This window comes from Phoenix dactylifera, chromosome 15 (genome assembly GCF_051530095.1).
Source record: "Phoenix dactylifera cultivar Ajwa chromosome 15, Ajwa_hap1_PhDact_Kaust_v1.1, whole genome shotgun sequence".
NCBI classification, from domain to species: domain Eukaryota; kingdom Viridiplantae; phylum Streptophyta; class Magnoliopsida; order Arecales; family Arecaceae; genus Phoenix; species Phoenix dactylifera.
Genome location: NC_143204.1, coordinates 22226686 through 22287063, shown reverse-complemented (window position 1 = coordinate 22287063; position 60378 = coordinate 22226686). Strand labels below are relative to the sequence as shown.

The 60378-nt window shown below is 38.4% G+C and overlaps 5 protein-coding genes and 1 non-coding gene across 11 annotated transcripts; 2 read left to right on the top strand and 4 right to left on the bottom strand.

Moving 5' to 3' along the window:
• The first annotated feature begins 335 nt into the window (after positions 1 to 335).
• On the top strand, positions 336 to 7385 carry LOC103714823 (mitochondrial ATP-independent inner membrane protease subunit 1a). Of its 2 annotated transcripts, none has more exons than XM_008802243.5 (5): positions 336 to 712; positions 804 to 1028; positions 1135 to 1245; positions 5784 to 5822; positions 6997 to 7385. In XM_008802243.5, exons 1-5 carry the CDS (start codon positions 545 to 547, stop codon positions 7009 to 7011), a joined length of 558 nt encoding a protein of 185 aa, XP_008800465.1. In that variant the 5' UTR covers positions 336 to 544; the 3' UTR covers positions 7012 to 7385. The 2 variants fall into 2 exon arrangements, with proteins under 2 accessions (XP_008800465.1, XP_026663390.1); XM_026807589.3 differs by having other exon boundaries at positions 5784 to 5836; positions 6997 to 7134.
• A 2093-nt stretch (positions 7386 to 9478) lies between these two features.
• Positions 9479 to 18796, top strand: LOC120113290 (uncharacterized). The gene is made up of 5 exons (XM_039134346.3): positions 9479 to 9659; positions 15511 to 16405; positions 16524 to 16724; positions 17604 to 17799; positions 18364 to 18796. Exons 2-5 carry the CDS (start codon positions 15551 to 15553, stop codon positions 18546 to 18548), a joined length of 1437 nt encoding a protein of 478 aa, XP_038990274.2. The 5' UTR covers positions 9479 to 9659; positions 15511 to 15550; the 3' UTR covers positions 18549 to 18796.
• Positions 18797 to 23975: 5179 nt separating this feature from the next.
• Positions 23976 to 28664, bottom strand: LOC103714826 (ethylene-responsive transcription factor 1-like). 5 transcript variants are annotated; one of them, XR_015973728.2, is made up of 5 exons: positions 28159 to 28563; positions 25447 to 26223; positions 25246 to 25336; positions 24761 to 25100; positions 23976 to 24648 (listed from the first exon to the last, which is right to left on the bottom strand). XR_015973728.2 is itself a non-coding variant. In XM_008802250.6 (3 exons), exons 1-2 carry the CDS (start codon positions 28418 to 28420, stop codon positions 25478 to 25480), a joined length of 1008 nt encoding a protein of 335 aa, XP_008800472.1. In that variant the 5' UTR covers positions 28421 to 28664; the 3' UTR covers positions 25134 to 25336; positions 25447 to 25477. The 5 variants fall into 5 exon arrangements, 2 of the variants coding, with proteins under 2 accessions (XP_008800472.1, XP_008800471.1); XR_015973727.2 differs by having other exon boundaries at positions 23976 to 25100; positions 28159 to 28564; XR_605277.6 differs by having other exon boundaries at positions 23976 to 25100; positions 25447 to 26268; positions 28159 to 28561.
• Positions 28665 to 31803: 3139 nt separating this feature from the next.
• LOC120113283 (AT-rich interactive domain-containing protein 4-like) lies at positions 31804 to 40931 on the bottom strand. Its single transcript, XM_039134336.3, has 15 exons — positions 39697 to 40931; positions 39381 to 39572; positions 37612 to 37665; positions 36851 to 36939; positions 36488 to 36773; positions 36332 to 36388; positions 35195 to 35226; positions 34861 to 34996; positions 34607 to 34780; positions 33675 to 34310; positions 33457 to 33594; positions 33218 to 33316; positions 32712 to 32812; positions 32534 to 32624; positions 31804 to 32135 (listed from the first exon to the last, which is right to left on the bottom strand). The coding sequence occupies exons 1-15, from the start codon at positions 39838 to 39840 to the stop codon at positions 32010 to 32012; spliced, it is 2355 nt and encodes a 784-aa protein (XP_038990264.2). The 5' UTR covers positions 39841 to 40931; the 3' UTR covers positions 31804 to 32009.
• Positions 40932 to 44456: 3525 nt separating this feature from the next.
• Positions 44457 to 44528, bottom strand: TRNAP-AGG (transfer RNA proline (anticodon AGG)). Its single transcript has one exon. It is a non-coding gene; the product is annotated as a tRNA-Pro (tRNA).
• A 3031-nt stretch (positions 44529 to 47559) lies between these two features.
• LOC103714828 (uncharacterized) lies at positions 47560 to 57155 on the bottom strand. The gene is made up of 5 exons (XM_008802253.6): positions 56536 to 57155; positions 53981 to 54133; positions 53755 to 53896; positions 53429 to 53670; positions 47560 to 48026 (listed from the first exon to the last, which is right to left on the bottom strand). The coding sequence occupies exons 1-5, from the start codon at positions 57034 to 57036 to the stop codon at positions 47820 to 47822; spliced, it is 1245 nt and encodes a 414-aa protein (XP_008800475.3). The 5' UTR covers positions 57037 to 57155; the 3' UTR covers positions 47560 to 47819.
• Positions 57156 to 60378: the final 3223 nt, after the last annotated feature.

Here is a 60378-nt window from a genome sequence, read left to right as displayed (position 1 = left end):
TTCAAAGTGACTTATGTTTGGTTGGGCATCCATTTTGTCTGAAAAACTTATGTGAAATATCTATTATACCCTTAATAAAAAGAAAGATTTTATCTATAAATTTTGATGGCTTGAAAATAGTTTTTTAACAAAAAAAACTCTAATTCCTAATTGGTGAAAAAATAGTTTTTTCATATTTTCATTATTTTTTAATAAAATATAAAAAAATTATTTTTATGAAAATACTACTTTTCCGCCTATCATTTGAAAACTCCAACAAAGATATTTTTTTAATTTTTCGTTGACCCCATTTTCGCCATCTTTTCTCGGTGCCGGAAGATTTTCTATCTCACGTCATTGAGACGGTGGGCGACGGATGGTCACAGCCTGTAGAGTAGAGTTCTCGTAACTCGTAGAAGATGTTGGGTATGGCTACATTTCTACATGCGAAGATACCGTATATCCCGTCCCCTCGGTCGGTCACGTGGACGGCACGTGCATAAGATGACGCAGCACCGCATAAAGCAAATCCCCAGTGTCTCTGTCCGCTGACCCGTGAGGCGTGATGGCTGTGGGGAGCCGCGCCGCCGCCTGGCTCGCCGGCGCTGCCCGGCGTATCGGTTCTGTACCCTGGCGGAACATCTCTGCCGAGGCCGTCGATCGCACCCTCCTCGTCGTCAAGGCCGCCTGCTTCGCCCACGTCATCAACTCCTACGTCGTTAGCCTCGCACTCGTGCGCACCCTACCCTCTCTCTCTCTCTCTCTTTCTCGTCTTCCACACAGTTTGTTAGTCGGTGTATAGACTCTTCCGCACCGTTTTGTAGGTGAGAGGGCCGAGCATGCTCCCCACGATGAACCTCACCGGCGACATCATCGCCGTGGATCGGGTCACCGCCCGGTGGGGCACCGTCGCCGTCGGGGACGTGGTGCTCCTCCGGTCGCCGGAGAACCCGCGGAAGACCGTCACCAAGCGGGTGCTGGGGCTCGAGGGCGACGCCGTTACCTACCTCGTGGACCCGCACAAGGGCGACGCGTCCAAGACTCTGGTGGTACGTCTCGATCGTTCGAGGGATCTATTGGTGGTTGCGGTTGATCCAATTGAGTGTGATTTTGGTGAAAGTTCTGATTTTTATGGAATTTTTTGGGGTTTTTTAGGTGCCCAAGGGGTACGTTTGGGTGCAGGGAGATAACATATATGATTCCAGGGATTCGAGGCAGTTTGGGCCGGTGCCGTATGGGCTCATCCAAGGGAGGGCTTTTTATAGGGTACGGATTTATTTTGATCTGTGATCTTGTTCTCTTGATCATGATATTATTATAAATTTTTGCCTTTTTTCCTTTTTGTGTTTGATAGTAATAGCTACATTTGGTTCTTAGGGTTTAGATTTGGATTTATTATTTTCGATTTTGTTTGCTTAATTTGTTGGTTCACTTGGGTTTTAAAATCAAAATTTGATTTTTAGCGAACTTGCTCCGGTAATGTGAGGTTTGATGATTTAATTTTTCTCATTTACTTGTACATTGACAATTGTTTTCACTTATCCCTAGATTGTCGTGATTTATTGTGTTTTCCAAGTAGTTAAAACTCCGTATACATATGGTACATTTGGAAATATTGTTTGGAAGAGTAAAAAATGAAGAAAATGTTTGTTTAAATTCCAGAGGGAAGTTGCAAGGATCCATAGATCACTTATCTCTCTTTGTGAAGTGAAGAAACTTCATAAGCATAACCATTAGTTATTTATGGAGCATATGGAAAGAGTGGAGGATGATTGCTTATGGATAGTAAAAAAGTGAGTCCAAGAGTGGGCAATTAAGTTATGTAAGTAATGCTAGTCAAAGTTTATGGGCCACAATTTGAAGTTATAAGAGAGGCCTAGAGGCTAGAGGGTATTGGAGCAAATATCAAGGTGGCTGAGAAAGGTCGTTTAGAGATAATTTGGTTGTGTCATAAAAAGGAGAGTCATTAGTTAACTTTCTTGCTGGCAATTTGTATACAAACACGAAGAGAAGATTGTAATCGACTTAGAGAATATGTCAAACATTAAGCAAGGCATACAAGAGGATGATATTGAAACTATCAAATACATTTATTAGTGAATGATGAGTGTGAAATATTATTTGTAGTAGTGGCATGATGATCCCTTAGTTTGCTACCAACTTAGTTTCTTTTCTTTTTAATGAAAAATAGGTTAAGGAAAAATAATTTCAGATCCAAAGATTTGGTTTAGTGGACAAGTAAGTCCCAGACACCTATTTAAATTATAACTTTATTAATAGCTAAATACCTAAAATATTCTCAAGGGAATTTTAACAAATCATGTTGCCTAATTTTCCCCTTGTGTCTCAATCTAAATGAGAATCTGCTACTCAACTCTCTCGCTCCTTCCCTTTTCCACCCACCCCATCACCTTTCTCCTTCGACTTGGAATGGTCTCTATCACATTTTGTCCACCAATGCTTCATCTTTGGCTCAATCCTCTCTCATTTTCCTCTCTATCACTTTTTCTATTCCTTTAAAGGGTTTTCTACAAACTTAACCCGGTACACAATCCACAATCTGTGCACCCCTGTCTTTCCACTTGCCCAACCATTTCCATTCCTTGCTGAATTTTGGATGTCTGAAAATGAGGAGGCATTTCATAATTCTACATGCCTCACATGGATCAAAGTCATCAATATATCATGAAATTCACATGGAGAAAAATATTCAACGAACCACTCACTCATAAAAACTATTTCTCAAATAAGAAATCAGTATTAAAAGCTTAAACAGATGGTTTTATCCTATGATCTAGAAGTTCAATATAATCAGAACATTTGATGTAAATCAGTGAGTCCCTTTCTCTAAAAGTTTATGTACTTCCATGTGAAGCAAGACAGAATCAGATTCCAAACCACTGCTGTTGCAGTTGTAGTTAGCACAAATATTGATTTTTTTTCTACTTTAGTTTCTAACAAACAGAGATCAAGTAGACTCATCACACCTGAAGCTTATATACATAATTGACACTCAGATAGGTTTAATAAACCGGAATATTAGGCATGGATTTGAAATTCTCAATTAGCGAGCTGAATTTAATAGGAATATCTTACATCATTACTTTGAAGCTTCTTCCTTCTCTGTTATTATGACTATTATGTGGTAGACCAGATATAATCTGTATCCAATGATAAAGTGGCTTTGCATAAGCAGGTGTATGTTTTTTTCCTCCCCTAAACAAGGTGCAAACCTATTCCAATCAAGAACTGATTTCGAGCAGTATCTTCACTCTCAGAGACTAAATATACAAAGATAAAACAAGGACATCTAGTGAACAAGTGCTAACTGTACAAGATAGAAGAATGGTGAGCAAATTTATATTCTGATTTTCAAGAACAAGATCTTAAGTCTACTTCATGAAGACACTGTGTCATCCAAAATAAATATTTAAAGATTTTAAAAGTGAAAATAAAGAGATGAGGAGGTGGAAGAGATAAGCAGTGGTAAAGGTGTAGAAGAAACAGAGTTCGAGAGACGGAAAAGAAAAAGGGAAGGATTAACACAGAGATATCTTGTTCTTGTGATAAGACTGGATGGCAGCATGGGTGATGGGGCAGATGGGCACTTGCATAGATGAGGGGAGGTGAAGGACGGGTGGGAAAGAGGGTATGAGTGGAAGTAGATGGGTCATAGTCTCATAGATGGATTGAAAATCCTCTACGGTATATCGTGAAATTTAGCAAACTAAGATTAAGGGATGTTTTATCTGTCCACGATGTATTATTCATAAAAAAAGGGGGACTATGCTGGAATTTTAGACAGATTAAAGGATCATTGTGTCAAAATCCCCTACTATTTTTGGTGAGACTTATGGGTTCCTTGTTTTGATGCATGAATGACCTATGCACTTATAATAGATGGCATTATTGTTGATATTTATAATACTTAATTACATGTTGGATGTCTAAATTATGAGGTGAGAACACAAGTGGGGTTTAAGTTGAAACTTCACATAGTGAAGGCTTGTAGAATATAACAATAGAATTTACCTAGCACATATTATTGGAAGGTAAATATACATGTAGGATATGTAGTGGAAGTCAATGTCAATGACCAATAGTTACCTTTAGTGTAATAACCATTTTTATGTTTGATCCTGTGTACGGATGAACAAAGAGATGGAAAAAAAGAATTTTCCTTCAATAAAACAAGGTAGATGAAGCGGTTATCTGGTAAGCCGTTCTTTCTAAAGCACTATATAAATAATAGTTTGTTTCTAAAGCACTGTATAAATAATAGTTTGTTAAGAAGTTTGTTTCACATGTAACTATCAAAAGTGTTTCAACTCGGCCAAGATATATTGCTATGTATTGGTCTCTACCACTCATGGAGACCATCTAATTGACATCTCGGCCGTCATTTTCTTAGCTGATATGATGTGAGATATTGGCTGATATGATATAAGCAGCTGTTATTTCTCAATCAATTTTTACTATTTAAATTAATGTTTTAGTTATTACATATTTAAATTAATGCCTTAGTACAATAATTTATTTCAGATTTACTTTATTTGTTGAGATTTAAGTATCCACATTCCTAAGATATCCCAAATATCACGGTTTTTCCCTTTTGGCCGAAGTTTCGATCTTGGCCAAGATTAACCGAGATCTCTGTCCATCTCGGTATTGGCCACCCACTGAGATGGTTGAGATCTTTGGGTTTGAAAACCTTGGCCACCATCAACTTCCAAAGAAATCAATGTGACATAGGCAGGTGATCATCAAACAATTCGAGGATGTGCTTTAATATCCGTGAATGATCTCATGATGTAATTTTTGTTGAAGGATGTAGGAAAAGGAGGGGAAGGCCTAAAAGTAACATGGATAGATTTGCAAGAAAACTATAAAAATGCTTCATATAATATCAGAGTTGGCCTAATAAAAAATACTTGGTCACCAAGGATCCTTGAATCTAACCCCAATAGTTGGGAGAAGGCTGGATAATTATGCTGGGTGGTTGGAGGAGAATAGAACATGTTTCCTCATCATTATAACCAAACAAATTTACAGTTACAGTAACATCTCATTTGTTGAATTTAACATCAATAAAAACCTTAGCCTAAAGTGCAGTTGATATAGCAGCTTGGATATTTAAAGTAATGCAGATTTTCCTAACTGAATGCATATTGATATTTAACATCACTAATATCGATGAAAATTTGAATCAAGTTAGTTTTGAAAATACTCAAACCTTTCTCACTCTTCAATCCTCTTTAGTACTCATCTTTATCCGTACAATTGAGCAAGCTTAAGCAAGCTCTTTATTTTGAACATTCTAATAAGGTTGTGGACATCTAACACCAGGAGAGTGTACTCTCCCACGCTGGGCATGAGATTTATAATCATCTCTCCCGCCACTCACTGTTGCCTTCCGATTGCAGAGTTATTACTGAGTTGGCCATTTTAAGTGGATTCAGCCCTATTTTTATCCTTTTTCGAAGAAAAATAGGAATTTATTCTTAGATTTAAGCTTTCTTGTCCTTAAAACTGATTATGAAGTCATGAGTTTATATATGCATATTTGATCTCTTAATATTCATCACATCAAGTTCATTTTTATTATTTTTAGCATGGACTACAGTACATGATTTCAATAAAAATATGAGAGTATTTGATGGCAAGCACAACAAACACTAGTTTTACTTTTAAATCGATTGTTACTAGTACATGAATCTGTTCATCACAGGGCCTCTTTTCAGATGCTCTTATGATAATTCACAATTGAGGGTGCTATTCTTTAAAATTCTTTTAATGTTTTTCAGGTTTGGCCACCAGAAGGTTTTGGATTCATTGGACAAAAGGTATCTATATAAAGGTTCTACTCAGATGCTTTTTTTTGTAGATGATTTATTATAGTTCATGTAATTTGTTGATTTTTTATCCCATTTTCAGGTCCCAAATTCCCGGTTAGGTTTTTAGGTGGTATGATGAAATCTTAAATATGAAATCTTATTTAAGTATTATTGCTATTTCTTTATTGAGATGCTGCTAACAAGCTGATGCCATAATTGGTATAATCCAATACATTTCAACTTTCTAGGCAAGGATTTTAATTTCTTATATGCCAATTGTCTCACTGAGGGGCATATTGAGATGAATCAAAATATCAGTTTATCTCAGATGAGCTGCAAGGCAGAAGAATTTTGACCTGGCTGTGATATTGCAATGTTTTGGCCAACATATAATTTCTGAGGTATTGAAGTATTGACTGATGTAGTAAAAAGGAGATTGACGATTGTTTTCATCTTTAATACTTGTTCACCAAAAAACTCGGCTTAAATCTTGGTATCCTGTTGGCTGGTGTTTCATGATACGTCAGTTTATATTAACACGATATATAGAACCAATTTTTTAGATACAGTATATCGATGAATTGTTGATACTGGTACAAACCAATATCTCAGCCAAGATGAAAACCAAAAATTCCAGATGAAGCCAATATATAAACCATGGGCTGCAGGTTTTGTCCTTCTGTCCTCAGAGAAGACAGTTCCCCGTTGTACCCTCTTTCCAACAGGTCACTACTAGTTTGGATTCTTTTAGCTCTGTTGACTGTACTCAACCTTTCATCCTGAAAAGTATTTGGGCTGCCATGCTATCCAACTCTCTTAAAACAGACCTGCCCACCTCAGCATTGGCAAAGTTTGTAGCTTTCAAACAGGTGCCATGGTTGGCGTTAATAGACTTCTTTTAATTTTCTCATCTAAATTTAGTAATCAAAATACATCATCTTGCATAATGCTGATCAATGACTTGAAATGACTGATGCTGCTGCTCTTCAGCTGCTAGAACAACTCTTCTTTCAGTAATGTTCTACCACTTAGCTTGATTTTGTTCTTTCCAGACCATTGATCTACCTTTTTTTTTCCTGTATTAGCTAAACAGATACTCCTATCAAAGGACATGACGTGACATTTATTTTAATTAAATATAATCTAATATGCTATTTTTATTATTTTTTGCCCCCCTTTTCAGGTTACATCCCTTTGACTAGAACTCATTGTTCAAGGCCAGAGATGCAAAAAGATTGGGCCTGAAACAGGGATTCCGTGATCTCTGTTTGATTAGTCCGAGCTCTATCTTCAATTGCAACAAAGTAATTAAGACACAAGTTTTGCTGCCGCCAGTGGAGCCTTAACAACAATTTTTGCAGTCGTAAAAGTTGTCCCCTTTTCTGTTTGTTCTTATTGTTGAATAATGTACTCAGAGATTGGCTTGCTTGTTACTGGCGGCATTGCATGTTTTTGGCCAGAGGCTCATTCTGGAGAGGTTGGAGATGAATGTGACCTATCATGCATGTGAAACTTAGCTGATTTTAACTATTGGATTCGATTAATTGAATTGTGTTGGGTTTATTCCTGTTACCTCTTTGGTTTAATGGAGCTTGGATTTTGCCTGTTACATGATCTGCACTTCTCATCTTGGACAGGTTCGAAGCCTACATCAGGACATTCTATAACAGATTCTGCAAGCTGAAAGCGTGTATTAGGCGACATCAGAACCAGTGATTTGAATGAATTGGTTTGCTATGTTGGACTAATGTGTTTGAGAAGAAAAACGATGGTGTCCAAGCGACCAACCTCAGAATGATCGAATAGGACATGAACAACATCATGCATCCGCATCCTAATTTGTTGTATGCATTTAGTGGGACAATTTTCAAGTAAAGGCTGTGTTGGATGCTCTGAGCCCAATGTCCGAGAACAACTGTAGGAAGTAATGAGAAGGGAATGAAACAAATTCAGCAAGTAATGGGAAGGGAATGAACCCATAAGCATCGGGAAGGGACAATTACACTTTGAATGTATTTGGCTCGCGACTGGAGTTGGAATTTGAACTGAAATGAGAATCAGAATAGCCATATTTTTCGATGCGTTTGGTTTATGATTGGATTTAAGATTGAATTAGGTTTTAGGGGATTAGGGCAAATTTCCATTCTCCTCTTGAATTGGAATCAGAATGGAATTTTTCTCAATCAAATAGATAAAATGAGAGTTACTCATTTTTATTCTAATTTTAAAGCAGCCTAACTTTCTCCGACCGTTAAAATTCGCCATCCATAAATCACCTCTGACCAACATCTTTCCACCTTTTGGAGGTTCTAGTGGTAGCATCCTTGTGTCACAAGTCACATAACAAATGAGGACTCCTGCTGATTAAGGGAATCTTTAGTACAATTGGTTGCATAAAATCTTTCTCTTGGTCCGAGATTTGCCATCCAAGATATGTTAATAGCATATCTCAGTGTTTGAACCCAGAGGGTTTAGGTGCATATAAACCACAAATTATTGTTGTTTTTGTTTGCCTATAATTTCGAGGCTAATTTTTGGTCGAGCAAGTTTTGTTAATAGGAAATAAAAGAGAGAAATAAGGATATTATGCGGCAAATAATTTATGATGGTTTTCTCTAATAATAATTATACTTAATATAAATAAATTTGATCAACATAATTAATATTTGTTTTTCATAAGCTGTTTAGCAGACAACTTTTGTTCTAAGTCTTATTCCAGCTTTAGTCTTGAACCAAGGCGTTGTCTAAGGTAATGGAAATTCGAAAGAGCATTTTTCTCATTTCCTTATTGTAGATGCTCTATTGTTTAGTTGAAGAACAAATGGAAGGATATCCCCCCAAAGTATCCTATTTTTATTGCCAGTGACCAATAAATTGGGCATTATGCTATGGCAGGGATGTCCCCCACATGATTTGTAGGTCTCGAATAGACCTGTTTATGGACCGGGCAAGGTTGGCTTTGCTCAAAAGTTAAAATAATTTTTTTCGACTTCGATTCTGCTTAGCCCAACTTTCAGGCCTATATATTTTAAGCACAAGCCTAGCTCTTACCTAAGCTTCAGGTTGGATCTCGGGCTTCATGATATTTTTTTTAAATAATAAAAAAACTTTAAAAAAGCTTAAAAATATTTAAAAACTACTAAATATAAATAATTAAATATTTCCAACAATCTACACCATGCATATTACCTTATTAAGTTCACGTGCCAATAATAATTGTTAATTAGGTCTACAAGCATATCAAACATAAACAAATAATACAAAAAATGCAAAAAATCAGAATATATTGGGCTCTCGCTAGGATTTAATTCCCGAGCGCGAGCTTGGCCCGTTTATTACATTGGTCTATTTTTTAGGCCTAGCCCAAGCCAGAAGGTTTAAACCTTAGGCCCGAGCTTATCTGGCCGTCCAGCTGTGAACAGGTCTAGTTTTCATGTTCAACTCGAGATAGGTAGAAATTCTATTAGTAGGAAAAAAAAAAAAAGGAGTTAGCTGAGATAAAAAACTGAAGAAGAAGAGTCTTGGCCGACGCACCAAGTGATATGATCGAGCTCGAGTCTAAATTTTAGACTCCATAGCCAGTTCAGGTCCTCCATGGGCTAAGGTGGACCGACTGATTTTTTTTTTTCTCTCCTTTATATACGGAAAGGGTTCAAAATTGAAGTAAAAGAGTTTAATTATGTGTTGACGTGACGTCTTTAATAAGGTGTCATCCTTTCTTTCCCATCCCGCAAACCAAAACTAAACGAAGCCCTCCGAGGCCGACCTCTTCCTCTCCGCCCATCGCTTCAACCTCTTCCCGACATTGAAGCAATTCGCTGCCGTCTTCTCGGTGGCATCCAATAGGTCAGTCTCGATCGATTCTTCCTTCCTCTTCCCTCTTTATTCCCCCCCACCCCCCCAAATTTCTAGGGCTCGTATGGTTTTTTCCATTCAATTCGGTGCTTGTAATAGGGTTTTTTGTTGGATGCTGCGATTATCTAACCTTCGGTTAATCTCTTATCATTATTCGAGGTGGATACGATCGCATTAGTGAAAATTTAGAGATTTTTTTTATTAATATACACCTGAATAAGAAAAAGAAGGAAAAACGGATGTTTTCTTTGGAAAGCTTATGATAATATTAATTAGACGGGGAAAATATTTTGGTGATGTTGTGGATTGTTGGTAGAGAGACCAACTCTGATGAACAACACATGCATGATCACATGATGGGGTAATTAATTGCGCGAGCCCCGAATTTTGCATGTACATCACAATTTTCTTGGCTTTTTTGTTATATTCTTCATTTTTTTATTCAGTAATTTGAGATCAGGACGTTATACGAAAAAATAGTGGAGATTAGGGAATACTGCTGTAATCTTAAATTTTGTGGTTATTTTTTTGATAATGCTAGGAAAATATGATTTCCAAAACTGAAGGAGGATTGACCTATCTATTTTCTTAGATACTCAGTATTATGTGCTGAGTAGTTAATGCAACTTGGGAAATCTGAAGAAGACTTGAAAGAGTAATTCTTGTTGATGTGGACTGCTAGTGGAGTTACATGTTCCGTCATATTAAGGGCACTATAGTCTGGGACTAGTGTTGCCAACACCATCTTGGATCTTGGGTTTTTGGACATGTCAAAACACTTGGAAATTTTTGGGGAATACTACATGGTGTAGAGAGGCAATGTTAACATTTTTCAGGTTCATGGCAATAAAAGTTTATGTTTATGAGTTTGTGTTATTAGTTGGAACTTAGTGAGAGATACAAAGTTTTGAGTATTTAACATCACTATAAAGTTCTTGCTGGTTCAACTTGCTACGCATCATCCTAATACTATACATACACACATATATCATAGTACAATCCATGGGCTTTTGAAGATTCTGTAGGGCTTATTTGGAGTTTGGACATATTGGCATCTTTGTTATAACATTGTGTAAGACCCTGAAGTTATGACTTTTGGTGATCCCTTGTAACAAGTGGAAACTTAGGGGAAACAGATAGGTTTGAGCATATTTTATTTACTTGATGTAAGATTATGGTGTGATTTGTTAAGGTGATGCTTGTTGATGGTTCCTTGTTTTTCACACAAGCTGCATAGATTCTGGAAATAGTCCATGGGTAAAAATAACTTCATTAAAGTGGTTAGTGGTGTTGCTGAAATATGCTATGTATTTACTCAGATTATTGGCCCTATTAATGAAATAACTGAGAGGCACTCTAAGCAAGGAATGTGGGATTCTCTAACATTGAACAGATTATACGGGCAATTAATGTGCTAATAAGCCTTTTAGCATCATCTTGTTGGGTGTTCAACTATACTGTTGCTAGAAAACCTGATTCTAGTTACCTGTGCTTGACTATATGAATATTTCTTCACCATTCATTTCTATCAAGCATGACCTTTATATTAATCAAGAAATTTTTCTACCCCTTTTATTTTTTAATTGTACCATTAATAAATCTCATGTTAGTGTTCTTCATCATAGGCATCTATTATATTTTCTTTTATCAATATTTTTACTACATGAATAAATCATTTTTTTCTTTGGTATATCTACCAAGGGTTGTAGTCATAGTGTTCCACCTATTCAGCTACTTCAACCATTTCTGAACACCTCATATCATTTCCAAGGCGTATGACAGTTCGATTATCTATGGACCGACTTCTTGCCTAATGCCTCTTTCCTATGCAATCTTGTGTTATGCCTTTTCAGTTTCATAAAGTGCAACACACCAACATCCACTTGGTTCTAATAAGTACAAAAAAATTGAGGAAAAGGAAACACTTTTGCATTAGTGTATGACTATATCATTGTGCTAAGAACATAGCTAGTAGAAGCAATGTTTTAAAATGCACCTAGCAAGCACGGATACTCCAGAACACCACCCATGGCCATAACTGATACGTATCATATATGGATATGGCTCTAGTACATGTCTGATATAGGAAAGAATTTTTTTTTGGGTTTTTTGCATCCATACCCTTCTAAATATCAAATTTTGCGTGAATACCCTTTCAAAATTGATATTTGCATGTATACCCTCGTAAACTCTGTTATTGTACAAATACCCCTAATATAACGGTTGTTCTAACGGTGTTAAAAAAAATCATATTTATATTAATTACAAATAAAATAAAAATTTGAAATGACGTTATTATCCTTACTATTCCCTCCCACCGCCACCCCCTCCGGTGCCCGGCTTCCTCCCCGCCCCCTGCGTAGTGGGATCCCAAGAAGAAGAAGAAGATAGGAGCTCCACACAGCTGTGCTTTGCTTCAGAATCTCTTGGGCCCAGAAGAGAGAGAGAGAGAGGACTGCTGGTTCACAGAATCCAAAGGAACCTCGGCCCGTCAGGATTCTCTCTCGATCTATTACACTGTTGATACCTCTGGTGTCTCGATAGCTGGCTTTTTCTTTTTCCTCCTGTTTTTTGGTTTTTGTTTCTTTTAACTTTTGAATGGAGAAAGTGAGGGAACACTCAACTAAATATGGGTCATGTGCAAGTTTTCTGCAATGAAATTGGATTTTGGAAGAAGGTCGGGCTTGTAGATGGACTCAGTTAGTAGGTCATGGGTCACCTATTCTGATTGGAGGTCAATTGCAAGTCTTTTAAGTCATGGGTCGCCCAGCACCTCATAATTATGATATGACTTTTGCCCAAATTCTTATCCAAAAGTGTGGTAAAGTTTCTATTTACTTCTATATTCTTATAAAAATTTCTATTTGCACGCCTACCTATTAAAGATATTTTAGTCATTTTAATTTAAAACCGTTAATTTTTTAACGGCATTAGATGGCATGGGTACAAATGCAAAAACAGGAATAAAAAAGGGTAGAATAGCAAAATAAATATTTTACGAGGGTATACATGCAAATATCAATTTTGGAAGGGTATTCACGCAAAATCCTTTTTTTAAGAAGGGTATCCATGCAAAAAACCCTTTTTTTTTAACGAAAATGGGATCATGATACTCTTGAGATATGTCTGAATACTTCCTAGATACTCTTGGGATATGTCTGGATACTTCCAAGATACCCTGGGAATGCTTCTGGGATAGTTATCAGCATGCTCGGGGAGTTATCAAGTTGGGTCAAGCGGTTTGAACCCAGATTTGTTTCCGCACTCAAATTACTATAAGTTATTAACTACCCTCTTTTCCTTTCCTATGCCCTAATTGAGGTTAATTTTTTTTTTCTTTCATCCCTTTCTTTATTCAACACTTCTTTTGTTTTTGCCTTCGTTTGCCGGAACTATGACTAGAGATGCTTTTCTTTACTTTTAATTTTGGTATTTCTCGTGCATGCGTATCACACAGTGAATAAGAGACATGGCAACATTGAGGGTTGTTTCCTAAGCTCATTTTTTGGATTTAGCATAATACTTTCTACATACAATTATGATTTGACATTTTGTTTGTATCGCTGCATTTATTCTTTTGGATGGTAGATGTTTATTGTGTTGCTGGTCTGCTGCATTTGTTTCTATTTGGCTCTAGTTTGTCTAGTTTCGTTAATTTTGTTGTTCACTCACTGAATATTTGTTGCTGCTATACTTATTATTCATATACTTTGCAGCATGTATTCTCCTTAGCTGGTTGCATTTGTTTTAATTATGTTGCTGTCTTGCCACATCTGTAATTCTAGGATAAAGAATGTTTGCTGCATTTATGTGTACTAGCATATACATGCTTACTAGATTTATTTTTATTATATTGCTAAGTATTTATTTAGTTTCCATTTTCCATGGGCCTACATAAGAGTGGCCAGATTTGTGGTCCCACAATGCTAAGAAGGGCATGTATGCGGTCACACAATGATAAGTGGGCTACATGTGCAGTTGCATGATGCTAATCCTGTTGCATACGTGTCCAGAAAGTGCTAAGCAAAACCTGTTCTTCAAAAGAAGTGCTAAGCAAATTATCTTTAAGGCCCATATGTCGCCCAACCAAATATTACTAGCCATGTATTGGGTATGCAGTGCGGTCAAGGGACCGCATGCACATATTTATTTGCATATACGGACATATGCACCACATTCTAGGACACTCAGTGGAAGCAATCTGGCTTTTTTCAGCATGCAGTGCACAACATTTAGTCAATCTTTTTGGTCCATAATTTTACCCAAAAAAAATCTTTTTGGTCTATTGGGTATTTCTATCAATCATTCACTGTTTAGTCAATTTGTTAGAGTGAAGGATTTTCTTACTGTAAGTGGAATGCTTTGCAAGGAATCGCTGTTGATGCTCAACAGGTTTCCATGTGTTCGAAACATTTTTGGCTTTGATGTTCCCCATTGCTTGTTGTTTTTGTCTTGACCTTTTTCCAATCCATTAAAAGGTTTTTTTTGTTTAATTTTCAGATATAAGTGAATTGCAGGGTAACTATTGGAAGAAAGATTAGAAACATGCTAATGGAAATGCTTTGCCTTGCTTATCTTATGACTTTCTTAAATTCCTATGTTAAATGCTATGTATAATTGTGCCTTTGTGTTAATTTCTTTTAATTTTGCCTTCTAAGGATAGAAGAGAATTGCAAGGATATTGTGGGAGCAAGATGATAAATATGCTAATGAAATGCTTTACCTTGCTTTTCATTTGATTGTATTTGTGTTAAATTAACGTTTGAAAACTTAGTTTAGGTTTCAGTTTGGTTTTAGCCAGGCCCATTTCAACAGTTTTGGACGTTTTGTCCAAGTTTCGGGGTTTCAGTCAAAAAAAAAAAAAAAAATCAAACAAAAGCCTAAAAAATGAAATAAAAGAAAATAAAAAAAAGTCAAGAAAAGTTATGACACAACAATTATTATTTTGTGTTATATAGATTCTTTATATGTATAGATTGGATGATTATAGGCTGAAGTTAATATAGCATATTAGTAAGATTGAGCATACTAATATTCCTGAATAATTTACCTCTTGAACCTCAATTGGGGAAAAATTCATTATATTGACAATTTTAAAGTTTTCAATGCCGATTGTAAATATTTTTCTCCTTTTTTTAGTAAAACTCAGAGCATTTATTTCCTATTATTTTGAGGTTAACTGGCTGTTTAATCAAATTCATGTAGTTATAGAAAAATATATATAAAAAGGAAGTTATTCCTATGCAACGAATTATATTTATGTTAGTCTTTGCAGAGTATCATAATAAGGGCATTTTTGGAGAAATAGCCACATCGATGGCTGTATGTACCCTCTTTGAATTGAACAAAAAGAATGAAAAACCATTGAAAATTGACATTATATGGCCTGTGTACTTAAATGGATGACAAAATGACCCTAATATGATATAAACATGGATATATATATATATATATATATATATATATATATATATATATATATATATATATATATATATATATATATATATATATATTTTAAAAAAGGCATCTACGTTTGATCGTAAGTCAATTTTGGTTAGAACTAGCTGAAACCAGTGAAACTGGACCAAAGCTGACTGAACTGCCAAAACTAACTGAAACCTGAAGCTAGATATCAGCTTTGGTTCAGTCTCTGGAGAACCTGATCTGTTTCGGCCTTGGTCAAAACTGGTTTGTGTATGCTGGGACTTAAAACCTTGTGCTAAATGTTATCTTGCTGTTTGTTGATATTGGTGTTTCAATGAAACACTAAAGAAGGATATCTGGATCCTGGCGATTTTTTAGATGTTTATATCTGAAAGTAAATATATGACAACTGCAGGCAGGAAAAGCTCTATTTGTTGATAATCATTGAGTGTTGAATGGAGTTCATGACAAAATCTGAAGGGATCATTTCATACTCTTCGCTTTCTAAGCTTGATAAAGAAAATCATTATGATGGAAACTTTAAATCTGATATTTTGGGTGGCCATCGAAAGGGTATTTCTTCAGCAGGACCAAGATTCTTAGGACAGGATTTCTTATATCAACCATCACTGGAATCTGATTTTTATGAGGGGTATGATTCAGGCAAGGATCCATGTATTTTTGCTCAACCCAAAGCTAATCCTGAAGTGAACTTGAGAACTGTATTAAGTGGGATAATTGCAATTTTAACTGGCCAGAACAGAACTCAAGGTGATAGTCAATCACAACAAAATTCAAGCTCAGACATATCATTTCTTAGTTCTGAAAAGAATGGGGACAGTTTTTTGCATCCATCAGTTTGCACACCAAGTGCGCCACCTCTCCTTGAAACAGAAGCTATCAGTTATGGTGTACATAGAGAAATATTGGAAGCAGAACCTCCTGAATGGCTGCCAGATAGTTACACTGCTGTCTGCCTGCAATGCACTTCTCCTTTCACAGCCATTACTCGTGGAAGGCATCACTGTCGGTTTTGTGGAGGTATCTTCTGCAGAGACTGTACGAAGGGGAGATGTTTGTTGCCTGTCAAGTTCAGAGAGCGCAATCCTCAGAGAGTATGCGATGCTTGCTATGATAGGCTTGATCCACTGCAGAGCATTTTGATTAACTCCATTAGCAATGCGATGCAATCATCAAAACATGATGTTATGGATTGGACCTGCACAAGAGGGTGGCTGAATTTGCCTGTGGGTGTATCAATGGAATATGAGATATATAAGGCATCAACCACACTGAGGAGCTATTGCCAGGTGCAATATTCTGTATTTTCCTTTTTCTATCAATAGCTTTTTCTTGTGAAGCATATATGACTGTCTACGTTATAGTCTGGATACATCATAATATATTTCCACTTTTTGATATGTGCAGGTTTCTAGATTGAACCCTGAGAAATCTATCCCCTCGGCGGTTCTCGTAGGAGCAAAAGGGCTTGCCATACTAACAGTTGCTAAAGCGGGTGCATTTCTTACGTATAAAGTTGGTACAGGTCTGGTAGTTTCTCGTAGGTCAGATGGGTCATGGTCTGCACCATCTGCCATTTTATCTGTTGGGTTAGGATGGGGAGCACAGGTAGGCATACATTAAGATGAGTTCATGCTACTATGTTTTTTCCACCCTCCACTTTTGTAGTTATGATGTTAGGCATTATTATTTAAACAAATTTACCTGCAGAGGCACATAGCGGTGTATCATGTATGAAATCAACATGGTTGAGTCAGTGAAAAACTGTGAAAAGAATAGTGGCAAACAATGATTAGTTGAGGAAATTTTGTTAGGAGCTAGACCATACAGAACTTTATAGAGGAACGGAAGAATCATATAAATTTTTAGTTAGAGCATTGCATGTTGTAGCAACAGATGTCTAACAATCTTATAACTTGTTGTGTACATTTATACACTTAATTGATGATCCATTAGAGTAATTTTGCATGTACAAGTATGCTAGTGTTGAATTCTCTCATGTTAATGAGTTCTGACTTTTCCATTCGTTTCTTAAAGGGATCATGTTACGCACACTAGCCATCCCTCCCCCTTCCCAACACAAAAAAATGCATACATAATTATCATATTGTAGATGATATTTTTCTTTACCTAAAATAATATATATAATTTTATATAAAGACTCTCAAACTGTAGAGAATCAAAGCATGTCCAACAATTTGATGGGTAGTTCTGTTTTTGTTAAGCAAGTTCTTGAAACTAGACTACACTTTATGTATTTACTAGTTATCCTAACTAGTGCGTTGGATGCTATCAAATTTATCTTTCTGATTTCATTGGTGAGTAAGGGTTGCAAAAAAATGTTTTGAATCATTGATTTGAAATTTATTAATGAGCCAAGATCATGCTCAGTTTCCTGTGTTTGGAACTTATCCTAGAACTTTGCTGTCATGCCTTTGAAATTAAAAAAAAGGCCTGTTGTCTGATGTTTCCCCTTCTATCATACAGATTGGGGGCGAGCTCACAGATTTCATCATTGTTCTTCATGGCAGTAAAGCTGTGAAGGCATTCACTAGCCGCATGCACTTTTCTCTTGGGGCTGGCTTGAGTGTTGCAGCAGGACCAGTTGGCAGGGTGTTTGAAGCGGATCTCCGAGCCGGAGATAGAGGGTCTGGCATGTGTTATACTTACAGTTGCAGCAAAGGTAATAATTTCCTGAAGCAAGCATATGTCATGATAAAGTTCAACTAAATTAATTCAAGGTCTTCCACTCTAAAAGTTCTTCAAACATCCTATGAATGAAGATTCCTTTTCTGTCTTCTTGACAATCTTCAGCACATCCTATTTATTCCTTTTCTATCTTGTCAGCAATTCTCTTGAAGTTGCATTTGCATCAAAATAGGTGGGAGCATTTATTAGATTATAAAAGACTTTTTGTATAAAGCAGCAGTTGCAAAATAAGGAAAGACAAGGAAGGTGTTTAAATATTCACATATTTATTTGAAGAAATGTGACTTTTTTAATAACTTTTTTTCCCCTCCTTTTCTTCTCTCTCCCCTCCCTTCTCCCTTCAAGCCATACAATTAATTGCCATGATTGTAACCCAGAGCTTTACCATAAAAAAGTGTTAGTACCTCATGCCATAGCTGCACCACTTAATGCATGTCTATATTGATAAGTATGATGACCATATATGCAGCTAGCGGGTTTGGTAGTGCCTTGTAATTTTTATTAAAAGAAATTTGATGTATTTGAGTATGATGAATAGGTGCTTTTGTTGGGGTCTCCCTGGAAGGAAATGTTGTTGCAACAAGGATGGATACTAATTTGCGTTTCTATGGTGATCCTTATCTGACCACCACCGACATCCTTTTGGGGACAGTGGAGAGACCAAAAGCTGCTGGGCCTTTGTATTCTGCTTTGGATGACCTATACTCAAAACTAAGCTGTTAGCTTTCACAAGGGATCTCTTATGCATCTCTCTCTTTTCCTTGAATACAAACTGAAACTCATGTTTCTTAGTTGCTGATGTTTAATATTGTTATGGTTGCCGAATTCAATTGATTCTCTAGGTTGCACATTATGAGCTCTAAAGTATTGTGCTACCACAACTGTTCAGTCATCCACATTTATGTACAGGAAAAGGAATTGTATATATAATAGCAGAAAATACGGGAGAAGCATTAGTTTGGGTTGGTATATGTTTCAAGCTTATGATCACTGGACATTGTATCGAAAATTCGTTATAGGAGCATATTATGGAATATTGCTTGAATTAGTTTCAAACTTAAATCCAAATATGAAGTGTTGCTGGAATTTGGACCCGGGGGCGAGCACTGGGCCAGGAAGGAGTTCTAGGAAGGCTTGGCGAACGGTGGCTATCCGGCAATGTGCGGCGTCCTCCGGGAGACCTGCAAGAGGCCGGTGGCCGGGGTTTTCGGCGCCGACCCTCCGATGCTTAAGTCAGAGGGGGCAAATGTATGAATGAACTGTAGCCGTAAATAGTCAGAACTTTTTTTCCCCCCTAAAAATGGAGAAGTTCCCCTTTTATAGAGGGGGCTGAGTTACTTGTGATGTGACGGGGCGAAGGTACTGCCGTATGGTTGGACGTACAGTGGGAGTTAATGCTCGATCGTGTAAATCAATGCTGTCTTCGTAGGAGATCAGGCTTGAGTCTTTGAATTACTACGGAACCATGCTGTCGTTTATGGCCAAGTAGGTTTGCCGTGTGGAGCTAAACATTCGTAGACAACAGGAGCCATGCGTTTTAATTGTTGAGTGAGCCATACGAGCCACATGCCTGCAGAGGTCACATGCATTGATTGTCGAGTGAACTAGGAGTTCGGAGAGGCCATACGCTTTAATTGTTGCGTGAGCTAAATGACTGGGGAGGCCATACGCATCGATTGTTAGTAAGGATAGGGCACGATTCGTGGGAGAATACGATAATGGCGGTTTATCACTCGAATGCTTCCGAGTCGGAGGAGCCGCTTGGGCGCTTTCAAGCCCTTCAGGATCCACTCGGCCACCCCTTACTCAGAGGGATGCCCGGTCGCCTCCTGCTCGGAGGGATTCTCGGTCGCCTCCTGCTCGGAGGGATTCTCGGTTGTCTCATGCTCGGAGGGATGCCTGGTCGCCTCCTGCTCGGAGGGGTGCCTGGTCGCCTCCTGCTCGGAGACAACCTTTTTTCCCCCAACACTATCCCCCGACTTCCGAGCTCGAGCTGCTCGTAGGCTCGAGCGCGGGAAGTAAAAGTGGATTAGGAGGGTGAATTTTGAGTTATCGCGCGCTTCGAGACACTTTAATGGGAGTAGGTGGACAGCGTCCCTTCTTTCTCGAAGCGTCTCATCATTAGTACCTGCCACTCTCCCTATAAAAAGGGAGGCTTCTTTCTCCCAAAAGGAGGCTTCGGACTTCTACATACAGTCCCTCTCCTTCTCCAAAATTAAGCCCCCCTCTGACTTAAGCATCGGAGGGCCGGCGCCGGAAACCCCGGCCACCGGCATTTTGCAGGTCTCCTGGAGGACGCCGCCCGCCGACGGACCGTCACCCGCCATTCTCGCGCTGGAGCTCCTCCTCCTTAGCCGACGGCCGCCCCCGGGTCCAATTTGGAATTTAGACCCGGGGGCGACCACTGGGCCAGGAAGGCTTGGCGAACGGCGCTGTCGGGACGCCCCTGGGCTGCAGGCCTTGGACAACAGTTGCCAAGGCCTGAACCTACTGCACCAGAGCATCAAACTGCTCCGGCCGAACTTGGGGAGTCGAATCGGCCGGAGGGGGTGAGTTCTGGACAGAGTGTCCAGGGCTAGGCGGAGGACGTCGAGAGGCATTTGAAGCTCCCTTGCTTCTCAGCTTCATGGTCGCGACTCGGACCCTTCCTCTAGCGCCAACTGTTGCTGGAATTTGGACCCGGGGGCGACCACTGGGCCAGGAAGGAGGAGCTCCAGGAAGGCTTGGCGAATGGCGGCGATCCGGCAATGTGCGACGTCCTCCGGGAGACCTGCAAGAGGTCGGTGGCCGGGGTTTCCGGCGCCGGCCCTCCGATGCTTAAGTCAGAGGGGGCAAATGTATGAATGAACTGTAGCCGTAAATAGTCAGAACTCCCCCCCCCCTAAAAATGGAGAAATTCCCCTTTTATAGAGGGGCCTGGGTTACCTGTGATGTGATAGGGCGAAGGTACTGCCGTATGGTTGGACGTACAGTGGGAGTTAATGCTCGATCGTGTAAATCAATGCTGTCTTCGTAGGAGATCAGGCCTGAGTCTTTGAATTACTACGGAACCATGCTGTCGTTTATGGCCAAGTAGGTTTGCCGTGTGGAGCTAAGCATTCGTAGACAACAGGAGCCATGCGTCTTAATTGTTGAGTGAGCCATACAAGCCACATGCCTGCAGAGGTCACATGCATTGATTGTCGAGTGAACTAGGCGTTCGGAGAGGCCATACGCTTTAATTGTTGCGTGAGCTAAATGACTGGGGAGGCCATACGCATCGATTGTTAGTAAGGATAGGGCACGATTCGTGGGAGAATACGATAATGGCGATTTACCGCTCGAATGCTTCCTAGTCGGAGGAGCCGCTTGGGCACTTTCAAGCCCTTCAGGATCCACTCGGCCACCCCTTACTCAGAGGGATGCCCGGTCGCCTCCTGCTCGGAGGGATGCCCGGTCGCCTCCTGTTCGGAGGGATTCTCGGTCGCCTCCTGCTCGGAGGGATGCCTGGTCGCCTCCTGCTCGGAGAGGTGCCTGGTCGCCTCCTGCTCCGAGACAACCTTTTTCCCCCCAACATGAAGTTTCCTCATTTTAGCAATGAATGAAAGGAACTAGTGTGTTTTCTTCATTTGAGACGAATATGCCTCATGCTTCAATACTGCAGTCTACTTGCTCCGTTATACAAATCTGACTGAATTCAGGTGGAAAAGGCTTTTGAGATGCCAAGACAGGCTATGCTGCATTGTAGATTTGAAAGGGAGTGCTCTTTCTTATGTATCTTGCCGTGCTCCTGTTATTTGAAGGTGATAAGTTCTCATTTAGTGAGGTGAAATCCCCGATTAACAGGTCTAGTGCTGAAGATGAGTGGTAGTTTGAACCATAGGTCCTAATGGTGTAATGCTGAGTTCCACCAAGCAGCAGCTACTACTGCTCGAGTATTTTGATTTAGTGCGTTGCTTGTTTGTCTGACTATGATATCCATAGGGTACTTGGCTATGGATGAAATATACTGTTTGAAAGATATGCTGCTGGATTAACTGAGGTGTTTCAGCTCTGATCACACTAATGTATGTGATTTGGAATTTATTTTGTGGAAGATCACTGACCATGGTACCTGATATGTTTTTGTTCTTTCCTTCTTTTACCTTATATTTACTATGTAATTAAAGGTTTCAGGTTACATTACCAGTTCATGAATGGGACTTACATGGAATAGCTTGCATTGGGAGCCTGTTGTAAGCGGAAAAAGAGAAGGATCGTTGCTGGCTGGGGAGAGAAACTTGACGTTATAGGGGATGCAATGATCATTCAATCTCAGAAAAGTTTTCTGTTTCTCCTTACGAGGCGATTTTTTTCATATCTCTGAAAATTTGGAAATGGTAATCCCAGCCTCTCCAAGCCATGCAACTTTGATCCCGGTGGCTATACCGTTGGAGGTGAAGATGCCGGATGGCCTAATTTCAGGTTGCTTTGAGTAACAGTAGTTTTGAAAAAGATAGCCGTTCTGCCGGCTATGTAGCATCATAAATGATGGTGCTAAATGGTAATGCAGCAGCAAATAATCAGGTTAGAAGGTGCCAACTTATGTTGCTTGTAATCTCTCATAATTTTACTCGATGCTTAATATCAAATCCTGCCTTCACCAGGTTTGCAGGCTTAGAGGTGTTTGGGAAAATACTGCATCTTATGTTAGAATAAGAAGGTTATATTGGAAAATATTCTTAACTTGAACTAAAATAGACATGCAACGCAACTCTCTAGAACTCTCATGACCTCCTCCATTATGTTTGATACGGCAACCCGTACTGATTCACCACACACACGGTGTCAGTTACCTAATGGAACAAAAGAGCAAATGAGAAGAAACCTATATCTATCGTATCAATGTAAGAGATTTTATTAATTTGGTCGGTTGGTACCCTGTTTGGCATGCGCTCGAACAGTTGGTACACACAAAGACACCACCCGCATAAAAAGTCAAGCATGAGTCCGTGCCTGTCACGTGCGACAGAGGCGCTCAGCTTGAGGTAAAAGTTTGGGTTGAGTAGTAACTAGTAAGTCGCGTGCCAAGATCCCATAGGAACAGCCCACGCGTGGCCCTGTCGGGAGCCGCCAGACATGTTGACTCAGATGCGACAACCTTCAAAACAAAGCATCCAAATCGAATCTCGCGGTTGCTACTTTAAGAGCTTGCTATCTACCCCACATTGGGCATCATGCTATTTTTTCTCCTTTTATTAGAAAAAACTTGTATCCCCTGCAATAACAGATACCTAGGAGGCTTTTTTTTTTGGTTGAATCGATCAGATACACCAAGCAACTTTCATTTGATTAAAATTTCTTGAGCTAAAAGCTAATCTTCCAGGGTGAAAAGAGTCGTATTTGAAAACATTTAGGCTTAGAATCACGAATGAATGTTCTTCAATACATTAGTCTAATTTATGAACTGGGGGGTTTATACCCTTGGCCACAGCTCTTAACAATTAAAGATTTTTGAAATTGATTCTTGATAAATGAATCTTTAAATATCTGGATCTGATTAATTATACTGCAAGGGGTTAATGCCCCTCTTTCTATCAAAATAAATTATTCTATTCCACAATCAATTCAGCAGATTAAAAACAAACTCACAATAAAAAGAAAATGAACGAACCATATTACAAACAGAGTCGTCATAATCGCCAAAGTAGCATGCCTCATCATTTTGGGTAGCATTACAAGATGAGTAAACTAGGACCTCTATATGACGGTTCATTCGGTCGATTTCTAGTTAAGAGAACCCAATTCACTAAACAAATGCAGACTGCATAGTGTGAGTTTGAAACCAGATTAACCAAACCAGCAAAGCAGCGAATCATGTGATTATGGGCCAACCATCTTAGAGACATGAATAAATGAATGTATAAAAATTAGAAAATGCCCTGCAGGGTCGAAAACATTGGATCTGACTCAAAATAAGTATTATATATTTTCCGAAACAATAAGATCAGCTTTACCGGGCGCACAGACATTTTTGCTCTCATCATTTAATTGAAGGATAGATCAAAATGTTAAAACCACCAAGAGAATAATTCCAATAAGATTATAAAAAAAAAAGTAAAAGAAAGGGAGAGTTTGTGTTGAAGGTTGATGAAAAAGAAAAAAGGCAAGTGAGAGAAAATACACATGGTACTAACAAATGGTTAAGAGTATGTATATTAAAATGATCAACTCATTGAGTCATAATGTCATATGCATTGCACAACCACATTAAACCTAGGTTTGATACACCACCATGCTTTTTACCTACAGTTGTGTGGAGGCTTGGCACTCATGTCACAAAGAAGGGAAACAAAAAATAACTTGGGTGTTAAGCATTGAAAATGACTAATAAAAGATGACAATTTCCAAATGTTTGGCCTTGTGAATCAACCATACAGCAAAATCTCCCCGAAATTGAAGGGTCACAACACTCGTGGCTGCAGAGTTGAACACACCCATACCACATTTAATCACAATCCACCTTTAACAAGGAAACTGGTAATCGATGCTGCTGAATTACCAAGCACATCTCCAAGTGGATCTCAAAGGACCAAACACACCAACTTACAGCTTAAGCGGTGTCTCAGGTGAAAGAAAAGTATGGAACAACACACCAAAAGCAGCTGTCTTTCTTCTCCCCAAGATGGGTTCCATGCATCTGGATCCAGAAGACATGATCTCCACATCACAAGCCAAGTATTGGGACCTTTACCTTGTTTCCTCCTCTTCTTCTCCACTTCCCAATATTTTTGGCCTGAAAACGTCCCCATATAATTGGTCTAGCTTGTGAGTCTCGGAAACCATTTGGCAGTATTTCCCCGAACTGTTCACAGCAAGAACCCACCAAGAATATATGCGTATATATCAATTCATCACATATCTAACTTCATTGCGTTACCAGACAAAATTATCACTAGTTCTGAATTGACACCAACCAGATCCATAGTTGCTGAAGGAACCACCTTTATTGGCATTTCCTTGCACCTCTAGAGAGCAAAAGCTAACCATTTGCCTAGATAGCAAACAGCCAGAAAAAACAAGATATCATCATAAAGGAATCCATAAAACGAACAGAAAACGATGTAGTCACTGTAACCACCATTAACCATATTCTCATTCAAATTTCCATCATCCACCACACCCAATAAAAACTGCAGCTCGGATGCAGCCTTCTCCCTCCCATCTTTATGGCCTAATAATTAGCCCAGCCTATGAGAAAACTACCAGGAAGAATCAAGCATGGGACAAATGCACAAGTCCCACCAAGTCCACAATCTACCACAGCATCAAGAGGCGCACACAACAAAAGAAGCATTCAATCAGTCCTCAGAGATACCCAAAATGTCATCAAACAAACATCAAAATCCAAGTACTCAAAAGCAGAGAGACTTCACAAGGCAACAGTATATAAACTCGATACCTAAAGGTACTTTTGTAAACCATAATTCAATTCAATTGATTGCAGCCGGCAAACATTTCTGGTCCTCCAGATCCTCCAATGACAACAATTCCTGCAAAAAAAAAAAAAAAAAGATATGAAAGAAAACGCACTTCTTCATGAAGTTCAATATGCGGAGTTAGCAGGGCTTAAGAAACCCAACATGACCATGGGAATGCTTACCTTATCATTATTCACAGAAAACCATTATCCCTCAGTAAATGCTGCTCTCTGTGGGCAGGTCATCAAAACTCCAAAGATTCAGAGGGTTCAGACCATCCTGAGCCACTTCACAGCTGAAGAGGCTGTCAATTGACTCATATGTGCTCCCCTCAAGATAAGGGATCTGCAGGAACTTCATATATGATTCATAGGCAGATAGCTCCTCAGAAAGTTTCAATGCAGAGTTTTCCTCTGCTGGTACTGCCTCACCAGATTGGCTTTTCAGGTTCTTCTGGGGTCTACCATGCTCCAGGAATCTGGATTCATCACCCTCAGTTATCATAGGAGCAAGAACTGATGTGATCTCGGGATTCTTGGTTTCATGTTCCCATCCGAAATCTAAACAATCAATAGAGTTGCTTCCCTGATCAGAGAGAAAATTTAAAAACCCAGTGCCCCCGGAAGGTGGAGAAGATTCTAGCAAGGGAAGGGAATTCATGTACTCGGGCTTTGACTTCTGCTCCTCTGACAATGCTGGTTTTGGTGCTTGCAAAGTTGGTTTCTGGTTGCGTTTTTGGGCACTCGCAGGTGCTTCAGGGAAGTTCACTTTAGCTTTCTTGCCCCGGATACGACGAGCTTCAACATCATAAGCTCTTGCAGCTTCTTCAGCAGTGTTGAATGTTCCAAGCCAGACACGAACCCCTTTGTGGGGATCTCTGATTTCAGCTGCCCACTTGCCCCACGGACGCTGGCGGATTCCTCTGTATTGATTCTTTCTCTTCCTTTTTGTTGATCTAGCTGCACACCCATTGAATTCTACTGATTTTAGAGTGGTTGAACCCTCTGCAGTCCATAGAGAACATAAGAAAAGACACAAAAGTAACATGGACAGGAAAATTTCCTTTTAACAGATCTCAACTATCTGATATGTAATTTAAGAAGAAACAAACCATTCCATATGAAGTTCGATCACACATAACAGATAAAAAACAGAGTTTAATATCAGAGGAATTTTTATAAAATAACAACTCCATTCTGCTACTCTCCCATACCGTGACTGATGAACCAGAAATAGAGTACAATCAACCAAAGATGTATGCCAGCAGTAATAAAAAATTAAGTAGCGGACAACATCCCATGCCACTTCCATGCACAAAAACACATCAATTTCACTTTCCTTTCCCGTCAATAACAAAATTCCAGAAAACATAGAAGGCCTGATGTTATTTGTCCACACAAAAAATTGCACCATATTTTTTTATATCCACTTTTGCAATAGCCGATGCAAGAAAATGCGACTCATTAATTAATGACAATAAGAGTGCAGATCCATTCACTGTTCCATAGAATCTCATAATTTAGACATTCACTTTCATGGGATCAACAGAAAGATAGCCATAATAGAATTAATAATGAGTCATGTGAGTTTTCAGTTTCCACTCTCCAATTCAATCACTGATTATTTTTATTTCCTCTTTGCAGGAACAACCTGACACAAATTATAGCCTACCTCTAACATTTTTACGATAAACAACTTAGTTAACATTGATCTTTGACTCTGATTTTCCAGCTATATCCTACGAAAGCCAATATGCTAAAAACACCTGCAATTCTGTGTACTTGTAATTTCTCACTAGTAGATCATCTCTTTATTGGATAATTCATTTAATAGAAACCTAAATTAATGAAGAACAGCAAAGTCCAGATTACAATCCTGAAACCATAAAATAGACCTTGACAAGGCAAAACCAGCAGTAAGACAACAACCATATACCACTCCAAACAACAGAACAATATAATGACTATAAAAAAAGATGAAATCAAAGAAATAAATTGTGGGAGAGGAGACAAAATCAAACATAAGATGGTGAATACATAACTAAAAGGGCAGATTAATTTGGGTGATACTTTGTATATTTAAAGATGAAGTACCACGTAAGTTATAAGCAATATATCACAACAAAAATGATATCCTACTTAAGTCTTCAGCCAAAAAGGGGACAAATGGAAACAGAAGTCTGAAAATAAGAATATTCATATATACACGCATTTTGAAATAGGGAAGTTTTTAGTTTTAATTAAGAGAAATTAAGGGAGGAAGCAAATATTTGTTTAGCAAAAGATTCAGCATAAATTCAAAAAGATATATTAATAACCAAGAAATTTATAGGGGTAGAAGCCCAAAAGGGCAATACCCATGAAGTACTATTATATCTCTGGTTCAAATATGATTTTTATTTCTGGCACCTGTTCTTCTCGGAAAGAACCTCTACAATATAAACCAATTTTATGGGATCTATTCTAACCAAAGTTTTTTTTTTCCCGTGAAATAAAGGCTAAAACGGAGAACCATCAAAACTCTTACTCAAATCCTAAAGGAAAATAGTTAATAAGGAGAAAATCCATTAGAAGGATTTTTATTTCTTTTTTTTTCTTGAAGAAAATCCATTAGATGAAAATAGTTAACAAGGAGAAAAAATACTACCCAAAAAAAATCAAATCCACAAACAACAATAGCAAGCTAACAAGAAGAAGGAATCCCTGAAATTATCCCAAGCTCTCGCCGAGCAACAAAGAAAACGTCAAGAACAAAACCCATTTCGCATAAATCTCCAACAAATAGGAGAAAAATTCGGGCGTAACAAACTAGAATTCACAGCATAACATCATAAGCTACAAAAAACATGGAAATGGCCAAAAGAACAATCAACTCAACAGAGCCTCTCAGTTTACCTCCAGAGAAGGGGGCCTTGGAGACGAAGGCGGAGGGCTTGACGTCGATCTCCTCCTCCTCGTCCTCCTCGGACTCGTCCTTGAAGTCCTCGAAGTCGGCCTCGAAATCGTCGTCGAACTCCACCACCTCCTGCTTCCGGCCTTTCTTCTTTCCACCGCCGCCACCGCCCTTCTTGAAATTTGGCCAGAGGGAGTCGGCGGTGAGCCGGCGGCCTCCCGCCGGCAGCGGAATGAAGTCAGAGATGATCGCACCACCACACATCTCGAAGCTCAAAGGCGACGCCTTTTTGGGTCTCTGTTCTGAGAAGACGAGAAAATGAGAAGACGAGGTTTGGGGGGTTTGGAAACGAGATAAAGAAGGGAAGAGGGGTTTTTTGTGGAAGGGATTTGGAATTTTGGACGGGAAGGTGGGGGAGTTGCCTCTCCCTCTTTCTATATAAAGGATGAGTTTAGGAGGGAAAAAAAAAATGCCAGCTGTTAGGGACGGAAGGAAAGGCGGTTGCGTGTGGATTAGTGTCCAGCGTCAACTGGATGGTGGGTTTATTGCGAAGTGATACCAAGAATATTAAATAAGTAGGAATATGATAATAATAAGTATAATAAATAAATGTTATAGAAATATTATTCCAAAATTCATGAATAAAATTGCTCGCCTTAGCACAATTGTCCAAAATTTTGGAACTAAAAATAAATTTGTTTTTAGTTTTATTATTTTTTTTGTTTTGAGATAGAAAATATAAAATAAAATAATACTAACTCATTCTTAATAAGTAGAAACATGATGTTGATATATGTTACTGGAACACTTGCATGAGAAGATAAACAAATTTATTCACACAATAACTTAATTTACTATTTTCATTAGCTTTTTTTGTGTGCATAGAATTGTTATACTTGTGAATATATCTAATTCTTTAATGTTTTTTGAGAGTATAGTATTATTTCTTTGATTAGTTGAAATTACTAGAATCCTCTACCAGCTTTCGATCTAAAAAATGCTAATATGGAAGATTTTTTTGGGGGAAAGGCCAGAGTGGATTGATATAGATTGAATTAAAGAATAAAATAGAATAAAAGTTAAGAAAAAGGGATATTGCAGTTATAGATTGAATTATGGAATGAACAGGACGAAATTAATTATCATGAAAGAATAATTATGCATAATGGTGATTTTTTTTTTTTTTGGAAAAAGGGAGAATGGAGAGTTGCAAAAAAGGCTTCAGGTTTCTTTAGAAGAAAACAAAGAAAGTTTTACATGGCATATTGCTTATTTTAGGGTTTTGACTATGATTAGATTAAAAATCAGTCATCTATAGAAGCATTGGAAGATTTTCCTTGGCATGCAATCTAGAATTTAGATGTAGACGTTACCATTATATTCTAGAATGGGTTGAGTGTAGTCAAATTTTAGAAATCGGAGACATGTCGGGTCAAACATTTCTAGGCTCCTTTGACATTATACATGTTGGGTCAAAGTCGTCTTCGATTTCACCACCTCATGCTTCCGCCCCGTCCTCCTGCCCCCGTTGTCGGCGCCCTTCTTCAGGGCCGGCCACAGGTGGTCGGCCGTCAGCCGCCGGGTCCCCACCGGCCTGAGGTCGGCGATGATCGCTCCGCCGCACATCTCGAAGCCCAAAGGCGACTCCTTTTTGGGTTTGGTAGGAGAGAAGGAAAGGAGTCTTGTCGTAAGCGGAGTTGGACGGGATAGTTGGGGGAGAGGGGGCGAGAAGATTGAGAAGATTATCTCTTACATTATTCTCACTGCTTATGAATCCTTTTTATTTTACTAAAAATAAATCACAATGATAACAATCGTAGAACCAAGTGATAGCAGACATTTCAAAAGAATTTGTTGTCTTGCATTGAGGAGTGGATCAAAAATTAAGAATAAATAATAAAATTTTGAAAATGGGATAGTCGGCAGTGGTGATGAATACTTTTTGGTCAGAAAAAACTAGAAAAACGTCGAACGTTAATTTATGACTACGTTGGTTCAACTTATTTAGATGCCATTTAAGGGTAAAGATTAGATTCATCAGTAGCACTGGGATCATTTGTCATTTTACTATTGTTACAAATTTAGATGATCTGTGTAATAATTCTCCTGATATGGATATATTTATAATTAGTATTTAGACTTTGATCCACTTTGATCGTAATGAAAGAAGATTCTGTATTTGGCTTTGGTGCAACCAGGCTTGGATATGGATCCGTTGATAATTGTAAAAACTAAGATTGTCCCTGTGCAACATGTATTGAAATATGGAGTGTGACGTCTTCGATTATGCTGTCTATGCATGTGTTCCGAGAGGCGAACAGAACGGCTACTGATTGGATCGTCTTCTTTACTGCTCATCATTTTAGAGAGATTTTTTTGAACCCACTTTGTATCTGTTCCTCCATCTTTGTGAATTATTTTGTCTTTTGACTCTGAAGGCAGTGCTTACATGAGACTAGTATGAGTTGCCGATGTACCAAACAAATAAAAAAATACCGAGAGTTTGATCAGGAGGCTAACAACGGGACAAAATAGGCAGGGAATCCACTAAGGAATAAGGATGGTGGAGTGTGACCCATCACCACGGGGTCTGCTTGTTTTGGTGTCCCTTAGTTGGAGTCATTGAAGGATTGTCGCAGATGCACGAACCTAAAAGGTTCCACTGCAGTTGAACGCAACGTTATACCTAATCATACATCATTCTTTTTCATGCATTGTGTCCCTCATCTTCTTGTACGTAGATGAGCGTGATGGACATGTACTGGGACGACTTACCTATAACTTATCAGCAGCCGTCCGTAAAAAAAGTTATATCAGTGAGGTATAACATGGTGGTGTCACATTATTAGAACCATATTTCCAGGAAGAATATAGCTGCAACCAACTTGACATGACCCTGAGTTGGTTGGGTTCTGATCCCAAGCCTTCATTTCATTCTTAACTTAAGAGCCTCTTTGTTCAATTTGTGATGGGTAGCACAAAAAGATTAGATGTTGGCATTATCGGTTGGTTTTTCTTTAACTTTTGGGATCAATTTTCTGCAAAAGCATAGAGGTGGGCTTGCTAAGATATTGCATTCAATATTATTTTTAGAGCTCTATCTCTATTTTTCTAGTATTATAGTGGGGATTCTTGGAGTGGCTCCATCATTGAAGTCCGACTCCACCATGAACTCAGGAAAACATGCACTCACCTCTCTTTTATTTCCTCTGCAGAGCACTCCAATGTCAACAGAAGTGCTCCATTCGGTTTGGTGGGGGTTGGGGTTGCACACTATAACGGGATAACACATTATTTAAAACCCTGATTGGATTCTTGATGACCTTCGGATTAATGTGATGCCTCCACAATGTTTATGCTGCGATGATTGCCGATGATTTGCTCGCATACTTCTTTCGTTTAAACCATGGCATCGATTTTTCCCTTTTCTTATATTTGTTTTCCTTCCTCGGCTCTAATTCTCTGCCAGGGTTCCTTACACTTAATGTAGAAAACCCTCAGAGAGCTCATTAAACCCACTTGAAAGAAAGGTTACAAAAAACATCTCGAGATCTTTCGAACAGGATAGGAGAAAAGAAAAAAAGTAAAATAATAAAGAAAATAGACAAAAAGATCATTCACAATATTTCCAAGATGCATAGGAGAAAGAAACAAAAAGAGAACAAATTAAGAAAAATCAAGTTCTAAACATTTCCTTCTATCACTATTGTGTAGTAGTTGTTCAAGAGCTATCTAAAATATCAGCCTAGACTAGCATTAGTGAAACAGCAATGGGGATTATAGAAATTACAACCCCTTCACAAACTGGGGGGCTCTTCTCTTATGCTGAGAGTGGGGAAGTAAAAGAAAAAGATTACATGTGTCGTGGAACCGAGGATGTATTTGGAAACCCATTTGCCACTTTCTGCGATTTTCTCTTAAAATTTGTAAAACTGCAGTGAGGGCAAATATATTCCAACCCGTCTGTCTTTGCATAGTCCTGCCATCACACCACACAACTAGTGAGAATTTGAAGTTCCAAGTCAGAACCTGTAAAGAAGAGTTTAAAATGGAATAGATCTAAAGGTAAAATATTCACTTTAGGTCATGCTAAACAAGTGCTGTTCTACAAAAGCAAAAATATAATTTCCCTAATGCATACATGATGAAAAAAGCTGGTGTGATGCATGAGGTACCATCGATGCTACTATCTCAATTTTGGCACACAGAATGCAAGCATTACTGGAATTAAAAGAACAATATTACATAGCAGCAATCTGGCAAGCAACGGAACTTAATGACACTAGGGAAATGTGCAGAGAGAATGTGTTATATTTTAACAGAAAAGCTCGGAAGCATGATATGAAACACTAAAGCAAACTTGATAAAAGATCGAACCTTGAAAGCACCAAGACCCTGTCGTCTATCGCAACCAAAGTGGGCCCATTCACCACATAAGCCACAGTTGACCCAATCACCAGGAGCACTACTGTAAATAACTCAGCACATCCCATGTCAGTATTAGTTTTGAGGATAGAAAGAACATAACCAAAAAAAAGGGTTAATTCCTACTAACCTGCGACACAGCAAGCAGCACTCTCCATCCACATCATCATGTGCTAGTTCATACTCCAACAGGTAAGTTTCATAGTGTCTTTTTAAAGTATTCCCAACACCCTGGAATCCAAAACAACTGGTGGTCATGACCTCAGTTCTTGAGTGCAACAAATCTCTGTTATGCATGTCTCGAATTTCAGGGTGTCAACCAATTTCAACCACCCACATCATTGTTTGAGAGGCATAAGTTATAAAGCTCAACTATGATCATTATATTAGTAAATGAAGAACACTTTCTGAACAAATGATAACACGAAGCATGCTTAGTCTGCAAGCATTTCCGCTGAGAAAAGGCTCGCTGATGCTTCCATAATATTTTTAATCACATAATTTATAGCAAAATCACAATTAAGAGAAAAGCCGTGATACATAATATATAAAATACCCAAACTCAATACCATGAACGATTCAGACAATTAATAGCAATATGTACAAAAGAAGTGGATAGGAAAGTAAAACACTCACGGTCATTCTATTGGAAACCGTATGGTTGCGCATCTTTGAAAAAACTTGACCTTTCCAGTTTATGCCATTCCCAACATAAAAACCTCCTCTTGAAACCACCTGTACCAAGTGATGCATATGCATTGTTACTATTTAAGATTTACAGAAAGGAAATAAATGATTGCCAAAATCAAGCCATGTAAGCTGTAGATACGAAGCAGAATTACATATTGTATATGCATGTGACAACAAAAGCAAACCTCTCTATACAAATTGAAAAGGTCAAGGCGCTTTGCATTAAGTATGGCGTCAGGAAACTCAGATATTCCTCCTTGGGGAACAAGCCGACTGTGTCCCCTAAGGATAAGAAACTGCATGACATCCTTTAAAAATTCTTCCTATAACACAAAAGCAAAAAACAAAGGTTAAGCAGGGATATGCAAGCTCTTTTAGAGAGCAACAAGATTCGAGAACATACTTCGGAGCAAACTGGAATTGGGCTTCTGTTACATCCGTGTTTTTTCATTGGCAGAGGATTTAAAGAAATTATCTGCTGAGCGTGGAAGGAACTTGACATGGATTTCCTGTGTGTTGATGGAGCAGGAGGGACAATATTATGCTTTACAGAAGGTAAAATTGGCAGATGAGGCTTTGCCTGACCTACATCATTCACATTAGTTTCAGGAACTCCCAAAAAAGGCAGCATTTTGTGCTGTCGAGAGCGAGGAATTGGCCTCATTGCAGCAACCCTCAATCTCCGCTTAACAGGCATGGAGGACAAGTGAGTCCCTTTTACCAACACTGCCTCTTCCTTGACATCCTGATCATCTTCCAGTAAAGTTGCTCCATTCTCACTCAAGGTATTGCTACAGATCATAGGTTCTGTTTCTGGAATTGGTCTGGACCTTTTTCTAATAAGAGAGGAAGACCAGGTAGGCACACTAGAAAGCAATCCATCTTGTAAACTCAAGTCTTTCCTTTGTTTTGCACATAAGAAAAGAAGGCGATCTGCATCTTCCTTCTCAAAAGAAGCAACTGAGATACCCTGAATACTTGCAATGCCAAGAGTAACCAAGATACGATAAGAGACTTCAGGTGCAACCTGTCTCAGGACCTGCATCATATCATCACCACAAATGCAATAATCAAGCCACTGTGTCAGTATAAAAAGAAAAAGCAGCCAACTAGGACCATCAATTCATGGTAAGCATTCATGATTTGAATATTTATTCTTAACTAAAATATTTGCTTTCATTTGCAGCTATTGACATTTTTTTGAGTAAATTCATGTATATAAAAAATTTCCATTTCAAGTAAAGGCCACATCTAATTTACTATAGAATCATCATACTTTTTACAGATGAATGCAAAGCATCAATTTATAAGAAGTCCGGTCAGCAAGAAACCAACCTGAGCAGCCCAAGACGGAACCTTTATCCATACTTCAAAAACAGGAGCCCCACAAGCTATAGAAACAGAGTTCAGAGGTTCAGACAAAGAAGGCTTGCTTTCCTTGCAATTTGGAAGAGCACGAACTTGCTGACTCTGCTCAATGAGTTCATGTTTTATGTGCCTTTCCAACAGCTGCATGTTAAAAGAAAATGGCTCGATAATCATTGAAGTTTAACAACTCAATGAGCAAAGAAAGCAGTTGCAGCTTGTACCTGATCATCGAAACATGTTTGCGCACTACCAGACACTAAGAGTGAGATATGAGCCGAACTACAAGTTGTGAGATCACATCTCATTGTCACAACTCCACGAGAAAATGTCCCAGCTTGAAGAGGAGGAGGTGCAGCACTGTCAGGCATTTTAATAAAATGATTTGTCATGGAAATGCAAACATAATTGTAAAAAATCATATATATATATATATATATATATATATAAAATTCAAATTACTGCCAATAATCACTGAAAGACTTCTACAACACATAACTCAAGCATATAACTGGTTGATTGGTGAAAAAACTGGTAAATTTAGTTTGCACAATATACCTGACTCGATTATGAAGTTTGCTCCCACGAATCTGAACCAGCAGCAAGAAAGTGTTAGGAGCAACAATAAGTTGCTAATTCTTAAAGCATATAAGGAAGAAACAGAGGAGCAACTGAAACAATTTCCAAGAAATTGAAACAAGAAATCATCTTTATTCCATTAGAACTTGACATGCATTAATGCAAATTTCTTAGAATCCATTTATTTGAAGAAGAAAGATTTTAAGTGCCAGTTTGTGCCAGTCTCTTGCCGGAAACTGTGAATGCATGTGTGCCACAGTACGCTGCACATCACAGGGTATATGAGTCGAGATGTCTAGGTACAACTGGCACCAAGCCAAAAGGTCCTCTTTTTTCCCGCTCCCTTTGTTTCAACACAGCATGACACATGCCATGCTAGCCACCAGTCAACACAAGGCACTTAAATCCTTGTCTAAACATGGTTCCCATGTATAGGGAGCAAGAACATTAATGACATGCATTGTCATGAAAATAACCCTACCATATATACATTAAACCAATTAGAACATAAGCATGTGTTGCATCCAACAAAATGTAAAAGGTTGCTGATTTGCTGAAGTCCTATTTTTTGCATAAATCCGACTCTATTAGAATCCTTCTGATCATTACCATGCATAAATTAAGAGATAATTAGTTGCACTAATTTAATGCAGTTTGTTGACACAAACAGTAGACTAAACTAACTTTGTCAGTCACTGATGAGACCAAGCTGACAATGAAAGACTGAAATCACATGCCCCTTAACAGACAACAAATAATTAATTCTTAAAAACTGCCTCCCCTCTACATTTCTGCCAATTTGTCACTCTTTAATTTGTATTGTCATATGCATCCCTTTTTCTCCTAAAACCTTGTATTTAATGTTTATTAATTTCCTCTCTTATATAAAAGTGACAAATCTGTATACAAGATAGAGGAAAGACTGTTAATGGACACCAACTGGATTCTGCCACTGCATGGGCATTCACTCATAGCTTGCCTGAGTATTGTGTTTTTTTCACACTGAAGAATACTAGTGCCATCCTAGGAATCCAAGAATAACTTGGATCTATCATCAGATGAATTTCAGCTTAACCAGATTAATAAGGTAAATAACTATTGCATCATTATACTTACTTCAATGTTCAAGAGGGCATTAAGGCCATCTTCCAAGGAACCCAACAGACAAGCGTCCTGGAAAAGGAGAAGATAAAATGTTACACACTTAGCATTAAATCTACAAATCAGCATGCAAGAAAGCCCTAGAGTTGACAAATAAGAGCTCAAACTTACCAACGTGCATGGTAATCCACAAACAAGAAACCTTATATCTACATTGTCATCATATATTTTTATAGCAGGTAGAGTATCCCATGAGCTTTCTTCTTCCTCTTCTTCTTCACCCACAAATTTATCCGGAGGAGATATATTAATCTTAGGAGCATCTCCTAGTAGATGGGGCCCAGGTTTCCCACTAACTTTTTGGCTGTCAGCTGGCAAAACATAGTTGTTTCGTACACAATATAGCCGAAAAGATGCATGTGCAAGTTGAAATGCATCCCATGTATGGCAGCATGAACTGCAAAAGGAAAACAGAAAATCATGAAGCTGCTGTAAATTTCACCTGTCATGGAGCAAGGGAAGCTAAAAATATACCTCTGCACAACAGATAGCAATGCTTGGCGAAAGTGAGAAGCTGCATAAGATGAAAATGCATTCTTCCAATATATCACATATGGAATTCCCTGACAAAGAAAATACCTCCATTCAACATTTCTTTCAGTTTAAGAACTACAAGTAAGGATGAACCCAGGAACACTCAAAATAGGGTTGTTATTCACATTTGTAAAAGAAACTCAAACACATCCAGATCAAGCCTGAAATCATTAAAGGGTGTTATTTCACCACCTACATGTCTCAAGCCACATGCAAAACGGAACATGAAAGTGAATATCGGGCAGCTTAAATAGTAGTTCACAAAAATATTTAACAAAGTAACCAGACAACGGAATGCCAGGAAAAAATGAGAGTCCACAAAATCAATATAAATGTGAATTTTTTAGATCTTTAGATGAATAACAGCGCCACATACAAATGTTGCATATATCTGCGAAAAGGAGACTAATCTTCTCGCCCTCAGTATGCACACCCCTAACATGCAATAGCAGGGTAATGTTGCGGCTTGCATGACCACTAACAATCAGTGGCCAGGTAATAAGTTCTTTGACAGTGGATACCTGCTTAATGCAGGTCGAAGAGAGGTGGTTTCTAATGAGGAAAAGTTCATCATACTTAAAATAACAAAACTTTCATGATCTCAGTTCCTAATTCTAAAATGCCACCAATTCAAATATATTAGGGACAAACAATAGAATGCAGTGACAAAGTAAGGCACATTGGTATTTCTCAGCTATCACCTTAGAATGGAGTACTTGTGCAATTTTTTCACCATTGGGGACCTCCAGATAAACCTGCGACCACATCTCATTGTGTCAGACATAAAAGGCGGAAACAAGATTCTGCACAAATCATAATAAATGCCCATATATTCAATTATTATATATGCAGTATATCTAGAAGCAGTATATGTGCCCATGTTGGGTTTGGAGCAAAAATGACAATGAAGAGAGAGTTTTAGATCACCTGAACCACTAAAATAAGTAGCAAGAAAAATTACAATCTTATTATCAACAAAAAGAGAAGAAATGACTACAGAAATATAAAACGCCAGCAATGAGAATGGTTAAATGTGTTTTGCAGAGATCAAGAAAATTGACCATGTCCAGTCTCAGAGTACAACCAAATCTAACGCATACCAAATGAAAAAAGTTTGTTTAACATTTCAGCATCTCTCAGAGCAAAAGGGGTTTGTTGAACTGCTTAATGTAATGATTAGACTTCTCCACAACGGTTAGCAAAAGCCTAGCCACAAGGTCAAGAAATAAAATATAGCATTTCTCACATAGAACCTTGTGATGCTTCCTTGAAGAAATAAGGGAAATTAATTTGAAAAATAAATGTTTGAATTAAAAAAATCAATATATATATGTCTAATACACAATTATGTTGTTTCATGTGCAAGTATTTCACCGAAGTAAACATTCAGTTCTTCCTTTTTTATAGGTTCTACATTAAATGTCAAAAACACATACATATACCCCTACGAATCAGCATATAATAGTATCCAATGTGACTAAAAAAAGTATATTTCCTCCCTCAAATGGTAATCCTGATAACTTGAATCACGTAGAGGGCATTAGAATGATTCTTATAACAACTTTTCTCTTTGAAGTCTTTGGAATTTCATCAACAAGTGATTTGGAATTCAGGAATAACAACAATATAAAGACAAAAATAACCAAATGAATTTCAGGTGTTCTCCAAGTGGAGCATGGCAAGAAAAATGCAAGAGTTCTTTGCAGCTACAAAATAGTTACACCACAAAACACCAGGTAAATTTTCAGCTTGTCACTGACCTAATAGGCTTTCCATTTTCAGTTTCTAATTATTCTTTTTAAAGAAGAAAAGGTCAGAAATAAACCTCAACATCCTCATAACAAAAAACAGAGCTAATGCCACTGATCAATTTGTAGAAAGCTCGAACAAAGTATCAGCTCAGTACAGATAATAACATTTGATTGATGATGTATCCTACACACTGCAAACCATGATAGTCATACTCATTTCACATTAAAACTGTCTCATGTATATCATACTAATAGAAATAACGAAGATTAGCAATGATTTAAATATGGCTTCCTGACGACCTACATTTCTGGGTAAACATCTAAGTGCTAGCTCTAGGATCTTTCTTACTTTGAAACCAAGAAGGTAAGAGAAACAAATGATATGTCAGGAGTTCCAGTTAACCAAATTGCAACACAGTGGAACCATTCGCAGTCCCACTTCCCACACTCGGCCAAAATCAAACTAGTAATGGTATAGGTTGAGAGTAGATTTATCGACCATGCACATCAGAACACAAAAACGAACATCACCATGAATTGAATTGTGCAGTTCATGCTCCTAACAGTATCTATAGCACAAATTTTGTAATATACACACATTATGTTCCAATTAGTTTCACAAAACCATAAAAAAGAACAGCATGTAAGCTACAATCTCAACTAAATACATAATATAATACCAAACAATGTAATAATTTCAGAATCGTAGAATAGCTTACTATTGTAGGTAATGATGGACCAATAAGGGAGCTAAATATTTGGGGTTCCGACACATCGACAGTTCCCCAGACAAGAGAGCCAATTTCTTCTTCATTCTCAAGCTGCTCCCCTTGAAAGTACAAAATATTTGGATCCAATGACTTCTGCACATCCCTGATTTTATCTAGTGTTGGGTTAACAAGGGTGTGAACCTGCATTTAAACAGGAAAACCACTTAAAACCAGACCAAAGCGAATCCCACCTAGTCCCAGATTATGAATGCAGTAACATTTCGCTAAGAAAATCCAGTCTCGAATTCATAAAGAAAACACTGACCTCCAGGCGCCCGGACGACACAAGCTCGGGGAAAGGATACAAAGGCCGATGCTTCAGCTCCTCCCGTGGCCTCTCGGCGAACTTCCCGCACAACACTGCAATAAGCCTACAGCCCGGTTTCGAAAAACTCTGAGCTTGAAACATCTTTCATGCATGCCACAGCGAAGATGAAGGAGAACCCACAAACACAACTATCTCATCTTCCTCTCAAACCAAAACCTCCCCACCTCCACTCCCCCCCCCCCCCCCCCCCCCCCACCGGCCCTAAATCCAGAGCCCGAACCCCAAGAAAATACCTCGAAAGATCAATATCCCTCACAAATATCCAATATTTCCGCGCAACGCCTCAAAACCCCTTCCAATCGCGAGAAAGCAACCGGAAATCGACGCCCCCGGCGAGAAAACAAGGCAATTTACGCGAAGAAACCCCTCCGGAGCTCCGAGAAGAAAAAGACAGGCCAAAAAGAGGGCAAAGGGGCGACGAAGAGTAAAGTAAACACAGAAGGGAGAACAAACCCTAGCACCGCGCGATCTCGCCTTAAAATCGCACATAAAAACAAAGAAAAAACAATAATCATAATAATAATCCTAAGGAGAGGAAGGCAAGCGACCCGAATTGGGGGATGAACCTAATACCATCATCATTAAATCTCGCGAACGAACCCGATGGACTACGCGTGGAGTCAAACCAAAACAAAAGAAAGCAAGAAAAATAAGATGAGATTTTAGAGTGAAAAAAAGAAAAAATCCGTCAATTGGCGAAACTGGAAAGAAAAAACCGAATCCAAAAAGGAGTGAGAGACCAGAATCTAAGCACCAACACCCCCCACGCCCCCACAAAAAAAAAAAAAATTATAAAAGAACGGTATAACTAGAGACCAGAAGATTCGGAGAGAGCCTGTGACAATAACGTGTTAACATAACACCATGTTATTATACTCTTCCACGACGCTTATCCTGTACTTCACCACAGAAGATTTTTTTTGGAAAAAAAAAGGGAGAAGGTGGGATTTTTATAGGAAAATCTTAAAAGAATCGAAGCGGATTGGATTTTTCTGGGCTTTTTTTCCCTTCTTCCTCTTTTTCTTGCTTTTGTCGATTCGATCCATGACTGCTACTGCTGCTCTCATTGCACGAAACCCGATCATTTTATATCTCTTTGGCCACGCGCGCGCGCTCTCTCTCTTCTTTAAATCAATCCTATGATCGATCGAGTGGATCTCAGGATCTATCGCGGTGGATTTAGTTCATGGGATTGCTCTTGGACCGGCCGCTGGGGGCGACGATGGCGACGCACGTGCTGGAGCACCGGAGTCACGTGCGTGATTTGGACGTTATTGTATTCCGTTGTCCCTCCGTGGAATCTTTATCTAAAACGGAGCTCCTCATGAAGACAAAACTATACGGATAGACGTTGATTTTTTGTTTTTGTTTTTGTTTTTTGTTTTTTTTGCTTTTTGGAAAAAAAATGTTAAGCGTGCATCTATTTTTAATTATTTATTTTGCTAAGCTGAATGCACCATACAGTGCTAGTGCAGATATACCAATAAAAAAAAAAAAAATCAAAAGGCAGCAAATCATGAACATCCTTAAGTAATTATTTTTTTTCAATTCATAAGACATCTTCAGAGTGATTGACCAAATATGAGACCATCTAGTTTGCAGCCACGTTAGTTTCTCTAAATATATGTTTGGCATGACACGCTACGCCGCCACTAATCATAGTTCGGATGCCGCGAAGTAAGGGGTGACACCCTTCTACTATCGTTTTTTATTTTAGTTGAGTGATTTTCAATTTTGTATATTATTTTGTTGAGGGTGCATATTATGATATTTTAATTATATATATATAATTTTATATATTATTTTGCTGAGGGTACTTGTTACTAATTTTACATGTTTGGTTTGATTACTGCGACACCGAAGCAAGAAAAGGTTGCTATTGGATGTGATGCTTCTCCATTGGCCTTGTATCTCGTGGGTCTACATCAGGTTAAAGGACCCATTCATATTGTTCAATAAAAAGAAGAAAAATAAAGGCACATGCACATGTGATAATAAGCAACATTGACTAGTATTCAACATTCTTGAGTTATTCTTAATCATGGAGAGAAAAAAAGAACATTCTCGAGCTATCAGCTCCCTTGTATGTGGACTAGATAGAATCTTAAATGCATCGATGAATAGTGTGAGCCTGCCTATGAATGATCAAAGTCAATGGTTCGAAATAAAATTTTTCATATAGCCTTCTTAATTTCTAATTAGGGATGGCAAGCAAGTCGGATCGAGTCGGATAAGGAATAGATCAAAAATTTGTTAATCCAAAATCAACCTATTATTAGTTAAAAGGGTCAAAAATCTAAATTTAAATATGACTATCTTATTAACAGATAATCTATTCTGATTCACATCTGGTCGAAACAAGTTAAATGAGTTAAATTTGAATCTCAACCATTTCCTCTACCATATAACTTAAGACTTCGGAGGGTATGTCCATCAAGCTATTTGTGTTGTAGTTTCAAAGCCCTGTACGAGGCTATCTCCTTGCATTACACACATCGTCGTAAACTTTTAAACAAATCACTTTCTCAAAAGTTTGATATTTTGAATTATGAAATGGCAAGCTCTACGTTATCAACGTGCAGCTCCATGTTCCTGTTTTATATTATTGTATTCAAATTTAGTTTCCAAAAGTTTTGTTAAGAAAATACTCTCTAAATTGCTTTAAAAGTGGTGAACTCGGACCACTACTACACAGTTTGAGGTTCTGGGTCCGGTTCTTGAATAGTTTCATCCTAAAATGTGGATCTTGGTAATTATATTGCAATTGGATCTCCTTCCATCTCTTATAAAAATATAAAAAGAAAACAGAAAAAACCTTAAAATGATTTATCAAGTTCTACAGTGCTGTACTTACATTGGGTTAGAGGCTATTGAAAGGTTAACACCATGCTCTTACCCATTTGGTTGTTGGGAGTCGTCCGGTTATTAATACGGAGAAGCATGAATTCTGCCGTTTGTTTTTAGTTATCTTAGGAGCTTCTCTATGATATGAAAGAACACTAGGCTAGCCTACCAATTAAATTACCAATTAGATCCTCATCAGCATCTTCATCATCAATTTTCATGCTCCTCCATCCTCTTCTTATCACAAAAAATTAGTCAACTGATTAACATAAACTTGAAATTCTCTGGGGGACAGGAGCATTTTTTTTTTAATATATAAAAAAAAGAACAGATAATTCTTAATTTGCTGAGATGATGGCATTGATTATGACAAGCATAGTGCTACCATGGGGACCCCATGTATGCCTGATGTTTTAAATGAATTGCTAGGTGGAGTCGCTTTATTTTGAACTTTATTATTATTTTCTTTTGTTTTTCAACAAACAGGGGAAAGATTTTCCTAATGCAAATTACTTAAGAAATTCACATACTTGAAGATTCGCCAATAATCAACTACTAACAACTCCAGATTTGTAAGCAACAATGATAATTAAGTGATAAGAATAAGCCTCTTTACTAGAGGGCATGAAATAAAGGTTGGAAATGAATAGAACTGAAACCCTAATATGTCAAGATCTTCGTATTATGCTCTAATCCCTTAGACACGAACAAATGTTTCTTATAGCATTTACCTTGGTCATACAAGTTTTGCTGCATATACCTTAAATTTCAAGTCCCCCTCTTAGGTTAGTGTTTAGACATGTTGCATGACATTTGAAGGTACTTAGGTGCAAAAGAGCCATAGGATATTTCAAATTTCACAAAGTTTGAAATTGAACCATCATTCTGCAGCGTGGGCGCTGGGAGTGCAATCGATCCGAGCTGAGTCGAGTAGCTAGAGGCTCAAGCTCGACTCATTTCAAGATGCTTGAGCTTAAAACTTGATTTGAAATTGATCTAGCTTTAATATCCAAGTTCGAACTCGACTCAATAAAAAAAAAAAGAAAGCAATACTTGAAATCGATTCTTCTCAATTCGAATATCAACCGAGCTATATTCGAGCTCGAGTTCAAGCTCGAATTCGTGCCTTAGTTATAATTAAAAATATAATTACAATAAAATAAAGCACAATATTGTATTTTAAAATATTAGATCAATAATATATATTATCAATAAAATATAATATTTATTAAAAATAAATATATTTGTTTAGGCTTGTGAGCCTTCAAATCGAGTATTTTGCTATTCAAGCTTGACTTAAAAAACTACTCGAGCAACTCAAGCTCCATAATAGTCGAGTCAAATCGAGCTTAGACCCGAATCGAGCTCAAGCAACTCGTGAGTTGCTTGACTCATTTACGCCCCTAATTGCAAATACCAAACATATGCTTTGAAGGTAAAAAGCATGCTTCCATTCCATGAAGCAAGTGGAGTTGCTATTTTCAATCAGCTAGACATATAAAAACAACCTTTTCTTCAATCATAGCACATTGTCGACAAGGATGGTATCCAACAAATTGAAAACAGCGCGTTGATCATCATCTTCGTCAGTGTAATTATCATGCCTACCCCATTTCAAGAACCAGTCTTGAACAATGATACGGTATGGCTCCTTGAGAGTTGGTCCTGGCCTTTCGACCATGGAAGGCGACTGCCCGTCAGCTCTGCAACTCATTACATCAAACAGATCATGATGATTAAATTCAAAAAGAAAGCAACTAATGGTATACCAACTCAGATCAAGTGAGGGAGCACGAAAACTTCAAAAAGAAAGCAACGAAAACTAAAAAGAAAAAAAAAATAAAATAAATGGTGGGGCATTCCGAGAATTGAACTCGGGACCTCTCGCACCCTAAGCGAGAATCATACCACTAGACCAAATGCCCGTTTATGCTGAAAAGTTAAACGTTTCATAGAGAGAGTATTATTCTCAAAGCGTTCCATGTAATTTTATGTTATAATACATAACGGCTACTTTTTTATGATGTTTCCCCAAAAATCCTTTCTTATCAATGTTCTTACTGATGTTAATAGCACCATTTTATTTGTTCTTTTTAATGAAAAGCATGTGGAGATATCCCCAGCAACATTTTCTCAAACCTTAACCCCCCATCTTAGAGGTCAATGGAGCATCTGCCCTCTCCCAATACCAATACCCTCACCGGCCTTATCTATAGCATAGCGAAGGGAGCCTCAAAGAGATTCTCTAGTAAAAGCACTTCTCTTCTCTTCAGGGCCAACCCACACCTGGCCAAATCTACATCTCACCCCATGCATGATGGATTCAACAATCCAATATATTAGCCAAGGGGGTAAGCATTTCTGGATCCCAATACTCGAGTGGTAATTGAGGGAATCTCACCCACAACCTCGGAGGCCTCATCCGAAGGGATGAAGATTCGTTTCATCGGTGGGAGGTTCAGAAGCTGATGCCGTACAGCAAGAAAGAGGGAACAATGAGAAGAAGAAAGAAGAAGAAGGGGAGGAAGGGAACTAGCTTCACACCTAGCTCTGGCTCTTGGTTTCACACCAGGGCTTAAAAGAAAGAGATAGCATACCCCATACAAATGTATGGTCCAATATATATATACAAGACCCAAAATATAAAAATCTTCCTACAAAGAAACCAATCTCGCAAAAGGCCCTCAAAGATAAAAATATATGAGCAAGCCTAAAGACCATCAAAATGAGACAAAATTACTTTAACCACAGTGAAACTGACTAGACCATCATTCTCCGATGACTATAGACCCAAGTGATGGATGGTCTGGTACCGGTGCCCGCACCATTTAGAACTTGACCATTAACAAGCCAAGAGCCATTTGCAAGGATTTGCACCTTATCGGCTTTACTCTAGAACTCGAACATATGGAAACCATCATCAATAGCAGGGACAAGAAATGGCTCCGTGGTAAGCCAGATTTCACCAAGTTTGAGACAGACCTGCTTGGATTGGAAGTGAGTCTCCCAAGGGAAATTTCCAAGCAAAGCGCACCTACTTCCATTGCTCCCTTCTTCCGTACAATAGAGCAAAAAATAATTCTATCAGTGGGTTTCTCTTCGATTTTAGCAGGTTGAGCATCAGCGATAGGCGTAGGACGCTGGTTGGCTCAGCCTTGGCCCTAGACCCCTTTAGACTAGGAAGCTCCGTTCATGCTAAGCCCAGCCAAATTAAATAGGCTCTTTCCCTCTACTCAGAGCTGTAATCTCCATCCTGTCGATAGATGGAGTCCTTGAATCCCTGTTAATTGCCCCCTCATTGCTGCCCCCCTCCAGCCAATCAAGAGGACTGAGGGATCCTTCGAGGAGACATGAAGAAGATGACATGCTATTGTCTTTCCCTCTAGCTTTCTCCAATTATGGTTGAGAAGGGATTGTAGTTGTATGTTTTGCATGAAAGAAGGATTCACCTTTCTCCACCGTTGGACCACTCACGACATAGATCTCAAAGTACTCCAAACTTTGTCATTCATCCATTCGCGCTGACCTTAAAGCAACCGATGGATGATCCATCCAATGATGCATTCGTGGGAAGGAAGGTAAATCCTTCTTTCGCGCAAAAGATACAACCCCACTTGTTGAAAAAACCCTAGTCGAGCTAGGTGAATAATGAGTTCAAAACTTCAAATCCTCTGCGTACTCCTTGAATATCATTGCATCATGGAAATGGATAGCTGTCAAACAAAGCATGGCACTTCAAGTTGGATTGCATGCCATGCATAGCATATCGCCCTTAAATGTTTGACGGTCATCCATCTCTATAATCCGTCTCTATAATCGAATAATATGACACCCATCAAGAGGTGCGTAGATCTCTAATAGCCTTAGTAATATAATATGTGGAACCAGGTCTCACCTAATTGGGATGACCTAAAAAGGGCGAGTGAGCGAGTCAAGATCCACAAAGGACCTAACCTCGACCCCAACTTCGCCCGCTCCCACTCGTTCTATTTTTCTTCATTCATCCTTTCATCTTTGTTCTCTTCTTTTTTTAAGAAATCTCCTTTATCTCTCTTTCTCTCTCTCCTTTCCTATCTGTCTCCATCACCCTCCTAATCTCTGCCCCTTCCTCATGTAAGTGTTATGTTTTTGGACAAAAAGGAGGAGGAAGAGGGAGAGGAGATAGTGATCTAAGTAATTAATAAACCATCTTCAAAGCAAGCCTTCTCTCTTAAATCAATTTATATTTTGGGCTTCACAATCACTTTTAGGGTATTTAATGGAGGATCTAGCTTTTGAAATTTTTAAGCCTTGGATAGCGAACAATTGTAGGAGAAGAAAGGGCTTTAGTTCTCGCAATCAAAATAGTGATACAGATAGATTTTGGCTTTAGAGGTTCATGTGAGCTGATTGATCAGCTGTTCTAATTTGAAAATGTCAAGTACTGTTTGATTCGTCAAACGTTTGACTCATCAAATAACTTATCGAAGCGATCAAATATACAATAATAAAACAAAATATGGAATTTAAAATTGCTTGAAATCTTACTTAGGCTTAGTATTTTAATGTTATTTTGGTAAATATGTGGTTTTAATTGTTCTCTTTAAATCTTAAATTTTTCCAGATTTAGTTCAATTGGGAAGTATATCAAATCTTTAAATGTTTGCCACTCTTCATTGAATAGGATAAATTTTGAGACTTTGATTTGGGGTATTTGGTACATGACTTAGATATAGAGTTTGAAGTTTTGTATCTTAGGAGTACGATTAGTGTAGTCACCATCTGATGAATTTTATAATTTGTAAGGAGTTATATACATTCGAATCAAGTTCGGAACAAATCTTACCATTATTTGCACACGTCTTGGATCCACTGTGGGTTGGGTCGGATACTAGATAGGGTGAAGTAAATTGCCACCCCTGAAAAATACTCTGCCTTGATTCTCCATTACCAAATTCAAAATAATGCATGTCAAAAAGGATGAACCAACAAGATAGTTTCCATGAATCATAAAAGGAAGAAGAGCGTTCCCATAAGATTGAGGCATAAAATCAGATAAATATTCTATTATCACAAAGATCAGCATTCTACAGAATTAAATTTGACGCTGGAGTTCGAATTGATGGCTCATAACAAAGAGAAGCTCGCAGATTAACTGGCTCCACCGTCTCCACTGTTTGATGTGTGATGGTTAAGCTCCAATTTGGCAGAGCAGAAAATCGTTCAGAAGGTAATGGCTATAGGTATAGCTGAATGAGCTCATCACTTACAACAGAAGGTGTAAGAACACCAAGATCTGTGAAAAGGAGCGTGAGATACTGAGGAGGAGTATAGTCCCTTGCAGATGTTTCGACCTCAACACCTGAGGGAATGGGAACACCAAAGTCTATGGGGCGAAGTGCAGGAGCTAGGTCCTTCTGGTCCAATGGGTACAGACGTGCAAACTGCAAAGTTCACGAGAGTCATGCTAAAAATCCAATAGAAGATGTTTCAAGTGAAATATTCAGAGCTGAATGTACCCCCCCAAATAAAAAATTAAAAAAAAAAGAGAATTTCTTCAAGTAACTGAAAGCAATTCACATAAAAAAAAAGAAAACGATCCACATAAAAAAGTTGATTAATATTCTCATTTCAATTATCTAAATATTCACCTTGAGAATCATCTTAAATAGCACAAATTTCATAAATATCTCAATTTTTAATATAGATCCTGCCATTCAGAGTAGTTTTGACAATTGGCACCGAAGTAGGGGATTAAGCTTCCTAATCAAGGAAAATCAAAAAATTAGATGCTTTCTAGAAAATATAACTTTGTTAGTAAAAAAAAAAAAAATATCAGAATTGATTTTTGAAGTTGAACAGTGGGCTCTATCATTATGCATCTTTTGGGAAACTTCACATAAATTAGAATAGGTAGAATTCTGATCTAAACCTACTGCAGCTTAGACTTAGATGGTCACATGATGTATGCAATTTCATTGGTGTTTCTATAGCTGCATAATAATGGGAACAAGACACACCCTTTGTTGAGGATCAAAGCTTCAATCTCATTGCAGGGACAAACATCTCCATCAATGACCAGCAGCTTGCTGGCACCAGTAAAATCATCAGAAATCTATCAATTAAATTCTAAGGAGAAAACGTTTCCCTCATGGTAAAGTTCCTTCCATGCTGAACTGGTGGTTGTCCTGCGTTCTCAGGTATTCTCATCAAGCTTGCTGGCTGATAAACCATCAGCGATAATCAGCACATGGATAAAAATCAACATTTTTCTAAAAAAAGGCAGCCCAATGTACGAGGCTCCTACCATTGCGGGTCTCGGGAGGGTCAAATGTACACAACCTTACCCCCGCGTGCAGAGAGATTGTTTCCATGTTTCGAACTCGTAACCTCTAGTTCACAAAGGAGCAACCTTGCCGTTTCGCCAAGGCTCACCCTCACTATTGACATTTTCTACTCTATATATTTTTTTGCTCCTTCTGGAGACCACCATTACCTCGACGCAGACAAGAGAATTAGATTTATCTCCGAGTGCCTCACTCGGCAAGAGATAGAATAAAAAATAGGGGGTATATAGAAAACAAATAAATTTAGCTAAATTATATATACTCAAATATCTTATAGACAAAACATTGAAAGATATTATTTGTTATGGCCAAATATTTCCCACCCAACCTTTCCAATTAGCTTTAGAATTTTAGAAAATGACATTTAGCAAAGCTATTTTAATACCTAAATTTGGACCAAACTCCGAAGAAAACAAAAGCTCAGTTTTAACATTATTTTAGTGGGTCAAACCCATTGTTGGGGTGTCTTAAATCTACCAACTTCTAAAAGCTGCAACTGAAAAAATTTGATAAGTACCCAAGTTTCTAACATGAATACGATTAAAATACATATCTGACATCAATTTCAGGAGCCGAACGCAATTGTCCAGGTAACGTAGCAGGAGATATGTATTCTCTTAGCTGCACATGTGCATATACAAAGATGCAAGCAATGCTATCATACATCTAAATGACTCGAGATCAAATAGAGCTATTGATTCCTTCGTTTGCATGATACTGAAAGTCTTCAATCAATTACTCATGTTAAGATGTCATGCCTGTCCAGGTTTCATCTCAAGCCAATGGATGCTTCTCAACTACAATCATCTAGGTCACTTACAAGCACAGTAGGAGCGCAATCTCTGACGTTATTATCGTAAGAAAGGATCGAATATAAAAGACAAGCAAGATTATGCAAGCGGCTGAAAAATGCACTTTCTCAAATCAATATAATCTAAACATCTTTATGAAACTTAGCATGCAATTGGTTCCATCAAAAGCTAGTCGCACAAAATAAGAAATCAACATGTAAATTATTTCTCACCGCTTCCATCCAAGTTTTCTTTAATATTTTTACTCTATCATGATACTGAAATCAACGCATATGGCTAGAAATTGGCCCGGGCCAGGCCAGCTCCAGCTCAGGCTTTGGGAATGGCATGAGAATTTTCAAGTCGGACTTGGGCTTGGAAACCACAGTCTAATTGAATTTTGGGCCAGATTCAGGTCAATGTTTGGGTCGACCTAAGCCCGAGCCTGACTCCAAATCTGAAGGCCAAGCCTGCAATTAAACCCGCATTAGACCCCAAATTTATAAGCCCAACCTACCTGGACCTTTAAACCCGACCATGCCTATGCCCAAGAGCCCTTTAATTCCTTGACCTGGACCTTTAAACCCGACCATACCTATGCCCAGGTGCTCTTTAATTCCTTACAACCTAGACCCAATAACCCACCCCACCCACCCAAACCATGCCTTAATAGCCTAAGACTCTCCATTTGTGTCTTTTTTAGAGCCCCAGATCTTTTTTGTGGTGAGGATCCTCTTTTAGATGCAAAGAGAAATAGCTTAGTATTCCCACCTCCACAAGCAAGAGAGCAAGCATGACAACAAGTATCTCTATGGACTTTCTACAGGCACTTGGTGGCCAATTATCACATCCAACACAAGCTTAGAATCTAGGTTGTCATGGATGGGGAAGATCACATACGCAATAAGAGAAATCACAAGAAAACAACAACTTACAAGACAGGGAACCCAAGATTCCCATGGTTTGGCCAATCTCAAGGCCTACATCCAAGGGAGAACAATGACATGGTGGTATTCTTACTATTCAAGGAGATTACAAGATACAAGGGGCGATATCTCCTCAAACATGAAAATGAGTTTGAGTACAAGCTCTTTCTATCTCTCTTTGCCATCAAGGATGACACCAACAAGCTAACAAATGCTCCCAGAGAACCTTAGGAGTTAAGCTTCCCTCTATCTCCAAATCTTCCCCTCTCCTTCTGTTTCTCTCTACTCTTCCTAAGCTATTTTAGCCCTCTTAAGTAGAGGAAATCTGTAGGATCCCATGGATCGACCCCAATCCAATGACTCACAATCATCATGGATAGATGACTCGAAATAGGGGAAATAGATTTCACTTCACCAACCCAACATGAGTTTTGCCCAAATACAAGCCCACAACACGCCTCATGGGAGCAGAAGACCGCTAGGAGGGAGAGGGCGGCGGAGTGAAGGTGGTCGCAGCGGAGGATGTGGGCAATAGCGATGAAGGAAGCAAGGTCGTGGCAGCAAAGTGAGTGATGCTAGGTCCAAAGGAAGAAGCGGAGGGCAAGGTGAGGGTGATTGCAGAGGTGGCAGAGGATCTAGATGGCCTGGGTGGTAGAGAATCCAGCAAGGTGGTACACAGATTCGAGGAAGTGCCATTGATTCTTGGATCATGACTCTCTTAGGATGGAGACCGTTGCGGACGTCATGGTTTCATTATCACTATCGGATGGTAATGGATAAGATGCTGATGAAGAGATGAACAGATGGGATGAGGGCAATGAGTGGAGAGAGAAGGTTTTGGTGGTGTTTGTCTGTAATAAGAAATGGGGGTTAAAAAATTAGATTATGTGCAAAGTAGGCTTGGAAACATTTGGATTCAGAGAATCCCCTATCAAGCCAACCAGGCTAATTCAAGTTGGGTCAAGTCTTCCAACTCAATTGCACTTGGTCGAGTCAGCTCATCTAGGCTTCAGGCCAAGCTCAAGTTTGGGCTTGGGTCAGGTTCAAGACAAGGCCTAAAAACATTTTTTGGGCCTAGGCCCAAACAGAAACCCAAAAACGGGGCCTTGGCAGCAGGGATCCCAACTCAGCCTAGCCCAATCCAGCCCGACCAATATGTGACACCTTCATCGTGGCTGTCTCATGCCCATTTTATACATTATCACTAAGTCTAACATAGAGCTACATCAAGAAGCATTTATACTTAATGTAAAGCAAAGCAACTAGTTATCAGGTACTGGAGTTTTATTTGTAATCACATGGGCTTCACGCTGAGGCAACCCAAGCCTACTTGAATTCATTTTGGGGCTTCGATTCAATGGGCAGCCTATAAGCAAATGCAGTTTTCCCCTGTGGAATCTTGCCTAATAGGCCTTAAGCTAGCCTAGGGCCCATTTCCAACCCTAGTACTTCCCCACCAAAGTAATATAATTTGTTGGACCATTACTTGAGTAACCGACTAAAACTAGAGATATGGTATGCCGTACCGGCCCGAACTGGGCGGTACAAAGGCATATATACTATACCAGTTCGGTACCGACACTCAGTACGGATGGCGTACTGACACTTGGTACGCCAAAAAAATTTCGTACCGTATCGTACCGACACGGTGCTAGTGTGGCACTGATACGGGGTCCAATACCGAGATGGCGAACCTTGATTAGAGAGGTTTTATCTTAAGAGAAGAGTATGGATGTTAGACTGTCAAGATATGTCAAAAGAACTTTCTAGCTCTAAATAAAATATAAGATCATATAAGGTGAAAATTGAAGAGCAATATTTATGTATCATTCATTTGCTATTAAGTAGAAATATCCAACCCAAAATCCAATAAAATTTCCTTCTATCTTTCTATGTGGCTTCTATGCATTTTATTTTGCATTTAACTTGTACGCTAAGATTTACTTAAAAAAATAATGGATCAGAAATTATCAAAGAACTGAAACAAAATGCAATCCAAATTTAATTGCAGATTAACTATCCAAATATTCTTTTCTTCCAATAGTTTCCTTTTGTTTACATTAACATTTACAATGTTCAAAGTAATCTGTTTCCCTAAATCATGTTAGTATGGAGAGTAAACATTTGTGCATAACCCAACCCTATATGAAGCAAAGCCTACTTGAATGTTACAGTTGTGAAAATCACAATGATAATAATAATATAACTGAGCTGATGAGAACTGAGAACTGCCTTTATTTAAGGGGAGTGTACTAGATGATGAGAAACATAGGTAAAATGTATGAGGAATTACTGATCAGAATCCACAGGAGAGTCCAAACACTTGAATTTGGAATCGAAGAACCGAAAATGATCCAACATAAGATACTTTAGATGTTAAACAATTGACAATATGAAATTTCAAGAAAGGCTAACACGTGGCATAGGTCAAAGTTTGATACATAGAATAGCCAATAATCACCAGGAACCCAATTGCATGATCCCTCAATAATCCAGGAGACAAAAAAACTACATGACAAAGTATCTTATCATATATTGTGCAATTCTTGACTGACAATTTCAAAATTATCTTATTGTTATCGTGATAACCAACAGAACACTGCTTATTAATTAATAAGAAAATAAAACTCCATATGCAGCTCTACTGAAAATTCTATAACAAAGGGACAAGAATTACTAACATCTGTATTCTGACAGCTACATGCAAGATTCAATGCAGAATTCATTTTTGAGGTTTGCAAATGAGTTGAAAGCAAATAGACGTGATTGTGAAAAGTGGTACCTTGTAACTTTCAGCAGCCACATAGACAGGTTTATTCATGCTATGGGCCACTAATGCAATTTGATATGTTCCCATCATGTTGATGATGCCTCCACTTTCAACAACCCCATCAGCCCCAACAAAGACCATGTCAACCTCATCCATGCTATAGGCCACTGCAGAATCAATCAGAAGTTTAACTGGAACACCTAGTGCAGCAAGCTCATTTGAGAATCGTAAACCTGTCCTGTCTGGTCTTCCCTCTACACATAAAAAGAACATGTCGGCATTCACGAAATTGATGCTTACAAAGCAAACTATATATGAAAAGTGCATTGACAGAGGACCTGTGCAAAGAACCCGAAAGAGTTTCCTATTGGATGCTGCTAGCTTCAAAACTTCGAACACAACTCTTGAAAAACCATGGACTAGGATTGTACAACTATCAAATATAAAGTCTTGACCAAGCATTGCAATGGTCCGGCGTGCCTGACATATGGATTTGACGTGTCAAAATAAATTTCAGCAAGCAACATAAAAGAATAAAGAGTTGATCCATGGTATGTTATTTACCTTCAAAGAGATTTCTCCAAATTTTTCCCCACGCTCTATCAAACGGAGTTTTGCAGCATCAAAGTCTTCGTATTCCAAAGCTGAAGTTCTGGTTACATATCGCATAAACAAATCACAGCCAGCTGACAAAGATATAGAGGTTGTGTCCCATGACTGAAATGTCAATATGAAATCAACTGTCAATGGATCACTAGCTCAAATATGCTATCAAAATAAGTTATGAGACATCCCTTATTTCTGGAACAGACACTACATGGAATATGAAATGATGCTTTATATTTTTATCCTTCTTCCTTTTCATCGTGAAAAAAAATGAAACTAAGCACAATTAATCAAATGCAAAATGATAAATTAATTAAACAAAAGGATCCGACTAGCCATTTCCATTGATAAGGAAGCTAGGCCCTAGTTAGCCAAATCAGAAGCAGTTTGGGTGTAACAGCAGGGAAGAACAGCTTTCCAAAAAAAACGTGAACAAGTAATCACCTAGAAATTAATTAAAAATGTATCATATGTAGTAAAAAAAAATAAACAATAAATAACAACTGCATTTATCTCTAAAATATAGGACAGTAATAGAGGATAATTTTAACATAAGGCAAGTGCTAGGAAGCAAACATGAAAGTGGAAACAAGATTCAGAAGAAGGTGAGTACCCTATGTACACGATTCCAGCAACTAAGCATATCAAAGTGGCAGCTAATATGATCGCAATACTGCTTAAAGAAAAATCAACCACGTAATGAGAAAAAAGAGATACATGCAATTATAAGTAGTTGTATTTTTATAATTTAAGAACTGACAAATTTTATTAAATTAGAAGCTTGGCTACATACTATCAGAATAATATAAAAAAAATGTTGCTAAATCTAAAAGGAAAGCACTACAAAAGACATCCTAATTCCAAATGAGGATGGTAGTTAAATTGGATGCAAGCAAGAAAAACTTATAACACATATGATTATAGGTGTCTAATAAATGATAATAATACAAATAGAATGAAGATGACAATGCATGATAATCATACAAATAGAATGAAAATGCCAATGAATATAAGTTATGAGAACGAGATGCTATACACTAGAAAAAGGCATGATGGGCTACATCAGTTGAGGAAAAAATGCTCAACCTGAGATTCTATGAATGGAACTTCTGAATTCACTTTGATAAGGTTGAAGTCAAAGAATCTCTTACTATGTAATATGGAAAAAAAAGAAGAAGAATCCAAATCAAGTAGAAAATATCTGAAATGGGGCTCCATGGTTATAGTTATGGTTGTAAGCAATGGTTTCAATACTTGTTTAACTAGTACGGGCAATCATCATACCTTAACTGACAATTTCACAACACATGAAGAATTTCCACTTATGAACTATTAGAGTATATTGGTACGATTGATTAAGCAGCCTTTAGCATTGAAACTAGATTCAAAAAGCTACTTGGCTGTTACTAAATTTTACTAAACCAGATAATTACAAAACATGCTGTTGTGTAGAGCAGGCTCTCATAAAACCACACAAAAGCCTAATTTTCTTAGAAACCAATTTTCAGATTTTGTGCCATGCTAGTGTTACTGTAACAGGTTTTATGAAAAACAACGGAACAAGTGTTTTAATAAGACTTACTTCATTTCAGGTTTAGTGCCAGCATATTTTAGATATGTCTAACAGCCAAACAGCCCCCAAGTGTTATCCATTTAACAAGCTTACAAATCTAGAATACAGTCTAACAAATAATTATCAATCTTTATATGCTGATATTGAAAAAAAATAAACAGGATCAAATCAAAAAATCTCAAAACTTTAAATTGAAACATGTGAAAAGAATATCTTGATTCAAGGTTCACCACCAGACTTCGTACCGGTACCATCCTATTGTAGTGTGGGTATGCCGTACTATATACCAGTTTGGTACCAGTACGGCATACCAACCGGTACAACAAATCTTGCTTTGATTAATATGATTTGGACACACACACACATATATGTATGTACGTACGTACGTATGTATGTATTTGCTAGAAATCATTGAGTAAACATAATAAGGTTCAATAAACAAGCTCCTCTCCAAATTGTGTGCCCATTATAAATATTTCTGGCTCGCGAAGAAGAACTTATTCAACATTTTAACATCCATGTCATAAAACAACCTTAATTTGGTGCTTAATCCAAGATGAGGAATCCAATTGTCAAGAGTTTTGATGGAGATAGACAGGTTTCAGCCCATGTATAAACAAAATTCTGCACTTTTGAGATATCATATATGCCTAGAAAGACCCTGAAGACAAGTATCTCCCCTAAAAATTGAAATTGCAATTGGATTTTTTAGATGAACCACAAAGAGATCTGCAATTGATTATTTATTCATTGGGTAATCAAAGAAGAGGACTGGGAATGGAAAAATATAGATTTGTTTGCTGCTTATATTAACAAGGAAATATATTATTCTCCAAAAAAAATTACTTCTGCATAGATTAGGTTATATTCTCCCCCAAAATTGATTTTTTTATCGATTAGCTAGCCCAAGAAGATGACTAGAACTGAAAAGAAACTTGACCTTGAGAGTGTCGGAAGCCTTCTTGAGCTCGATTTCGAGTTCCATCATGGTGGTGGCCTCGCTGGAGCGGATGACAGCGGCGAGGGCCATGATGGCGGCAACGGCCTCGGCGAGGTCGGGCTTCTTCCGCCAGTAGTTGAACTCGTCGATGACGCTGAAGGGCTTGCCGCCGCCGCCGCCGACGGAACCCGTCCTGGCGGCGACGGCGGATGAGGCGGCGGCGGAGGGCCAACACCCCGAGGGCGGCGCGGCGCCCCGGCCGATGGCGGCCTGAGCCTGGGCGAGCCAGTCGCTGCTGACGACAGCGTGGTGCTCGGCGCGCGTCTGGTAGTAGGCGGAGATGCCGTGGTTAGGGTTTGGGTCAGGGTTTTGGTCCATGGGATCGACGGAGGGGGACGGTGGCGGGGGCTGGGCCGAGTCGCGCGGATCGTGGAAGAAGGAGGACGGCTCTTGCTGCTGCAGCCGTTTGTCGAGAACAAAAGAAGCGGATCTCAGCCACATCCTCTCGCTTCTCTTCTAATGCTAAAGATCAAGAATCCTCTTTACTTTTGGAGAGAGGAATATCGATGGAAAAGAGTTTAAAGCCAAAAGCTAGAAAGAGCGAAAGGAGTCCGGCTCAGCAGATGTAATAGGACCTTTAAATAACCTTGCTCTCCAGTCTAATGCTTGTTTAAATAATAATAATAATAATAATATCAACAATTGAAAATATGATTTCCCAAATCTGAAAATATTCCTGCAAGACAATACCGAAAATATCCCTTCACGTGTAAGAAAAAAAAAAAGGAAAAATTCGGTGACCAATTTGGCGTCCATAATTCCACGTCAATCTTTAGTTTTTATAAATTAATAAGATGGAGAACGACAATGTCCTCGTTGATGCCTTCACAATTCTTGAGATATTCATTTATTTTTTATTTTTTAGTACTTCGGCTGCTTACATTGATCTCGCATGCGTACAACCAGTTACATCATTAATAAAAAAGCTATATAAAAAAGAAGGAATATAGATATGTTGGGCCTAAAAGTTTTTATAAGAATGATAGGCAGCAAATGAGGCGTGATACCTATTTCTTCGATACCATCAAACCCCGTTGTCTGTGGAAGAAAGAAGCTCTAACTCAATCACAGCCAGAAATAATACACCGGTCCGAACAAGCAGCAGCGCCTATCAACATAGGAAGCTAAAATATGCACTACGACCTTTGAACTTGAGCTTGGAAGTTGGAACCCATCCCATCCCTTTTGTACATCAACTTTGCTAGTACCATGCCCTTCTTGGTTCCTCCAGCAAGATTCTAGAGTGCAGTGAACGAGGGAGGAACAATGGTGAAACAGGCACTGAGCATGGAAGGAGACTCCAGTTCCAGTGAAGCATCGTATAGACAAAGGAAAGAAAAAATATATGGCCATAAGAACCCTTCTGCCGCTATAAGCTGCCAGGATTCAACCAATAGCCTCTTTGGATTTTTTTTTCGGATTGGGTTGAAAATTTTGCATGATTTATGGATTGAGTTGCCCATTTAAACGTAGCTCTATTAACCAAACACTTTCTAGTCCAAATTCAATGGGAAAAAAAGATTTTTATAGAATTTTTTTCTTCTTCTTCCTGTAGTCTAAAGTTTTAGATTTAGGTTAGGATTTGGATAGGCTGTTGGAAAATACGATATGGATATGGATGGGCTACCCTATGTGATTTTTATGGAAATATCCAAACGAGCCCTAAGAAGTTACATTTGCAAAAAAAATCTTTTTGACCAAAAAAAAAAAAAAAAAAAAAAAAAACTCAATGTAGCTCAATTGATTTAGACAAGGGCCAAATATGGAGGTGGATTTTTCGGTCTTTCTTACTCTAGAAGGGAAAGTTGGAGAAACACTTTATTTTGACTATCTTTGGGCACAGGCGGTTGACCCGTCCTCTATATCCATAGGTGCACACCAACTTATTTATGGGTAGCAATTACTAAAGTATCGTTGCATAATCTTTTAATAGAAAATGTTAGTTGCATCCATAATTATTTTCTTCCTAACCATAAGAAATTCTTTAATAAATCTAAACATCTCCAAAACATCAATAAATCTTGTTTAAATTAGCAATATTTAAAAAATTTAGTGGAATATATGTAAATTTGTAACTCAAGAGCTCTTTCAGATCTGCTGGTGAGATAAGTAGCTGGATCGAAGGGATTTGGCCAATAAACTTTTACATGATATACTTGCTATTAATTAATGATATGGTCATTTTCATTGAACATATAACTAAATAATTATAATTTTGGATATTAAATATATCATTGTAAATTTAAAAGGTTGTCTTTTACACTCTCATCAACAAGATTGGCATATAACTAAAGTTAATTATAATTTTGGATATTAAATATATCATTGTAAATTTAAAAGGTTTTCTTTTACACCAGTTTATTGTCATCATGCATGGTCAAGATTTTGATGTGCTTGAGATGACCAATTGACCATGTATGATATACACGAGAGAAACAATTGATGACTCCAATTAAATAAAAAATTTAAAATTGACATGATAAAATACATATCGGGTTTAGAGAGGTAAGCTTTCTTCAATATGTCACTTAGATGGAGGACTGGATCAAACCATATAAATTAAAAATAAGAATAGCTATTATGTTGGAATAATCATGGCGATGGGCAAAGAGGGATGCTTGACTTTTATAAATCAAAGTTGTAAGACATGCCACGACTGTCATATTTCAAGCTGTGCATGTATATCGTGAGGCTAATGGGGCAGCGGACTGGATGGCGGCATTTGTAGCGCGCCACTCAGGAGGTGCCCTATGGGTTGGAGAAAATGTGATGCCTGGTGTATTCTGGGATCTTTTGTTTGCCGATTCTACTGAGTATATCCGTATCCGCGTTGTATGATACGTCTGTTTCAGCAAAAAAAAATAAAATTGCATGATTTATTTAGAATTCTCCGATACAAAATAGTATATTAAAATAAAGCTATTAGTTTTAAGGGGAAAAAAAACCGTAAAGCTATTAGTTTTAAGAAAAAAATGGATACTACAAAATACAAGTTCGGGCGTGCAAAGCTAGTAAGTAGTAACTATACTTTGTTGCACAAAATATATGATGTCTAATGCCTTGGCATTAATTTGACAATCGAATCTAGACAGGAGATTCGGTATATTAATTAAATTATTTGTCAAGTTCATTTTTTTTTTCAAAACCTTTAAAAAACGGGTCTTTGGAGTTTGGAAGAACTTTGATCACTTCCAAAAGGGTCGGAGCACGCGTTTAATAAATTCGGTTCTCATGCTCACCTACAAGTGGAATTCGAACATTCTAACCTGCAATTCCAGCTATAAGCATTCTTTATTGGGGCTGTCCGTTTCTGTAAGAAAGAGAGAGCGAGAGAAATAAAAGGAAGAACAAGCAAGGAGAGAGAGAGAGAGAGACAGAGAAAGCGAGGGAAAAACGGATGAAAGGTTCGTTTTTTATGAATTTCTGCTATGATTATTGTTCTGAATTTCCGTGAATGTGGCTCAAATCTTCGCTCCGATTCGCTTTGACGCGTTGAGGAAGGGGGAAAATGCGGGGGCTTACAGGTGCTGGTTGATCTCTTCCTCCTCTTGATCAAAAAAATCGCTCTTTTTGGACCTCCGTGGATCCTAGGATAGATTCTAGGCCTCAAAGACTAGTCCATTCATGGGCTTATCTGCCACATTTGCGAGGCCCATGGGGTCCTTCGCGGGTTCCGGTGGAGAGTTGGCCGTTATATTCGGTTTTCGGGTGGTTTTTGGAAGAGGAATGGTTGTAATTTGAGTAGGAATTTGATTCTGATCGCCTCGTTGTTTCTTTTGATGA

Coding starts and splice junctions, on each gene's coding strand:
- LOC120113290 (XM_039134346.3), top strand. CDS start 15,551: ATGGAGTTCATGACAAAATCTGAAGGGATCATTTCATACTCTTCGCTT. Junction 16,406..16,523: donor CACTGAGGAGCTATTGCCAG/GTGCAATATTCT, acceptor TGATATGTGCAG/GTTTCTAGATTGAACCCTGA. Junction 16,725..17,603: donor GGTTAGGATGGGGAGCACAG/GTAGGCATACAT, acceptor TCTATCATACAG/ATTGGGGGCGAGCTCACAGA.
- LOC120113283 (XM_039134336.3), bottom strand. CDS start 39,840: ATGTTTCAAGCTCAGAGTTTTTCGAAACCGGGCTGTAGGCTTATTGCA. Junction 33,595..33,674: donor CAATTCCAGTTTGCTCCGAA/GTATGTTCTCGA, acceptor TTTGTGTTATAG/GAAGAATTTTTAAAGGATGT. Junction 33,317..33,456: donor TTTTCAATTTGTATAGAGAG/GTTTGCTTTTGT, acceptor CACTTGGTACAG/GTGGTTTCAAGAGGAGGTTT.
- LOC103714823 (XM_008802243.5), top strand. CDS start 545: ATGGCTGTGGGGAGCCGCGCCGCCGCCTGGCTCGCCGGCGCTGCCCGG. Junction 713..803: donor ACGTCGTTAGCCTCGCACTC/GTGCGCACCCTA, acceptor ACCGTTTTGTAG/GTGAGAGGGCCGAGCATGCT. Junction 1,029..1,134: donor ACGCGTCCAAGACTCTGGTG/GTACGTCTCGAT, acceptor GGGGTTTTTTAG/GTGCCCAAGGGGTACGTTTG.
- LOC103714826 (XM_008802249.6), bottom strand. CDS start 28,420: ATGTGTGGTGGTGCGATCATCTCTGACTTCATTCCGCTGCCGGCGGGA. Junction 26,269..28,158: donor CAAGGCCCCCTTCTCTGGAG/GTAAACTGAGAG, acceptor TATGGACTGCAG/AGGGTTCAACCACTCTAAAA.
- LOC103714828 (XM_008802253.6), bottom strand. CDS start 57,036: ATGTGGCTGAGATCCGCTTCTTTTGTTCTCGACAAACGGCTGCAGCAG. Junction 53,897..53,980: donor TTGGAGAAATCTCTTTGAAG/GTAAATAACATA, acceptor TCCATATGTCAG/GCACGCCGGACCATTGCAAT. Junction 48,027..53,428: donor TGGCTGCTGAAAGTTACAAG/GTACCACTTTTC, acceptor TGAACTTTGCAG/TTTGCACGTCTGTACCCATT.